We start from the raw sequence: 72089 nt of genomic DNA, 5'->3' as shown, positions 1-72089 counted from the left end.
GCACAAAACAAAACATAAGATAAGAGAAAGAAATACATCACCATCAACACAAGGCAACACAAGACTGGGTGCAATCTTCCCCCCCCAACGTGAGTGGCTTCTTCTCGCGTGGGTATTTTTTATATATATTCCAAAAAGCAGGCTTTAAGCCAAAAATAAAGTATACATCCATATTTGGACTTTGCCATTTAATTAGCCTTTGTCCTCAATTAACCTTTTTCCTCAAACCTTCTAAGGTTTGCACTATTCTTCTAATACAATAATCTAACTTGTGCACATATGCACATTACAAAATAAATCAACTAATGCTCGTACGCACACTGTACAATAAATTGACGCGTGCACACACACACATTGCACTGATGTCAAAATAATATCAATCGCCATAAAATAGCCACAAAATATTGTGAGATCTGTCCACACGCCACTCAATCCACCATCCGTGCGACACCTAAATCGGTACCCTCGCACTGTGCAACACCTAAATCGGTACCCTTGCACACCTCATCACCTAAACTCATAAACATAAACCACGTCAGTAGTAACAATCAATTGACATCACATCAATCAATCCTAACGTGTTCATGATGAGAAATAGGCATCATAAAAAATATATACAAATTTAAATGACCATGATTATTATTCAAATAACATGGGTCATAACAGTCCTCCCGATTGGGAATCAACTGTCCTTAGTTGCGTAATCAATGAGTGGATGGCTTCATGGTACAAGTGGCAGAGAAGATCATCACATCAAACAATTTCTGAAAATAAAACCAAACAAATGAACGCATGTAAAAGGGATCTAAGTGTCCCATACCACAGAGGTACCTTCCACATACAAACACCGCTGGTGAAAGATAGAAGACATAGATACGTCTGGGGTAGGCATGTAAAACCAATCTAATGTCCCATACCATAGATTAATTCCACACAACACTACCTTAAGAATAGAAGTTTGAGACGGAGTAGCTAATTCCCTCTGAAACTTTCATTCTGACATAACTTTTCTCTATCCTCAAAATTAGACTACAAGTCTTTAATATTCTAAAAATGAATTAGGTCGAAATGGAAATTTTTATCAACTTAGAATTGAAAAATAATCACTTACTTTACTGTCAATAACTTGATGAATTCGGAGAATTTGTTCTTGATCTTCATCTTGTAATTGTCTCACTAAATTTCAAAAATTATAATCTTTGAATAGGTATATAATTCTTGAATTTGTGAATCTTTACTTGTAAACAATGAAATCTAAAGGGGATCTTGATCTTAAGCTTAATCTTAAACTTGAAATCAGAACTTGAATAAAATTAGACATCTTGCGTCCTAGTTGATAGCAAGAACTTGATATACTAGTAATGAATCTTGGCTTAGATTAAAAATACTTGAATGCACAAAAATTGAGAAATCATAATTGTAATTCTTGAATAAATCTTGTTCTTAAGGGGTTTAAATCTTGTGATTGAATATATCTTTGACTTAGCAATTCTTGGTCTAGAAAGAATATTGTACTTGGATAGATCTTTAAACTGGAACACTTGAAAATTTAAACAAAACTTTACTTCGTAATTGTGATTGGCATACTTTTCTCATCATCACTAAATTCAATGGTAAAACAATTGATATTTACTTGAATTAGGGCAACTAGATCTTGAAGATATTTTTTTGTTAATCTTGTCTTGATCTTTCTAATTAGGTCACTGTACCTAAAATTCTCTTTAGGAGCTAAAGTTTTCTAACTAGGTCTAGAAAAAAAGAATATTCAGAAAACAAATACAAAAGCAAACAATAAATTGTATACAATAAATAATTTTTAACACATACCTCCACCTTTGGTTAGTGTGTCGAGTGTGTTAATCTCTTCGTTGTCAAGCTGTTCCTGAATAGTACGATGGTGCGGATATTCTTCCATTTTGTGACAATTAAAAGAATAAGAAAAATTTAAAACAAGAGAAAAGATAGGGTTTCTTATCTCATATGGAATGTCGAACTAGATGAGAATCCTGCCAAGTTAGCTCAATACACAATATGCATAATTTTTTTTTTCAAGAATTAATCCATGTACTCTTTAAAATTAAAGCTTTATTAATTAAAGCTCAAAGAGTTTCTTAATTAAGCTTACTAATAAAAGCTTTACTTAACATGATTTTTTTACTAATTTAAATCCAACACAGAGTTAAACCCAAGCTTAATAAAAGCTTAAACGAAATGATTAGGTAAATTCAATCATCTTGAAATTCATGAAGATCAACTCAAATTTGTTAAAAAAAAAACTTTAGAAGAAATTATAATTAGTGCCTCTTGGATTTAGCCCAACCGCTCCTCGATTTAGCCCAACAGGCCAAGATTTGAGGGAGAAGCAAAAGCTCACAACACAAAGCTTTTGCTTCATTAAGCGCAAATCTGAAATAACCGCAAATGTGAAAATTTCTCTTTCAGCTAATAAGTCTTTAATTAAGCTTATTAAAGCTTTTAGCTAATATAACTTTGTAAATCAAAGCTTTTAGGCTCAATAAGCAAAAAGGGCAAATCTGAAAACTTCAGTAAGTAATTAGCGCGATTCTGAAAATTCTTCCCCGCCTTGAATTCGCAGGTCTAACCGCAGCCAGCCGGATGGAGAAATAAAAACAAAATTCAGCGCCTACTGAATTTCGCACAGCATCTAATTTAAAATAAATAAAAATAGGTATTTTAAGCTTATAGCTAATATAAGCTTTGTAATAACAAAGCTTTTAAGCTTTTTTTTTTAACACAAATAAAAATTCCTAGCCCCCTGAAATTCACAGCGCCAGGCGTCGCCGGCGGGATGGAAAGAAATTCAGCGCCTCCCTGAATTCGCAGCTCATCGCCTGGTATGAAGGAGAGAGAGATTAAAAAAAAAATCAATTGAAAATTTATATATATATATATATTTTAAAATCTATGAACTGGCCCTTCAGGATGCGCAGGGGCGCAGGCCGTCGGCCGCGGATGGAGAGAGAAGCGCTGGGTCTAAAAAAAAAAAAATCTCCCCTGCCCTGAATTCGCAGAGCTGGCCGCCGGGGTAAGAAGGAAGGAAAGAGTGAAAGAAAAAAAAACAATTTCGTAAATTTTCTTTCACAGAGCTTATTTCTCTAAAAATTAGCTCTTGGTGAATTATACACCATCCATTATAGATTGCTTCCTCCCTCAATGGTTTAGCAATTGGAAAGCTAAGCTGGATTGACTATCAAATTTGAAACCCATCCATACAGACAGATCACAAAGAGGTCAAGAATTTAGCAAAACCGCTTTTCAATTTTGAGAGAGGTTTCATGGTTTCTCAGAATGGTTTACCACCTTTTCCTTATCCTTTGGGCAATAGGTTCATGGAGATTTATTAGCCAATGGTTAAAAACAACTTTTATTTCATCCATAAAGAAAAATCCCTAAACGTGTTCTACTTCAATTAAAATTTCAAAAAATTTACCAAAATCACCTCTGTTTTTGTCTCTTTCACCTCTTTTTCACCGCTTTCAAGAAAATTAAATTTCACCAAAGCTCTGATACCACTGCAACCGGACCTTTAATTTTCTTGAAGGAAATAATCAAAAGACTCATAAATTAAATCAAATATCAAACAACTAGTTGAATTAAATGAAAAATTAAAGCACAAAACAAAACATAAGATAAGAGAAAGAAATACATCACCATCAACACAAGGCAACACAAGACTGGGTGCAATCTTCCCCCCCCAACGTGAGTGGCTTCTTCTCGCGTGGGTATTTTTTATATATATTCCAAAAAGCAGGCTTTAAGCCAAAAATAAAGTATACATCCATATTTGGACTTTGCCATTTAATTAGCCTTTGTCCTCAATTAACCTTTTTCCTCAAACCTTCTAAGGTTTGCACTATTCTTCTAATACAATAATCTAACTTGTGCACATATGCACATTACAAAATAAATCAACTAATGCTCGTACGCACACTGTACAATAAATTGACGCGTGCACACACACACATTACACTGATGTCAAAATAATATCAATCGCCATAAAATAGCCACAAAATATTGTGAGATCTGTCCACACGCCACTCAATCCACCATCCGTGCGACACCTAAATCGGTACCCTCGCACTGTGCAACACCTAAATCGGTACCCTTGCACACCTCATCACCTAAACTCATAAACATAAACCACGTCAGTAGTAACAATCAATTGACATCACATCAATCAATCCTAACGTGTTCATGATGAGAAATAGGCATCATAAAAAATATATACAAATTTAAATGACCATGATTATTATTCAAATAACATGGGTCATAACATTTGTACTCAGCCTCTCTAGTACTAGATAGAGCAACCGTAGGCTGCTTCTTGCTGCTCCAAGTCACAACAGCACTCTCCAAAGAAAACATGAAGCCACTAGTAGATCTTCTATCTGAGATACTACCAGCCCAATCAGCATCTATGTACCCATGTACACATATCTCTGTCCCAGTTTCATAAAATAGTCCACAATGCAAAGTAGACCTCACATACCTCAGTATGCGTCTCAATGCATCCAAATGCGGCTTCCGAGCAACCTGCATAAACTAACTCACCAACCCAACAGCATAGCTCAAATATAGCCTGGTGATCGTCATGTAGATCAAGCTTCCTACTATGCACCTATACATAGTAGGATCCTCCAAAATCTCTCCTAAATCTACACTCAGCTTACCATTCTGATCCAATGGCACTGAGATAGGCTTACAGCCTGTCATACGATACATGGACAACATGTCTAAGCCACACTGTCTCTGCAGTAATCCAATACCATGTGGTGACCTAATCACCACAATTCCCAAGAAATATCTAAGCTCTCCCAAATTCTTCATCTCAAACTTCTGTCTAAGCAAGATCTTTACATCAAAGATCTCTGCATCATGGTCCCCTGTAATGATCAGGTCATCTACATAGATGACAACAACAAGCACAACCCCTCTATCACTGTGTCTCACATACAGCGAGAAATCTGCATTGGCTACATGAAAGCCAATAGTGACAAGATATTCAAAAATCTTGTCAGACCATGCTCTTGGTGCTTGTTTTAAGGCATACAAGGCTGTCTTCAACCTGCAAACATGCTCGGGGTGACTCACATCCTCATAACCAGGTGGCTGCAACATATACACCTCTTCCTGCAAATCCCCATGCAAGAATGCATTCTTTACATCCATCTGATGTAAAGACCATTGCTTTGACGCAGCCACTGCTATCACAATTCTTACTGTTGTCATCTTGGCATCTAGGCTGAAAGTTTCCTCATAATCAATGCCATATATCTACTCATATCCTTTGGCTACCAATCTAGCCTTGTACCTGCTTATCTTTCCATCACTGTTATGTTACTTTGTACACCCACTTGCATCCAATGGCTTTCTTGCATTCAGGCAATTGCACTAAATCCCAAGTCTCATTTCCATATAGTGCATCCATCTCCTCATCCATAGCTTTCTCCCAACACACATTTCCAACAGCCTCATCAATGCATGTGGGCTCTACAACCTGTACAACTTTGCCATGTATGCATAGTGATGTGCCACATAACCATCATAGGTAAACCTCTGCACAGGATTCTTCACTCTCCCATATCTTCGCAGCTTTACATTCATGGCTTCCATAGCCTTCTTTACACCAGGTGTTCTCATAGCTGGTATCCCAAGATCCTCATCAAGGCTCATCTTTGAGCCACTAGACTCTCCATCAACATGAGAATGCCATGCAGAAATGTCAGGCATACTAAGGGGCTCAATCACTTTTTCTTTGCTTTTATGTGATGCACTAATCATATTTGCAGGACTGTAATTATGACGCAGGCTACCACTCCATGGTCTATAACTGAACCACTAGATGAGGACTCTTCTGGTCCTCAAAGACCATGATTGCTGACTTGCATTCTGTGCAACCACATTTCCACACACATCCACCCCAACAGCTTCTTTTTCAAGCAGTATACCAGCTGCTCATCTCATCAAAAACAACATCCCTGCTTACCCTCAACTCACGTGTAGCAGGGTTATAACACCTGTATCCCTTTTGCTCAAGGGAGTATCCAATAAACACACATTTTTCAGCTTTTGGATCCAGCTTAGTTCTCAGCTCATTTGGCAGATGCACATATGCAATGCATCCAAAGACTTTCAGATGAGACAAATCAGGTTTTCTGCCAGTAAACCTCTCCTCTGGAGTTACATCATGTATGGCTGCAGTTGGAGTCCTGTTCATGATGCAAACTGCTGTAGAAATAGCTGTCACCCCGAGCATGTTTGCAGGTTGAAGACAGCCTTGTATGCCTTAAAACAAGCACCAAGAGCATGGTCTGACAAGATTTCTGAATATCTTGTCACTATTGGCTTTCATGTAGCCAATGCAGATTTCTCACTGTATGTGAGACACAGTGATAGAGGGGTTGTGCTTGTTGTTGTCATCTATGTAGATGACCTGATCATTACAGGGGACCATGATGCAGAGATCTTTGATGTAAAGATCTTAATGGCCCGAGACCACGTAGACATATCATCATCATCTACTGAAATGCCAATAGATGCAAGGGATTCCACAATACCCTTGATCTTCAATGCATAGTCATTCACATATATACTCTTTTTCTCCACAGTATGAAGTTCATTCTTCAAATGTATCTTGGGTGATATGCGGCCAGTGGGATGACAGGCTGTGTGACAACCATTCTAGAGACTGGCATAGTTATAGCGCCATCTCATTTAGTTGGGTTCACACTATACTAGAGAACCCTAGTATGTATTTGGTTGAGTACCTTTTCATTGTGTGTACTCTTATCTTTGTATATGGTGTGTTGAGTGTTGTGTGAAGAAGAAGAAGATTTTTAGCCTCTCACCTTGTGTGTTCACTTTTAGGGTTTTGTGAGTGTGTGTGTGCTTGCAAGAGCTCAAGCTCTCTTCTCCGCTGCATCTTTTCACATACACCAATAGCTTCCACAAAGCTCCAACACAAAATCTCCTTGGATCTCTCATGCACTTCTCAATTATGCTATCACCCAATGCTCCTATCGCTCTTCTTCTCAATTTTCTTCCCTATGTTGCTCGCAAAACGATGCACTTCTTTCTTACAAAACCATCACAACCCAAATCCATGCATCTTCTCCTCGATTTTGTCAACTACCCTCGACTCTAGCTATCCATGCAGTAGTTCCACCTTCACTTCACACAACTGATAACATCAATTCACTTGTTGCAGGTGGCCATGCAACAATCCCAATTCTCTAAGGTTCTACACACACACGATGATTTATTTTTAGTTTTGGGGTTGGGGTGAACACGTCATCTATTGGGCACAATGATCTTGACCCAAAAAAACCCATAGTGTCTCACTCAACTTGTAAATTTAAAAAAAAGCCATCAGTGTCTCACTCTGTTGCGTGGTGCCCCGGTAGGGATTAAGGGGAAAAATATCAAAAAGATCAACCCTAAACGTTATCACCTTCGCTCCTTTCCCTCTCCATTTTCAAAATTCAAAACCTTCCCTCACTCAAGTGAGAGTGCAATCATGAATGAGGTAGGAGGCGTCTTTGCTTTGATGCAGAAGGAATTAAAACGTTCCTTTTTGCAACAAACGCAATGTAAAAATTCAAATGTTCTTTTTTTTAAAAATAGCAACCCAAACAATTCAAATTTCAAAGCCTTACGTTTCATATCAGTGGACCTAACCTTAGTACCTTACCTAGTCTAAAAAAAGAATACCTTTTTACAGGCTATAGGGAGACTATAGGGAAAGCCTAAGGCGTGCCTACAAAACTCGCCACATAGCTTGAAAAAACTCAACCCATCTTCTCCTTTTTATATACAACATGATTAGGCGATACTATGATTTTATCTCCACCAAAAGTAGGGAATATCCCTTCGATCCCTTCAACTGACCTGAAAAAGACTTCGTGATCTCTATCTTTTGCATGACCTTTTAAAAAAAGTAACGTGTACTTTTTTAGGTTATGCAGAACTACCATTGTGTGGTGTAAAAAGCCCAAATCCTCTCTGTTTTGTGGATTTATTTTTCTTTTCCTAAATTAATATAAAAGCGCCTTTTAAAAAGAGAACAGAAAATGATTTAGATATAAGGTTCAACCGGCGAAAATTTCAACAGGCGAAAATTTCAGCAACGAAAATTTAAATTTGAATATGCGATTTTTTTTCCAAGTGCGTGCACGAGGTTTGAAGAGTCAGTTTGGTGTGGGGGCCCCTGGGGGGACTCAGTCGGAGCTAGTGGGCCGAGCCAAACCCACAGGTTCTTCAGCGATTATATCTAACTCACCCGTGTAACTCAAGCACGCACCATCTGTTTTCGTATCATATCCCACTAGCCACCTTTTTTCACAGCTGAAATATGGCCACTCCCGACGCTTCCGCGACCGCCCACACGAAGCTGGCGCACCTCCACCACCCGCCCACGCTTCCGCTTCCCGTGCAGGGGAAGAACCTGCTGTTCGTGGACGGCCCGGTGGCCAAGCCCCCTCACTGGGGAAAGGCGGCTGAGGCGCTGCAGCCCAGCCACTTCGAGGAGGTGCGGCGCATGATTCGGCAGTTCTGGGAGAGTGAAAAGGTGGTGCTGCGCGGCAGCAGCCTGACAGTGGGCCAGGTGACGGCGGTGACGGAGAGGGCCGGCGTGAAGGTGGAACTGGACGAGGCGGAGGCCAAGCCGCGAGTGGACGAGAGCTCCAACTGGGTGCTCAGCAACGTCCTCAAGGGCACCGACACCTACGGCGTCACCACGGGCTTCGGCGCCACCTCCCACCGCCGCACCAATCAGGTCGTGGACCTTCAGAAGGAGCTGATCCGCTTTCTCAACGCGGGCGTGATCGGGAGAGACGTTGATGGCTGCAGCCTGCCCGTCAAGTACGCCAAGGCTGCCATGTTGGTCCGAACCAACACCCTGATGCAGGGCTACTCCGGCATCCGCTGGGCCATTCTGGACGCCATGCGCAAGATCATGTGCGCCAACGTCATTCCCAAGCTGCCCCTTCGAGGTACCATCACCGCCTCAGGTGACCTGGTCCCCCTCTCCTATATCGCCGGGCTGCTTACCGCCAGATCCAACTCCAAGGCCATCACGCCCGAGGGGAAAGAGGTTTCTGCCGCTGAGGCTCTTAAACTGGCCGGCGTGGAGGCTCCCTTCGAGCTCCAGCCCAAGGAGGGTCTCGCACTTGTCAATGGTACTTCCGTGGGAGCCGCCGTGGCCGCCAATGTGTGCTTCGACGCCAACGTGCTGGTGCTGCTGGCGGAGGTGCTGTCCGCCCTCTTCTGCGAGGTAATGCAGGGCAAGCCCGAGTTCACGGACCCCCTCACCCATCAGCTCAAGCACCATCCGGGCCAGATCGAGGCTGCCGCCGTGATGGAGTTCCTGCTGGAAGGTAGCTCCTACATGCAGGCCGCAGCCAAGCTGCACGAGACAGACCCCCTCTCCAAGCCCAAGCAGGACCGCTACGCCCTCCGGACGTCTCCCCAGTGGCTGGGTCCTCAGGTGGAGGTCATCCGCACGGCCACCCACTCCATAGAGAGGGAGATCAACTCTGTTAACGACAACCCGCTCATTGACGTCTCCCGCGACATGGCTCTGCACGGGGGCAACTTCCAGGGCACCCCCATCGGCGTGTCCATGGACAACATGAGGATCGCCCTGGCCGCCATCGGCAAGCTCATGTTCGCGCAATTCTCCGAGCTTGTTTGCGACTACTATAATTCTGGGTTGCCCTCCAATCTCAGCGGCGGGCCGGATCCCAGCTTGGATTATGGGTTCAAGGGGGCAGAGATTGCTATGGCCGCCTACTGCTCGGAGCTCCAATACCTGGCCAATCCCGTGACCACGCACGTGCAGAGTGCTGAGCAGCACAACCAGGACGTGAATTCTCTGGGGCTCATCGCGGCCAGGAAGACGGCGGAAGCTGTGGAGATACTGAAGCTCATGTCGTCCACTTATATGGTGGCCCTTTGCCAGGCTGTGGATCTGAGGCATCTAGAGGAGAACATGCAAGCCGTGGTGAAGAGCCTCGTGGTGAACGCTTCGAAGGCCATTTCCAGCACCCGCTTTTCCGAGAAGCAGCTGCTGCAGGTCGTGGAACACCAGCCCGTCTTTTCCTACATCGACAATGCCTCCAACCCATCGTACGCTCTCATGCTGCAGCTGAGAGAGATGCTCGTCGAGCAGGCCCTCGAGCCCGCTCGACACGAAGAAGAGAACGCCAAGGAGATCACTCCCCTGTTCAGGGCTATCCCCGTCTTCGAAGCCCAGCTTAAGAAGCTCCTTGACGAGCAGGTGCCCAAGGCAAGGGAAAGATACGACAATGGAGACTATGCAGTGCCCAACATGATTAAGAACTGCAGGACCTACCCCATCTACAAGTTTGTTCGGAGTGAGCTGGGCACCAATCTGCTGCGCGGCACTGCAACAAGGAGCCCTGGTGAGGACATCGAGAAGGTTTTCAATGCCATACTAGATGGGAAGCTGCTCTTGCCTCTGTTGAAATGCCTTGAAGGATGGAGCGGATCTGCCGGGCCTTTCACCCCCCGCCCTGTCCCAGCCTCTCCTGCTGTCTTCAATCCTTTGTACTGGGCCTGGTTCGACAACTTCCGGTCGCCCTCTGCCACCGCAGGCAAAGGATACTGGTCCCTCACTGGCTAAATTCTTGCAAGGAAAGAATAGCCTCATCAGCCTCGGAAGAATTGTACGTGGAGGGTTGTAGTATCAAGTTAAATAACGCTGGAAATAAAACACACACGAGTTTCTCATTTGATCAAATATCCATGTGTTATGTGTTACTAAAGATGGTCATTGCTAATCTCGTTTTAGTTTTATCATGCATATTGATGAGAAAAAGCAAGTGTAAGTGCATGTAGGCTTCATTTTTTACGGGTGGGTAGGCCTACGCTTCTGAGACTTTTTTATAACTAAGACTATATTAGGGAGGAAAATCCCATTCTTTTTGAAATTTTCTTTTAAATCTACATTTTGGTGTATCTTGAGCATACCAATTCTAAAGTGTGGATTTAGAACCTATTGTTTAAGAGCTATCTAATGATATGTTAGATGAGAGGGTTTTAACAAAATCTTAAAAGAGTTTACCGTACCTTCTATTTTTTGATCTTGTAAAATAGGAATTGAGATTTTCCTAAACTCTCTTATATGGTCTAATAATAATAACAGCTTTCATCCAAGAATAGGTCTTTGTGTAGGACGTCGAAACGAGACATATCCATCGTACCCTAATTTCGAGCCCAACAACCGTTATGAATAACATCCCTCAACGGTTCCAGTCCTTGATTTTAAAGGGTAGCCATGTTTTTTCTTTTGAAGGGCTAAAATATACTTTACCCTTCTTGAAAGAAGGGTTGCAATAAATCTTACCTTTTTTTGAAGGTCATTTTTTAACATACCCTTCCATCATTCCATAATTCTTATTCTATCAATATGCATGTCTTATATAACAATATTAAATTTTTTATAAACTGACAAAAAAAATAGAATTGAAAAAAAGAGGTTCAACACTATTTACGTGATAAATACACATAAAGGCGGCCAAATGGCATTTTTTGGATTCATCTGACCACCCAAATCATCAAGTCTCTTCAAAGCCACACTCAGCTTTTCATATATGGATCAATCTATCACTGTAGTAGATACAAAAGGCATCAATAAACATTTTGATGAAGGGCACCAAATAGGGCTCAAACAGTAGATTCATAAAGCTCTGAAAGGTTGCATGGGAATTTGTAAGCCCAAAGGGCATAACCCTATAAGGAAAACATCCCCAAGGGATAATAAAGGTGGTTTTCCTCTGGTCCTCTGAAGAAATTGAGATCTGAAAATATCATGAATATCCATCACACACATTATACTTTCATGTCCAGCCACACTATCCAGAATCTCATCCTGGAAAGGTAGTGGTAATGATCTCTTTTAGGTAAAACATTCAAGGGCTTAAAATCAACACATACTCTCCATTTACTTTTTTGCCACTGGAGAAGCCCATTCAAAGTTATCAACTAGGAATATAAACCCTACTTTGAACAGTTTATCCACTTCCTCTCTCAACACCTGCTATACAATTCCCAATCTTCTCAACCTCTGTAGTACAGTTGGCTTAGTCCCTAGCTTCAACTAGATCTGATGCTGCACTATAGACAATTCCCTAACCTGTGTGAAGAGGACATGAACAGGTCTAGAAATTTTGGCAACATGCCTAAATACTCCGTTCTATCTCACCCTCAGTCAAATCCTTGGCCATCATCTTTTGTAAGACTTTTTCCCCACTTGTCTGTACTTCAACTTTAGACTCCAGCTTCTTCCCTTTCTCTGCACATAGCTGTACAGACATACACATAAGGTCAGAATCAGGATTCATCTTCTGAGCTAACTTCATATGTTTTCTAAATCCTGTGTAGACCTGGTTTCTGCATCTTCTTCTTCTGATGTACTACTCTTCGGAATCAACTCCCTTCCCTTAGCCATATCATATAAGACTTCTCTTCTCACAAGCTAGTCCAGCTCCAAAAGTAGATGTCCTCTCCACTAGTCTTGTCATGCCCTCATAGCAATCAGCCATGGTCTCCCAAGAATTAGTGGGTATGCTTTAGATTTTTCTAGCATCACATGTACATCTGATTCTGCTTCCAATACCAAAACATTCACCTGCAACTTCTTTACAATTCCCAAACTTCTGACTTTTGCACTATTTGCCATTTTGATTCTTAATCCAACCTTTAGTCTCAAAGCATCCATTGTCTGTTGCGTCATTATGCGTACTTGTGCACCACCATCAATATATACTTTGGGTACTTTGTGCTTGTTCACCCAGGCATCCATGTATCCTTTTGAGACTTTGTGCTTGTTCACCTGGGCATCCATAACTGACAAATAATCTTTATCTCCTTTTACCTGCGCACTACATTAATCTGACTTCCCTTCTTCTCTTTTCTGGAGCTTCTTATGATGACCAACTTACTCCATGTCCTCCTAAGTTTGGGACATAGCTGCAAAAGATGGGGCCAAGTTAGACTAGGTCCCTTCTGCTGAAGATCTTTCATCAAATCATACTCTTCCTCACATGAACACCCAAAGGAAAATCCTGCATGCCAATGTGTCTTCTAGACCTAGTCTTCTTCCTACCTTCCTTAGGCTGATCTTCCACTTGTTTCCCTTTCTTCCTCCTGGTCATCATGTCTCATCCTTTGTCCCGCTGGTTCTCTTACTAGCTAATATGTCCACTTCTTCATCCATGCTAATTAAATTCATCTCTCCCTGTCTTGGTCCATTACTTGGTTGTGCTAAGCCTGTGGTCCTTGATGATTTGGCATTTCCTCTTCTCTCCTGACATCCTGTTTGTCTGCCCTTCTAGGTGTACTAAAGGATAAACATCTTGTTCCATCCTCCTGGGGTAAGGGCATTGAGGTGATATATGACCCCTCTCTATATAGTTGAAACACTGGACATTCATGTTGGGTCCTCCTCTTCCCTTGTCTCTTATACCATCTCTATCTCCTACCTTAGGGGCAATTCTGCCTCCTTGCAACAGATTCAAGTTCAAATTCTCCATCTCTTGAGTTAGATGATTGATTCCTTGTATTAGTTGATCTGTAACCACTGGGACAACTGGAGCAGTCCTCCCTTCTTCTGCTCTTCTCTCCCGAGTCATAACTGGTCTGCCCCCCTCAGCTGGAACTTCCCTATGCTTCTGAGCCATTCTCTATAGCTTCCACTCTTTCTCTCTAGCAATTCTCAAGGCTTCTTCAAAACTTCATGGCCTCTTCAACTCCTCTTTCTCCCTTAGATCTGCATCAAGGGACTGGATAAACATGTCCTTCTTGAGAAGAACAGGCATGTGCTCTGTTCCCAAGCAAGTGTCCCATCTTCCCCATAGGTCTTCAAAATGATCCACAAATTTGTCAAACACATCAGATAGTTTATGCTTTAAATTATGAATCTTCTACCATAGCACATTTGGGGATTCACTCTGTTTATAATGCTACACCAAAGACACTTTGATGTCTTCATATGGCTGACCCTAATTTGGTTGGGCTCTCCTGCGTGCAACCACCTTTTGGCATCTCCCTTCAGCAACATAGACAACAATGTCAACTTATCCTCATCTGTATCCTTAACAAAGGTGAAGGCTGCCAATTCCATTCCTACCAAAAACTCCTATGGATCTTCACCAGCATTACCATGGAGCACTAGATATGTAATCATGGCAGCCATCTGCTCTACTAAAAACTTTCAGACCTACAAACAGACTGATGGGTGCTTCAAAGCCCTCCTCACTGGCACCAAAACAATGATGTGTCGGGGGAGACCTTCCTCTATAGCTCGTCTGAACACACCACCCTGAGGAGGGAACCACCACCAGCACCACAACACCAACACAAACACCAAATCAAGGTACCAATCCAGTCAGCTGATGTCCCTTGTCCTCTAGCTGACACAATCGAACACCTGAATACTCTCTTAATCCCTCTAGTTGATATAGTTGGCTCCTCCAACTGTCCTCCCAAGTCCATGCTGACCTCCAATAGCTCTAATCTTCACTCAAAACCCCTCAGCTGACCTTAGTTGACCACAAACTCTCCCAGCTCTAACACAACCTGACTAGTTGTTGCTGACTAAGAACTGAATCACATAGTTGTGCTGATGATCCTAGTAAAAAATATGTCCAGCTTCCTCAAAGTTTCTCTAGCCTCAGCTATCTTCAGCAACTTGCTTTTGAACCTCCCAGGACCTTCCAACACACCCCTACTGACTCCTTGTTGACTAAGATCTCGACCTTTCTATCTCAGTTGACTCAGCAGTCCTAAGTCGGACCTCAATACCCCAGTCCACTCACACCTCCAATCCCTCAAATACCTCAAGTTTCACCAAGACTCAACTTCACACACCTAAGGTGGGCAACAGCTGACTGTCTTCTGACTCTAGAGAACTTCCCTCTTTAATTCCTACAGATCTGACTCTATTGGTGGATTGACTAAAAATCTGACAATCAAACAGAAACCCTAATCTTTTCCCTTCAACCCAAAAAAAGATATCTACTCTTGTACACTCTCAGCTAACATTTTCTGTGATACTCAGTTGACCCCCTTCTAATCTAACACAATCATCAGCTGATCTAAATCACCATCCAGTCCTTAACCATCTGACTGACTTTCGACAGGTCTCTTGTTGTAAGCCCAAACTTCACAAGTGTCAAACAAGACAAGATCTATACTTCAACAACATCAGCTAACTAATCTAGACACACAGCTGACTCTATCAAACCCTTCTGACTCCGAATTGAAGCTTTCGGACCCAGACCTGATCTACCAGACCTTAGAACCTCACTTACACATATATTCTCTCAACAATATCAAACCAGGGAACAACTAGAGTAGAGCAAAATCAACTCATCCATCTTAAAAAAAACATAAGCAACTTTGTATGTAGATGATAATTCAGTTTGTCTCAACAACCCTAAGACATGGGGATTAAACAAAAAAGAGAGGAAGCACCAACGATAGCCATTCCTGCAGGCTTTCACCCTCAAATATAGCATGAGCAAAGCCTTGGGCTAGTGGTTCAAGTTCTAAGAAAGCTGCTATTCACAGAGATCCTAGGGCACCAACCTCCTACAAGATCTTCTATCACCTTAGCACCCTTTGCTTTTGTTAGACCCAAGCTTTCCCAATCAAATCCCGTATCGTCTTCTCAAAAACACCATACTGTTGAGATATCGAGCTCATCTAGTGAGGCGGTGGACACTGATGACCCGCCTGGGGAATAGGCCCCACACTTATACCACTGGCATGGTTGGTGAGATCATGGGTGATGTGCGGCCAGTGGGATGACAGGTCGTGTGGCAGCCATTCTAGAGACTGGCATAGTTATAGCGCCAGCTCATTTAGTTGGGTTCACACTATAGAGAACCCTAGTATGTATTTGGTTGAGTACCTTTTCATTGTGTGTACTCTTATGTTTGTATATGGTGTGTTGAGTGTTGTGTGAAGAAGAAGAAGATTTTCAGCCTCTCACCTTGTGTGTTCTCTTTTAGGGTTTTGTGAGTGTGTGTGTGCTTGCAAGAGCTCAAGCTTCCTTCCCCCCCGCATCTTTTCATGGTATCAAAGCCTGGTTCATGCTAAGGGGGCTGAGCTAAGAAAGAGAAGCACAAGAAGTGGTACGAGGGTAAGAGCTTCAACTACTCTTCCCTATTTGTGTTGGCGACTACACCCTTGTCGGGAGCTCTACGGGAGGCACCGGCAAACGATCTCTGATTAAGGAGCTTTCTTCGCGGGAGTAAAGCTATAGAGAAACTACCGGACCATCCTATCGGACAATATTTTTCATGCCGAAAATGCGTTTCGGGCGCGTTAGGACCTCCATTTTTGAGAAAGCAGGCGATTTCGAGCACTGCGGGTAAGTCATCAATTCTATGCAGAACTCTGTTTTAAGAACTGCAAGAAGACAGATTGGCTATGCAAACATTGTGTGTGCTGCAAGGAGGTCATTGCCATTGGGTGTATGTATGCACATTGAGGTCACTGGTTGTGACATTTGAGTCTAGTACAGTACCGCCGCAGAAAATACAGTAGTTTGTGCAGGACAAAGCAGAGTGCTATTTCTGGTAAACTTGTGTGTCTGGCAAGATGTCAAATGATGGCATAAACTAGATTGTTGCTGAGAAGCTTGACAAGAAAAACTTCCATGCTTGGAGCTTCAGGTTGAAATTTCCTAATGGGAAAGGGTTACTGGGACTACATAGAAGGTAAGCATGAAGAGGCATCGAAGATATCGAAGATCAATCCGACTACTGCAGATGTGAAAGACTTCAAGGATTGGGACCAAGGAGCCAGAAAATTTATGTATTGGCTCTCTATCAGTATACAGGACACCATGATTGGGCACATACAAGATGCCAAGTCCCCCAAGGAGGCGTGGGACACCTTGGTTCTCTATGAAATGAATACCAAGGCACGAAAGATATAGTTGAAGAATGAACTTCATACTGTGGAGAAAAAGAGTATATATGTGACTATGCATTGAAGATCAAGGGTATTGTGGAATCCCTTGCATCTATTGGCGTTTCAGTAGATGATGACGATAAGGTGGAAGTTTGTCTACGTGGTCTCAGGCCACAATACAAGGCGTTCAAGACGTCTATTCAGAATTGGGAAAACATTCCCAATTTCACAGATTTGGTGTCTATGTTGATTATAGAAGAGAAGAGCTTGGGTGAAGACCAACAGTCTTCACAAAACAAAAACAGCTCAGAGAGCAACAGGCTTTCTACACAAGTTCAGGAAGAGGACGAGGTAGAGGAGGCCGTGGATGCAGCCAAGGAGGTGGCCGAACAGGTAATCAGAATTATGGCCAAAAGTAGCAACAACAACAGTCCCAGAATTCATAACAACAACAACACGCAGGTGGAAGAGGCCAATTCAAAGGAGGCAGGGGGTTGTGGAAATTGGCAAAGGCAGTATAATGATACATGTGGATGCTTTTATTGTGGTAAGCCTAGACATGTGCAGGCAAATTGTTATAAGAAGCAGGCTGACATGCAAAACGAGAAATTGCAGCAAAACAACTATGTATCCTCGAGCAAAAACAATGAGGATAATGAAAGGTTGTTTGTTAGGCAGCATGTTGTTAATGCCATGTCTGAAAATGTTGAAGCAGCACATAAAGATGATGTATGGTACGTTGATTCAGGTGCTTTGAACCACATGACAAGTCATGGGGAGTGGTTCAAGGAGATGAAAAATCTTGAAAGACCAGGTTTTCTGGAAACAGGGGATGACACTGCTCATCCAATTGCCCATGTTGGAGATGTGCCATTGTCTATGCAGGATGGCAAAGTGAAGTACCTTGCAGATGTACTTCATGTTCTGAACATAACAAAGAATTTGGTTTCAGTGGGCCAGATGATTGAGCAGGGTTTGTAGGTTCGGTTTAACCATGATGGTTGTCATATTGAAGAATTTAAAGACAAGTGCAGGTTGGTTTCAAAAGGCAACAAAGTGTGCAGAATGTTTACATTGAATGTAAATATGTCTGAAGTGAGTACTGCAGAATGTTTACATTGAATGTAAATATGCCTGAAGTGAGTGTTGCGATGTTTGCAAATGGTTCAGGAATTGTTGCAGACACAGACATTTGACATAAAAGAATTGGACATGTGAATGTGCAGAGAATGAAGTCTATGCAGACTAAAGGAATTGTGACAAGGCTGCGAAAGTTTAAAATTGAAGGTATGCAAAAAATATGTAAAGCATGCCAATTTGGAAAGCAAACAAAGCATGTATTTCCACGCGATAGAAATGTGATCAGAAATGCACTAGATGTTGTGCTTTCAGATGTGTGGGGTCCTACCACAAAGACCATGTCTATGGGAGGCTACAGGTATTATGTGACATTTATTGATACCCACACAAGGAAAGTGTGGGTATACGTCATGAAGGAGAAGGGCGAGGTGTTCACTCATTTCAGAATTTCAGAGTTATGGTTGAAAAGCAAACAGGGAAATATGTAAAGTGCCTAAGGTCAGATGGAGGGGGAGAGTACTTATCCAATGAGTTCTCTGAATTTTTGAAGAAGAATGGTATTCAGAGACAATTTACATATGCAGATACACTCCGCAGCAAAATGGAGTTGTTGAGTGGAAAACAGGCACATTGCTGAGATTGCGCAAGCATTGATGGGAGAGAAGAATATGCCGCATAGCTATTGGGCAGCTGCACCTCTGACGGATCTTCTTAAGAAGGATTGCAAAATAGTGTGGCTGCCAATCCATCAAAACAGTTTTGATCAACTCAAGGACATTATTACTTCTGTCCCAGTCCTGAAACTTCCTGATTTTGCCAAGGAATTTGAAGTAGTTATTTACTGATGCTAGTAGTCTAGCACTTGGTGGTGTCTTAGGCCAAGAAGGAAGACCAGTTGCTCATACTTCCTGCAAGGTGAAGCAATATGAGGCAAATTATGCCACCCATGATTTGGAGCTCTTGGCAATTGTTCATTGCCTCAAATTATGGAGACATTATCTCTTGGGGAGTAAATTCCAGCTTGTAACTGATCACAATAGTCTAAAGTGGATCTTCACCCAGCCTAACCTCAACATGCGGCAAAGGAGATGGATTGAAATTCTACAAGAATATGATTTCGACATCAAATTCTGCCCCGGGAAAGATAATGTGGTAGCAGATGCACTTAGCCACAAATCTTTCTTGAGTGCTATTTCAATGCCAAATAATCCCATTCTGGTCAAGGTGGAAGAAGTCATCTCATGATCCAGATTATCAGAGAATGATGAAGTTAGTAGAAGAAGGGGGAAATTCAGAGAAAGAAAAGAATCTAATCAAGGGATACTCCACTCACGAAGGAAGCCTCTACTTCAATCACAGGCTATGTATCCCTAAGGATCCTGCTTTAAAGAAACTAATCCTCCATGAAGCTCATGATAGCCATGCTGCAGGACACCCAGGCTATGCAAAAACATTAAATGCTGTAAGAAGGAGCTTTCATTGGGCAGGCTTGAAAAATGATGTCCTTCGGTACTTAAAGCAATGTCTCTCATGCCAAAGGATCAAAGCTAAAAGAGTCAAGATGCCTGGAAAACTTCAACCCTTAGATATTCCCCAAATGAAGTGGGAGTGCATTCGTATGGATTTTGTCACAAGTCTCCCCACTGTTCAGGAGGATATGACTCCATTCTGGTAGTAGTGCACTTACTTACCAAAGTAGCTCACCTTATACCAGCGAAGAAGACCTTCAAAGCTTCTAATGTTGCTCGAGTATTCATCAAGGAAGTCCTCAAACTTCATGGTCTCCCAAAAAGGATAGTAAGTGACCGCCGAGATTCTGACTTCACTTCAAAATTCTGGCAGTCCTTATTTCAAGCCCTGGGAACTCAACTTTGCTTTAGCACAGCTTATCATCCAGAGACCGATGGCCAGACTGAGAGAGTCAATCAAGTAATTGAAGACATTCTCAGAGCATACTGTGGACGGGAACCAAGAAGGTGGATTCAATACCTTCCTTTGGTAGAATTTGCCTACAATGCGTCTTATCATCAAAGCATAGGAATGTCACCATTCAAGGCACTCTATGGGCAAGAATGCATGTCTCCTCTAAATTTCTCTGATCCAACCATAAGAGTTGAGGCATCTAGGAAAATGCTCGAAGAAATGGAGAAACAAACCAAGGCAATCCAAAAGGATATTAAAGCTGCCCAAGATCGACAAAAGCATTATGCTGACAACAAGAGGTCTGAAAGGACCTTCAAGGAAGGAGACAGAGTTCTTCTACAGTTATCAAATGTCTAGGTAAAAGTGCCTATAAACTCCAACTCCCAGCCCATATCAAAGTCCATATTGTATTTCATGTAAGTTTGTTAAAACCATATGTCCCCAGTCTCGATCATATTCTTGATGATGAACAAGTTGTAATCCCTACTCAAGGAGTCCTTGAATTACAGCCCAGTAGCATCATAGATTCTAGGGAAAGGCAACTCCGAAATAGAACTCTTGTAGAACATCTAGTACAGTGGAAAGATTACCCTGAAGAGGATGCAACTTGGGATGATGAAGCTACACTCTTAAAAGATTATCCCCAATTCATGACGAGATGAGGACATCTCGATTTCTTTAAGGGGAGAAGGATGTAACATACGCATCTTTACTAATAAAGAAATGTCCATGTAATTGTGAGTTTTTATGGTATAAAAATCAATGATTTTATTATTTTAGTCATTTCTACTTAGAATCTTCAAATTTTGAGTCCAAATTTGGAATATGCGCGTAATTTTACCCTAATATAGGATTTTACAGCATCCAAAACGGACACCAGATAAAGCCTATACGCAAATTTCAGTCATTTTAGTTAAAAACGACGACCTTTAAACCTTAATAAATGCACGACCGGGCGTCCAATTGACGAACGGTCTGAACCCTAACGACCAGGAGAACCTCCCGGATTTTAAAAAAAAATTCGTCCCCGAGACGGTCCGGCATGCAAATCGAGACGAGCGCCCCAAATTTGGGTATCCCACCCCAAAATTTGGATACCCCATCCCAAAATTTGGGCCGTACACACTTACTAGGGTGCTCGTACGATGGCCGCCCAAGAACCAAAGGACGGTCGCCCACTATATGGTCCACACGTACCCCTACGTGGACACCCATGCTGCCCCAGACCAGATAAGGTACATGCGTACCACTCCTTTCCCGGAAAACCGACACCGTACCTTTCCCCTAGACCCATGCAGGCCACTGATCCATAGCCTTTGAAGGTACACCGTCCTTTCGTCCTTGCTTTGCGCAACGCCCGTACCCCCGCCCCTCTGCTATATAAACCCCCCGGGTGCTCCACAATGGCACGCATCTCTGTGCTGCGTATGCCCTGTTGTACCATCCTCCATACCGCTGTCCGTCCCTGTGTGGTGTACTTGCTTCTACAGTACAGCCACCCCTCTCACACTCCCTCATTTACCTCTTTTCAGATAAGCTAAATTTCCTCCATCCCCCTCTTCCTTAGAGGCAGTGTCCTTAACTCTTCTCCCCCCCCGGTGTGAATAGACTTACAGTAGCCCTCTCAGCCCTCCTCCACGTTTTTGCCCTTAAGGACATCTCACAATCCCCCCCCAACCATTTGCGTAGACTTTAATAAGGGTTTTTTGCCTTAAGAAAGGGTTCGTGCGTCATACTCTTTTGCTCATACGGTGAGCAAACAAACTCAGAATTCAGATCCGACTGAAGCGTTTCGATCGCAGCAGCGAGCTCTACAAGGCAACGCCTAAGATGGCCTCTTCTCGGATACGTCAAAATATTGTCTCAACAGAAGCGCGCAATAACGAGATTAGGGAAGATGCTCCCACCAGCCCTCCCCTTTCAAGCTCCTCAAGGAAATGGTGGCCAGGTTAGCTTGGTTAATTTTTAAAAGAAAAGATTTTTCTTAAATTAGTGTTAATGAATGGTATCTTTTCCTTAAATTAGTATTAATGAATGGTATCTTTTCCTTTTAAAATGACGACATAAAAATTGTATGAAGTTACGAATTATGTGATGTTGTATTCGATAAATTGCGTTGAAATTGTTATCTTCACAAATTGTGAATGCTATATTTAATAAATTGCATTGAAGTTGTTATCTTTAGAATTTAAGACTTTTTTTGGCTTCAACGCTAACTCCGTTCCGTGCTTGTGTAGCCGGGCGACGTCGTTAGCAAAGCCCGAGAATGGCCCAAGGTATCCCTCATACCATTGAGAATAAGGATCGCCGATTGAGGCGAGAGATTATGAGGCTGCCTAGTTCTGAGGGCCCAGGCTAGTGCGGTAAATAAGCCCACCCTAGTGTGCAGACATTCTCTGAGGGGTGGGAGGATCAAGCGATGGAGCCTGAGAGGGCGACAGGCCAGCTTGAGTCCTCGCCAGATGAGGTGTATGGTCCCGTAGGGTTTTGCCCAGCATGTAGAGGCTAGAAGGCCGAATTCTAGATCATCGGCAGTATAAGAATAAGAAAGCCGGTTTGGCTTGTTTGGAATTGATTCATGTATAAACTTTTTATATAAATATATCTTGTCTTTGGTATGATTGTATTGTGTAAAAAGGCTGTTTTAACAAACCTTGTGAAAAAGGACCTTAATTAAGGAATATGTTTATTTATGTCAAAGAGTGTGGTAGGATTAATTAGAAAACAAATTGATGCGTTGAGTAGGGTGGAAAGTGGGAGGATGGAATGCCCCGACGGCACCATCCTACGGACGGGTGGACCCGATTTGTCGGGTAACTTTCCAACAAATCAAGTGAAAGCCCTACGCTAGATAATTAGGTTCTTGGGCAACTCTATTCTAGAAGACTAGGCCAGCGGCTGTGCCTTGCATAAGATGAGGAAAAAAGCGTTGTCTCTAGAAATCAAGTCTAGTAGTTGCCCAATTTATGATCAGTTGCCCTATGGGTGATTTGATGTTTAGAAAACCACGCTCCTCCTACGGGATAGAGCTAGGTCATACCTATGAATCGTATCCTTGAATCTCTACAGGGTCAAGGTGTCGATGAATAGGAAATTTTTCCCAAGATAAGACTTAGTGGACTATCTTAAGTGTTTCCCCCATTTTAGAAGGGAGGAACCTTACACCAACATAGGGTGGTTCTACACTAATTGGTACAACTTACTCTACCCACATCTCATGGTTGAAGAGATTAGCCTACCCATCTTTGCTTGTTTGGTTAGAGGAGTATGGTTCAACAATGGAGAGCTAGTGTAGAGGGTAATGGAGAGGGCAATGATGTTGTATTTATTATTGAAGATCTGGGAGGTTCCTACAAATTTGAAGGGAATCTAGGCATGGGTTATGTACCATGGGTCATACCATGGGTTATGTACCATGGGTCATACCATGGTTCAAACTTGTGCCCACAAGCCCCCCATCTAGAGATGTATGATGATTGTCGATGACAAGGCTTTGGTTCAGGTGATAGTAATTGTGAGTAGGTATTCATGCAAAATGTACTAGGATGGTTTTTAACGATGGTGAGGCTTTGGTGAAAGTTCTAGTAATTGTGAGTAGGTATTCATGCAAGATGTACCAGGGCGGTTATCAATGATGATGAGGTTTTGGTATAGGTGCTAGTGATTGTAATTGTGTATTTGCATAAGATATGTTTGTGAGGTACTAAGCCCTAATAATGCAAGGATTATGCATGGGCTATGTGGCTCTTGTGTGTGCTCCTTCTCTTCCTGACATTTCCTCTAACTCATATTCAACATCTTCTTTGTGCTTCTTTCTTCATTGTTTACACAATCTTGTGTCTTCTTTATTCAACTCATTCCTTTATCTCTTTTGGGGAGTCAAGGTCACAATGCTTTGTGACACCCCTCTTCAATTGAGAGAGGTTTTGTACCTATTCTTGGCCTACAATTTAAGTACTTATTAACATAAAACTTAAGAGTTTCATGAGATTGAGCTAGGGTTGGGGAGACTTGTCAAGGGCCTCCACTTTGCAAGTCTATTTTGGAGGTGGTGGTTGATGGTAAAACTTGTTTTTGCAAGCACAAGACTCTTTCCTTTTTATCTCTTTTAGGGAGTCAAGGTCATGATGCTTTTGCGACACCCCTCTTTAGTTGAGAGAGGTTTTGTACATGTTCTTGACCCATAATGTAAGTACTTCTTAGTGCAAGTCTTGAGAGTTTCATGAGATTGGGCTAGGGTTGGGGAGAGTTGTCAAGGGCCTCCACTTTGTAGGTCTAGTCTGGAGGTGGTGGTTGATGATGGTAGAACTTGTTTTTGCAAGTGCAAAGAAGATATTGATGAACCTTACATTTTGATGTGATTTTAATGCTTTCATGGCTTCTTGTTTGCTTGTACTTGGTTACCTTTTATTGCCTTGAATTGGATATGGTGATAGAGACAATGTGTAAATCTTTGCAACAACATCAAACTACCATCTTGCATAGACTTACATTACTAAAAATTTCTTAGGCTTGATGAAAAACAAGTAGAGGGAGAGGAGACACACACACAGGAGCAAACCCTAATGTACTAATCAAACCCTAACCATAAAGGGAAGCCATGTCCCATCTCACACAATGCATAAAGCCATAATCCAAAAGCTACAACACACTTGTGTTGTGTTCACACAAAGCTAACCCTAGCTACTGTCCACACACTATGACAAGCTGGACGCGGTCATTTATGTCTCACACATGCTACTGCCTAACACGCCAGCACATAGTGCAACTGGCACAAGCTGACATCGAGCTTGAATCTCAACAGCCCCTCTCAAGCTCATGATGTACTTCCATAGATGATGATGTAGATGACTTGGGCTATCAAAGCTCTCAACACTCCCCCTCAAGCTCATCCCATGTACTCCCAACATAGTACGGAAGTACTCAAACTTCTCCCTGCTAAGTGGCTTTATAAAGATGTCACTTGCTCTTCACTCTTCACATAATACTGCAAATCCACTGTATCATCCAACACTTTCTCTTTGACAAAATGATAGTGGACTGGCAAAATATGGGATGTTTGGTCCGCGCATGAAGGACTGGATTCTTGGCCAACTGTATGCTGCTCATGTTTTCACAATGAATGACAACCTTGCCATCAATAGGCTCACCCAAATCAGCCAAGAGACTCTTTAACCATAATCCTTCACATGTAGCTAAGGCTACTCCCCTGTATTCAGCCTCTGTAGTACTAGATAAAGCAATAGTGGGTTGCTTCTTACTACTCCAACTCATCACTGCACTTCCAAATGTAAAGGCATAACCAGTAGTAGACCTCCTGTCATACGAGCTACCTGCCCAATCTGCGTCTATGTAGCCGTGTACATCCAAGCCTTTACCATGCTCATAAAGAAGACCATAATGTGCAGTGGTCTTTACATAGCACATAATGCATCTCACTGCATCCAAATGAGGTTTTCATAAATTGGCTTACTAGCCCCACAGCATAACTAAGATCCGCCGGTCATGTGATAGTCATGTAAATAAGACTGCCAACCATCTTTCTATACATAGATGGATCATCCAACTCTTCACCAAAATCAGCCTGCAGCTTCACATTCTTCTCCGAAGGTGTACTCATTGGCTTACACCCTGTCATCCCATATTTTGCCAACATATCCAATGCATATTGGCGTTGCACTAACCATGTCCCTGCATGGTCTTTGATCACTTCAATCCCAAGAAAATATCTCAATTCACCTAGGTTTTTCATATCAAACTGCCCACTCAATGCCTTCTTGACATGCATAACATTTGTAGCATGATCTCCTGTGACAATTAAGTCATCCACATAGATGACAAGCAAGACAATCCCACTTATCTTATCACTTGCTTCAAACCATATAATGCTTTCTTTAACCTCCATACATGAGTGGGGTACCTCAGGTGTACATATCCTTCTGGTGGCTGTGCCATATAAACTTCCTCTTGTAAATCACCATTTAGAAATGCATTTTTCACATCCATTTGATGCATTTCCCAACCATTTGTTGCAGATAAAAATGACTTCTCTCACTGTTCCAATCTTTGCAACTGGACTAAATGTTTCATCATAGTCCAAGCCTTGGGTTTGTGCATAACCCTTAGCTACCAGTCGTGCTTTATGGTGCTCAATGGAACCATCTGATTTGCATTTCACCTTATAAACCCATTTGCAACCAATGACATTTTTGCCTTGTGGTAAGGCAACCAAATCCCAAGTTTCATTATGGACCAATGCGTCCATCTCAACATCCATTGCCTTCTCCCATGCATGCTTCTTCCCAATAGCTTCTGTATAGCATGTAGGTTCCACATGCTTCACCAAAGAGGTCATATATGTGTAATGCATAGCAAAGTCACAATATATCAGCCTGTCAATTGGATACCTGACCCTTTGGGATCTCCGCAATGCATGTGGATCACTTTGAACATGTCACTCTAGCATGTGGAGGCACATATCTATCCTGCCTTGCACCTGGTGTACGTGAAATTAGTATGCTAAGTTACTCATCCAAACTTTCCAAACTTGACGACTCATAACCTGTAATGCCAATTCCTTCAACCTTCTTTTTCCCTTTATCCACACAGCACTACTCCCAGTGCTCACACTCTCATGTCTTAAGTGTCCTGACCATGGATGTATAGTGCTACTCTCAGACTCTGCTAGCCCAGACATAGAAATAGAACTTGTTTGTGGCAAGTTCACATGTACATCAGCATCAATGGAATCAATGACACCCTCATCCTTTGCCTTGTACCAACAACTAGCAATTTCATCAAACCACATCTCGTGAGATAACCACTTGCCTAGTATGTGGATTGTAACATTTATATGCCTTGCGATCCTGTGTATACCCAACAAAAATGCACTTTTCTGCCTTAGGTTCTAGCTTCTTCCTTCTCTCATCTGGCACATGCACATAAGCTATGCTACCAAACACTTTGAGGTGTCCAATGTCTGGCCTAAAACCTGTAAGATGCATCTCTAGTGTACTTCCATGTATGGTAGTTGTGGGTGTCTTATTAAGTACATACACTGCTGTGGCACACGCTTCTTCCCAATAATAGTCTGGCATGCTCTTTTCATTAAGCATGGCCCTAGCCACATCACCAATGACTCTATTTTTCCTCTCAGCAACACCATTTTGCTGAGGTGTGTACCCGTAAGTTAGCTGCCTTCTTATGCCATTCTTTCTCACAAGAAGTTCTCAAAAGCATGTGAGGTGTATTCAGCACCTCCATCTGTTTTCAAACATTTTATCCAAGAGCCATATTGCTTCTTTACAAAAGCTTTGAAGTCCATAAACTTTCCCAAAACTTCACTCTTCTCTCTTTGAGAAAGTAAATCCAAGTCATTCTACTGAAATCATCAATGAATGTTGCATAATACAAGCTGCCTTTAATGGATGGGTTTTGTGCAGGACCCCATACATCACTATGAACTATCTCAAGTGGCCTGCTACTCATGTTGCCTTCTTTATGAAATGGCAACCTTGCTTGCTTTCCAAACTGGCAAGCATCACAGATATGCATATTCCCATCATACTTGAATCTAGGCAGCCCACCAACAATGCCTCTTGCCTGAATGTTCTTTAACTTTTGTATGTTCACATGTTCAATCCTTTTATGCCACATTTCAATGTCTTATACCACATTTTAGCTTTTAGAGAACATGGCCAATTTCAACTCAGGAATCCCAGCATCCAATTTAAATAGCCTGCCTTCTTTCTTACCTTTGGCAATGACTCTACATCCATTTTTGAAATCCTCATGCTCGTTGAAACGAACCTGTAACTCTTTGTAATAGAAGGCACATACAAGACATCTGACATAGACTTCGTTTCACCATTGTGCATCACCAATGGTACACCCAGCATGAGTGATAGTATGCTGGGAATCATCACCCGTCTCCACATAGCCTTTCACATCCATTAGCTTTATATGTTCAAAACATTCGCCACCATGACAAGTCATATGGTTTGATGCTCCAGAGTCCATATACCATGTGTCATCATAGATCCCACGACATGTTTCATGGCAAACAAGTGATTTGCACTGCCATCATGACTGCTTGATGCAAAATTTCCACCATTTGCATAATTTCCACCATGTTGTGTAAAATTTCCACCATGTGCATAATTTCCACCATGTTGTGCTCTACCCCCTCTCAAATCATTTTGTTTGTGTTAACAGTCACGTGCCATATGACCAAACTTTCCACAGTAATGGCATTCCACATTTTGCATAGATGCTTGTTAGCCTTGCCAACGTTCTCTTCCACGAGGATTACATCTACCTCTTTGAGGTGTATATCCACGACCACCTCTAGCACCATATGAAGGCTAAAAATTTTGTTGTGGTGACCTATCCTTCCATCCATGACCATTACCACGACCTCGTGATGTAAATCTCCCCCTGCCTCTAAATCCCCTTTGTGAATAAAAAGTGTGACTCCTGCCATGATCATCATGGCTATTAGATGCATCATGAAAAGTCACTGAGTTTGATTTCCTCAACAAGCAAGAATGAAACCAACTCATCAAAATCTGGTAAACCTATACTCCGAACAACAGAGATAGATGTATCAAAAGACTTGTACTCCTTGCACACACCAGCACACTCTCCTCATCCATCTCTCTTTCCTGACGTAGTTGATCACTCTTTTAAGTGGTGCCTTCTTGATCTTGGCAACAACTCCAAGTTGGTGGTGGTTATAGTCCGCCACCTCTACATGTGTGACATCGAGGTGGTTCTCACATCGTGTTGAGATGTCAAGCTCAACATGAGCTGACACTCACGAGGCACCTGCATGATTGTTCGACATTTATATCACTGGCTAGTTTGGTAGCTGGCACCAACATATCTATACACCAAAGATTCCACAGCTGGACTACACCAACTAGTCCACATCTACCCATGCCTCTTCGCGTGTTCACATTATGGACAACTTGTATATACTCTATTATGTGTGATAGTTACTTTATCTTCTTTGTAGACCTCTTTTGTTATGTGAAGAAGAAGAAGTATTTTCAGCCTCGTTCTCTTTTAGGGTTTGTATGAGTGTGTTTGTGCTTGCAAGAGCTCAAGCTCTCTTCTTCCCTGCATCTTTTCATTTCATGGTATCAGAGCATGGCTCATGCTAAGGGCTGAGCGATAAGCAAGAGAAGCACAGGAAACGGTACGAGGGTAAGAGCTTCATCTACTCTTCCCCCTTTGTGTTGGCTACTACACCATTGTCGGGAGCTCTTTGGGAGGCACTGGCAAAAGAACTCCGATTGAGGAGCTTTCTTTGCAAGAGGAGAGCTACAAGGCAACTATATTGTCCGTTGGACATAACATTTTTGGGCCGAAAATGCATTTCGAGCGCGTCTAGACCCCCGTTTTCAGTTAGCTTTCAGTTAGCAAGCGTTCACGAGCACTGTGGGTAACTTTGAATTCTCTGCATAACCATATTTTTGGAACTGCAAGAAGGGCGATTGGTTGTGCAGACACAGTGTGTACTACAAACAAGTCTCAAAGTTTCCATTGGGTGTATGTATGCAAATTGAGTTCACTTGTTGTGACAGTTTGGGTGCAATTTAGTACCGTTGCCGAGAATACAACAGTTTCTGCAGGTCAAGCAAGACTGGTGTTGTTGGTAAATTTGTGTTACAGGAAAGATGTCGAGTGATGGAATAAACCAGATTGTTGAAGAGAAGCTTGACAAGAACAACCTCCATGCTTGGAGGTTTAGATTGAAAAATTTCTTGATGGGAAAGGGTTATTGGGACTACATTGAAGGTGAACATAAGGAGGCACCGGAGATTAATCCAACTGCTGTAGATTAATCCAACTACTGTAGATATAAAAGAGTTCAAGGATTAGAATCAAGGAGGAGCAAGGAAAGTCATGTATTGGCTTTCTATCAGCATACAGGACACTATGATTGGGCATATACAAGATGCCAAGTCACCTAAGGAGGCATGGGACACCTTGGTGAAGCTGTATGAAACCAACACCAAGGCACGAAGGATCTAGTTGAAGAATGAGCTTCATACTCTGAGAAGAAGAATATGTCTGTGAATGATTATGATTTGAAGATCAAGGGCATTGTGGAATCCCTTATATCAGTTGGTGTTTCTGTTGATGATGATAAGGTGGAAGTGTGTCTACGTGGTCTTAGGCCATAATACAACCGTTCAAGATGTCTATTCAGACTCGAGAGAACATTCCCAACTTCACAGATTTGGTGTCAATGGCTGATCATTGAAGAGGAATTACATGTGGCCAAGGTGGTGGCCAAAACAGGTCGTGCACATGCCAAGGTGGTGGCTAAATAGGTAATCAAAATTATGGTCAGCAGAAGCAGCATAGTCCCAGGATTCACAACAACAACACACAGGTGGAAGAGGCTAGTTTAGAGGCAGGGAGAGTCAAAGAAGTTGTCGTAATTGGCAAAGGCAGCATAATGATACACGAGGGTATTTTTATTGTGGTAAGTGTGGACATGTGCAGGCAGATTGCTATAAGAAACAGAGAAGTGCAGCAAAACAACTATGCATCCTCTAACAAAAATAATGAGGATAATGAGAGGTTGTTTGTTATGCAACATGTAGTTAATGTTGTGTCTATAAATGATATAGCAGCATGTAAAGATAATGTATGGTATGTTGATTCAAGTGCTTTGAACCACATTACAAGTCATGGTGAGTGATTCAAGGAAATGAAGAGCCTTGAAAGACCAAGTTTTGCTGAAACATGGGATGACAATGCTTATCCGATTGCCCATGTTGGAGATGTGCCATTGTCTATGTAAGATGGTAAGGTGAAGTACCTTGCAAATGTACTTCATGTTTTGAACATTACAAAGAATCTGGTTTCTATTGGCCAGATGATTGAGCAAGGTTTGGAGGTCCGGTTTAACCCTGATGGGGCCGATATCAAAAACAATGTGACTTGGAATTATTTAGATTTATTTCCACATTATATGAGTCTTATCCATCTTTGGGACTTATTGATGCATGGCAACAATGTGGATCTGAAGTAGAATGGCAATAAATGTTTCGTGCACTATAAAAGTTGTGGCAAATGGTTGTGACATTATCAGCTACTAGTTCAACAATATGTGCGAGGGGTTTTTCTAAGCAAAATAGGACCAAACGCACATGATGATGTTGTTTGGCCTTGAAAATTCTTGACATGCTAATTTTCATCTCGCTTTCAGCTCCGCATAACATGGGAGATGTAGATTAGGAGGGATGGAATATTTGAGGTGTAGGAAAGTATGAAAGAAAGAAGACCTGAAAACTTATGAGTTGTAATGCTAATTTTCTTCAAATGATTAAAGACATTCTCTCTCTACGCCTTTATGTGTATTTATCACGTAAATAGTGTTGAACCTCTTTTTTTCAATTCTATTTTTTTTTGTCAGTTTATAAAAAATTTAATATTGTTATATAAGACATGCATATTGATAGAATAAGAATTATGGAATGATGGAAGGGTATGTTAAAAAATGACCTTCAAAAAAAGGTAAGATTTATTGCAACCCTTCTTTCAAGAAGGGTAAAGTATATTTTAGCCCTTCAAAAGAAAAAACATGGCTACCCTTTAAAATCAAGGACTGGAACCGTTGAGGGATGTTATTCATAACGGTTGTTGGGCTCGAAATTAGGGTACGATGGATATGTCTCGTTTCGACGTCCTACACAAAGACCTATTCTTGGATGAAAGCTGTTATTATTATTAGACCATATAAGAGAGTTTAGGAAAATCTCAATTCCTATTTTACAAGATCAAAAAATAGAAGGTACGGTAAACTCTTTTAAGATTTTGTTAAAACCCTCTCATCTAACATATCATTAGATAGCTCTTAAACAATAGGTTCTAAATCCACACTTTAGAATTGGTATGCTCAAGATACACCAAAATGTAGATTTAAAAGAAAATTTCAAAAAGAATGGGATTTTCCTCCCTAATATAGTCTTAGTTATAAAAAAGTCTCAGAAGCGTAGGCCTACCCACCCGTAAAAAATGAAGCCTACATGCACTTACACTTGCTTTTTCTCATCAATATGCATGATAAAACTAAAACGAGATTAGCAATGACCATCTTTAGTAACACATAACACATGGATATTTGATCAAATGAGAAACTCGTGTGTGTTTTATTTCCAGCGTTATTTAACTTGATACTACAACCCTCCACGTACAATTCTTCCGAGGCTGATGAGGCTATTCTTTCCTTGCAAGAATTTAGCCAGTGAGGGACCAGTATCCTTTGCCTGCGGTGGCAGAGGGCGACCGGAAGTTGTCGAACCAGGCCCAGTACAAAGGATTGAAGACAGCAGGAGAGGCTGGGACAGGGCGGGGGGTGAAAGGCCCGGCAGATCCGCTCCATCCTTCAAGGCATTTCAACAGAGGCAAGAGCAGCTTCCCATCTAGTATGGCATTGAAAACCTTCTCGATGTCCTCACCAGGGCTCCTTGTTGCAGTGCCGCGCAGCAGATTGGTGCCCAGCTCACTCCGAACAAACTTGTAGATGGGGTAGGTCCTGCAGTTCTTAATCATGTTGGGCGCTGCATAGTCTCCATTGTCGTATCTTTCCCTTGCCTTGGGCACCTGCTCGTCAAGGAGCTTCTTAAGCTGGGCTTCGAAGACGGGGATAGCCCTGAACAGGGGAGTGATCTCCTTGGCGTTCTCTTCTTCGTGTCGAGCGGGCTCGAGGGCCTGCTCGACGAGCATCTCTCTCAGCTGCAGCATGAGAGCGTACGATGGGTTGGAGGCATTGTCGATGTAGGAAAAGACGGGCTGGTGTTCCACGACCTGCAGCAGCTGCTTCTCGGAAAAGCGGGTGCTGGAAATGGCCTTCGAAGCGTTCACCACGAGGCTCTTCACCACGGCTTGCATGTTCTCCTCTAGATGCCTCAGATCCACAGCCTGGCAAAGGGCCACCATATAAGTGGACGACATGAGCTTCAGTATCTCCACAGCTTCCGCCGTCTTCCTGGCCGCGATGAGCCCCAGAGAATTCACGTCCTGGTTGTGCTGCTCAGCACTCTGCACGTGCGTGGTCACGGGATTGGCCAGGTATTGGAGCTCCGAGCAGTAGGCGGCCATAGCAATCTCTGCCCCCTTGAACCCATAATCCAAGCTGGGATCCGGCCCGCCGCTGAGATTGGAGGGCAACCCAGAATTATAGTAGTCGCAAACAAGCTCGGAGAATTGCGCGAACATGAGCTTGCCGATGGCGGCCAGGGCGATCCTCATGTTGTCCATGGACACGCCGATGGGGGTGCCCTGGAAGTTGCCCCCGTGCAGAGCCATGTCGCGGGAGACGTCAATGAGCGGGTTGTCGTTAACAGAGTTGATCTCCCTCTCTATGGAGTGGGTGGCCGTGCGGATGACCTCCACCTGAGGACCCAGCCACTGGGGAGACGTCCGGAGGGCGTAGCGGTCCTGCTTGGGCTTGGAGAGGGGGTCTGTCTCGTGCAGCTTGGCTGCGGCCTGCATGTAGGAGCTACCTTCCAGCAGGAACTCCATCACGGCGGCAGCCTCGATCTGGCCCGGATGGTGCTTGAGCTGATGGGTGAGGGGGTCCGTGAACTCGGGCTTGCCCTGCATTACCTCGCAGAAGAGGGCGGACAGCACCTCCGCCAGCAGCACCAGCACGTTGGCGTCGAAGCACACATTGGCGGCCACGGCGGCTCCCACGGAAGTACCATTGACAAGTGCGAGACCCTCCTTGGGCTGGAGCTCGAAGGGAGCCTCCACGCCGGCCAGTTTAAGAGCCTCAGCGGCAGAAACCTCTTTCCCCTCGGGCGTGATGGCCTTGGAGTTGGATCTGGCGGTAAGCAGCCCGGCGATATAGGAGAGGGGGACCAGGTCACCTGAGGCGGTGATGGTACCTCGAAGGGGCAGCTTGGGAATGACGTTGGCGCACATGATCTTGCGCATGGCGTCCAGAATGGCCCAGCGGATGCCGGAGTAGCCCTGCATCAGGGTGTTGGTTCGGACCAACATGGCAGCCTTGGCGTACTTGACGGGCAGGCTGCAGCCATCAACGTCTCTCCCGATCACGCCCGCGTTGAGAAAGCGGATCAGCTCCTTCTGAAGGTCCACGACCTGATTGGTGCGGCGGTGGGAGGTGGCGCCGAAGCCCGTGGTGACGCCGTAGGTGTCGGTGCCCTTGAGGACGTTGCTGAGCACCCAGTTGGAGCTCTCGTCCACTCGCGGCTTGGCCTCCGCCTCGTCCAGTTCCACCTTCACGCCGGCCCTCTGCGTCACCGCCGTCACCTGGCCCACTGTCAGGCTGCTGCCGCGCAGCACCACCTTTTCACTCTCCCAGAACTGCCGAATCATGCGCCGCACCTCCTCGAAGTGGCTGGGCTGCAGCGCCTCAGCCGCCTTTCCCCAGTGAGGGGGCTTGGCCACCGGGCCGTCCACGAACAGCAGGTTCTTCCCCTGCACGGGAAGCGGAAGCGTGGGCGGGTGGTGGAGGTGCGCCAGCTTCGTGTGGGCGGTCGCGGAAGCGTCGGGAGTGGCCATATTTCAGCTGTGAAAAAAGGTGGCTAGTGGGATATGATACGAAAACAGATGGTGCGTGCTTGAGTTACACGGGTGAGTTAGATATAATCGCTGAAGAACCTGTGGGTTTGGCTCGGCCCACTAGCTCCGACTGAGTCCCCCCAGGGGCCCCCACACCAAACTGACTCTTCAAACCTCGTGCACGCACTTGGAAAAAAAATCGCATATTCAAATTTAAATTTTCGTTGCTGAAATTTTCGCCTGTTGAAATTTTCGCCGGTTGAACCTTATATCTAAATCATTTTCTGTTCTCTTTTTAAAAGGCGCTTTTATATTAATTTAGGAAAAGAAAAATAAATCCACAAAACAGAGAGGATTTGGGCTTTTTACACCACACAATGGTAGTTCTGCATAACCTAAAAAAGTACACGTTACTTTTTTTAAAAGGTCATGCAAAAGATAGAGATCACGAAGTCTTCTTCAGGTCAGTTGAAGGGATCGAAGGGATATTCCCTACTTTTGGTGGAGATAAAATCATAGTATCGCCTAATCATGTTGTATATAAAAAGGAGAAGATGGGTTGAGTTTTTTCAAGCTATGTGGCGAGTTTTGTAGGCACGCCTTAGGCTTTCCCTATAGTCTCCCTATAGCCTGTAAAAAGGTATTCTTTTTTTAGACTAGGTAAGGTACTAAGGTTAGGTCCACTGATATGAAACGTAAGGCTTTGAAATTTGAATTGTTTGGGTTGCTATTTTTAAAAAAAAGAACATTTGAATTTTTACATTGCGTTTGTTGCAAAAAGGAACGTTTTAATTCCTTCTGCATCAAAGCAAAGACGCCTCCTACCTCATTCATGATTGCACTCTCACTTGAGTGAGGGAAGGTTTTGAATTTTGAAAATGGAGAGGGAAAGGAGCGAAGGTGATAACGTTTAGGGTTGATCTTTTTGATATTTTTCCCCTTAATCCCTACCGGGGCACCACGCAACAGAGTGAGACACTGATGGCTTTTTTTTAAATTTACAAGTTGAGTGAGACACTATGGGTTTTTTTGGGTCAAGATCATTGTGCCCAATAGATGACGTGTTCACCCCAACCCCAAAACTAAAAATAAATCATCGTGTGTGTGTAGAACCTTAGAGAATTGGGATTGTTGCATGGCCACCTGCAACAAGTGAATTGATGTTATCAGTTGTGTGAAGTGAAGGTGGAACTACTGCATGGATAGCTAGAGTCGAGGGTAGTTGACAAAATCGAGGAGAAGATGCATGGATTTGGGTTGTGATGGTTTTGTAAGAAAGAAGTGCATCGTTTTGCGAGCAACATAGGGAAGAAAATTGAGAAGAAGAGCGATAGGAGCATTGGGTGATAGCATAATTGAGAAGTGCATGAGAGATCCAAGGAGATTTTGTGTTGGAGCTTTGTGGAAGCTATTGGTGTATGTGAAAAGATGCAGCGGAGAAGAGAGCTTGAGCTCTTGCAAGCACACACACACTCACAAAACCCTAAAAGTGAACACACAAGGTGAGAGGCTAAAAATCTTCTTCTTCTTCACACAACACTCAACACACCATATACAAAGATAAGAGTACACACAATGAAAAGGTACTCAACCAAATACATACTAGGGTTCTCTAGTATAGTGTGAACCCAACTAAATGAGATGGCGCTATAACTATGCCAGTCTCTAGAATGGTTGTCACACAGCCTGTCATCCCACTGACCGCATATCACCCAAGATACATTTGAAGAATGAACTTCATACTGTGGAGAAAAAGAGTATATATGTGAATGACTATGCATTGAAGATCAAGGGTATTGTGGAATCCCTTGCATCTATTGGCATTTCAGTAGATGATGATGATATGTCTACGTGGTCTCGGGCCACAATACAAGGCGTTCAAGACGTCTATTCAAACTTGGGAAAACATTCCCAATTTCACAGATTTGGTGTCTATGTTGATTATAGAAGAGAAGAGCTTGGGTGAAGACCAACAGTCTTCACAAAACAAAAATATCTCAGAGAGCAACAGGCCTTCTACACAAGTTCAGGAAGAGGAGGCCGTGGATGCAGCCAAGGAGGTGGCTGAACAGGTAATCAAAGTTATAGCCAATAGTAACAACAACAATAGTCCTAGAATTCACAATAACAACAACACGCAGGTGGAAGAGGCCAATTCAGAGAAGGCAGGGGGAGTCAAAGAGGTTGTGGAAATTGGCAAAGGCAGTATAATGATACATGTGGATGCTTTTATTGTGGTAAGCGTGGACATGTGCAGGCAGATTGTTATAAGAAGCAGGCAGTATAATGATACATGTGGATGCTTTTATTGTTTACTGGCAGAAAACCTGATTTGTCTCATCTGAAAGTCTTTGGATGCATTGCATATGTGCATGTGCCAAATGAGCTGAGAACTAAGCTGGATCCAAAAGCTAAAAAATGTGTGTTTATTGGATACTCCCTTGAGCAAAAGGGATACAGGTGTTATAACCCTGCTACATGTGAGTTGAGGGTAAGTAGGGATGTTGTTTTTTATGAGATGAGCAGCTGGTATGCTGCTGAAAAAGAAGCTGTTGAGGCTGATGTGTGTGGAAATGTGGTTGCACAGAATGTAAGTCAGCAATCACAGTCTTTGAGTGGACCAGAAGAGTCCTCATCTAGTGGTTCCGTTGATAGACCATGGAGTGGCAGGCTGCATCATCATACCAGTCCTGCAAATGTGATTAGTACATCACATAAAGGCAAAAAAAAAGTGATTGAGCCCCTTAGTGTGCCTAACATTTCTGCATGGCATGCTCATGTTGATGGAGAGTCTAGTGGCTCAAAGATGACACTTGATGAGGATCTTGGGATACCAGCTATGAGAACACCTGGTGTAAAGAAGGCTATGGAAGCCATGAATGTAAAGCTGCGAAGATATGGGAGAGTGAAGAATCCTGTGCAGAGGTTTACCTATGATGGTTATGTGGCACATCACTATGCATACATGGCAAAAGTTGTACAGGTTGTAGAGCCCACATGCATTGATGAGGCTGTTGGAAATGTGTGTTGGGAGAAAGCTATGGATGAGGAGATGGATGCACTATATGGAAATGAGACATGGGATTTAGTGTAATTGCCTAAATGCAAGAAAGACATTGGATGCAAATGGGTGTACAAAGTAAAACATAACAGTGATGGAAAGATAAGCAGGTACAAGGCTAGATTTGTAGCCAAGGAAAGATAAGCAGGTACAAGGCTAGATTGGTAGCCAAAGGATATGCGCAGATATATGGCATTGATTATGAGGAAACTTTCAGCCCAATTGCCAAGATGGCAACAATGAGAGTTGTGATAGCAGTGGCTGCATCAAAGCAATGGTCTTTACATCAAATGGATGTAAAGAATGCATTCTTGCATGGGGATTTGCAGGAAGAGGTGTATATGTTGCAGCCACCTGGTTATGAGGATGTGAGTCACCTCGAGCATGTTTGCAGGTTGAAGAAAGCCTTGTATGCCTTAAAACAAGCACCAAGAGCACGATCTGACAAGATTTCTGAATATCTTGTCACTATTGGCTTTCATGTAGCCAATGCAGATTTCTCGCTGTATGTGAGACACAATGATAGAGGGGTTGTGCTTGTTATCATCTATGTAGATGACCTGATCATTACGAGGGACCATGATGCAGAGATCTTTGATGTAAAGATCTTGCTTAGACAGAAGTTTGAGATGAAGGATTTGGGGGAGCTCAGATATTTCTTGGGCATTGAGGTGATTAGGTCACCACATGGTATTGGATTACTGTAGAGACAATGTGGCTCGGACATGTTGTTTAAGTATCGTATGACAGGCTGTAAGCCTACCTCAGTGCCATTGGATCAGAATGGTAAGTTGAGTGCAGATTCAGGAGAGATTTTGGAGGATCCTACTATGTATAGGCGCATAGTAGGAAGCTTGATCTACATGACGATCACCAGGCCAGATTTGAGCTATGCTGTTGGGTTGGTGAGTCAGTTTATGCAGGTTCCTCGGAAGCCGCATTTGGATGCATTGAGACGCATACTGAGGTATGTGAGGTCTACTTTGCATTGTGGACTATTTTATGAAACTAGGACAGAGATATGTGTACATGGGTACACAGATGCTGATTGGGCTAGTAGTATCTCAGATAGCAGATCTACTAGTGGCTTCATGTTTTCTTTGGAGAGTGCTGATGTGACTTGGAGCAGCAAGAAGTAGCCTACGGTTGCTCTATCCAGTACTACAGAGGCCGAGTACAAAGGTGCTTCTATGGCAGCATGTGAGGTAGCTTGGTTGAGAAAGCTACTTCGCGATTTGGGTCGATCAGTGGGGATAGACAAGTTGTCGTTTTCTGTGACAACATTAGCAGTATACAGTTGGCCAAGAACCTAGTTTTTCATGCTCGCACGAAGCATATAGAGGTCCACTACCATTTTGTCAGAGAGAAGTTTTTGGCAGGAGACGTTGACCTTGTTTATGTCAGCACACAGGATCAGCAAAAGCATTGGGTACAGAGAAGCTCCACAGATTCACGGCTTCGCTTGGTGTACATGAGATGGAGTTGAGCTTGGTGTACATGAGATGGAGTTGAGCTTGAGGGGGAGTGTTGAGATATCGAGCTCATCTAGTGAGGCGGTGGACACTGATGTCCCGCCTGGGGGATAGGCCCCACACAAACATCAAAAACCCAAAGGAACTGTCAACAAAACATTGAAACATGTTGCTCACATGGAGCAAAAAGACCTTACTCATTCTCTTTTACAGGCTCTAACCAAGGGCTTGTTCCTACACACACCCTATTCACTTGTATTTTCAACACCTCCCCTGAAGTGAATACTCCTAGTACACCTAGACCCTATACCAAGTTTGCCTCCCCTTACTTGTTGATAGTCCGCGGACTAGTGTCTAGCATACCTCCCCTCAAGTTATCTTAGCACACCTGGACCCTATACCAAGTTTCTCAGCCTACAACCAGTGCCTCGAGTCCCTAAACTCATAGTCCTTGATACTCTCTCTCTATGTGTCCAAGGTTTACTATAGTTGCCTGCGACCTTGACTAAAGTGCTCACACATACATCTACTACGTGGCCTACATCATCGGTGGCTCAGAGGTGGTTTTACTTTGTTGGGGCAGGTTACATTGGGTTGTGGGGTCTCTCTCTTGGAAAGATGCAGGGGGGAATAGAGCTTGAGCTCTTGCAAGCACACACACACACACTCACAAAACCCTAATAGAGAACACACAAGGTGAGAGACTGAAAATCTTCTTCTTCTCTACTCAACACTCAACACACCATATACAATCTTGAATAAGAGTACACATAATATGAAAGGTACTCAACCAAATACATACACGGGTTCTCTATAGTGTGAACCCGACTAAATGAGTTGGCGCTATAACTATGCCAGTCTCTAGAATGGCTGTCACACAGCTTGTCATCCCACTGGCCGCATATCACCCATGATCTCACCAACCATGCCAGTGGTGTAAGTGTGGGGCCTATCCCCCAGGCGGGTCATCAATGTCCACCGCCTCACTAGACGAGCTTGATATCTCAACACTCCCCCTCGAGCTCAACTCCATCTCATGTACACCAAGCGAAGCCCTGAATCTACGGAGCTTCTCTGTACCCAATGCTTTGGTGAAGATGTCAGCTATCTGATCCTCTGTGCTGACATAAACAAGGTCAAGATCTCCTGCCAAGACCTTCTCTCTGTGACGAAGTGGTAGTGGACCTCTATGTGCTTCGTACGAGCATGAAAGACTGGGTTCCTGGGCAACTGTATACTGCTAATGTTGTCACAGAAAATGACAACTTGTCTATCCACTGATAGACCCAGATCTGCAAGTAGCTTCCTCAACCAAGCTACCTCACATGCTGCCATAGCAGCTCCTCTGTACTCGGCCTCTATACTGGATAGAGCAACCGTAGGCTGCTTCTTGCTACTCCAAGTCACAGCAGCACTCCCCAAAGAAAACATGAAGCCAGTGGTAGATCTTCTATCTGAGATACTACCAGCCCAATCAGCATCTCTGTACCCATGTACACATATCTCTGTCCCAGTCTCATAGAATAGTCCACAATGCAAAGTAGACTTCACATACCTCAGTATGCGTCTCACTGCATCCAAATGCAGTTTCCGTGGAACCTGCATAAACTGACTCACCAACCCAACAGCATAGCTCAAATTTGGTTTGGTGATCGTCATGTAGATCAAACTTCTTACTATGTGCCTGTACATAGTAGGATCCTCCAAGATCTCTCCTGAATCTGCACTCAACTTGCCATTCTGATCCAATGGCATAGAAATAGGCTTACAGCCTGTCATACCATACTTGGACAACATGTCCAAGCCATGCTGTCTCTGCAGTAATCCAATACCATGTGGTGACCTAATCACCTCAATGCCCAAGAAATATCTGAGCTCCCCCAGATCCTTCATCTTGAACTTCTGTCTAAGCAAGATCTTTACATCAAAGATCTCTGCATCATGGTCCCCCGTAATGATCAAGTCATCTACATAGATGACAACAAGCACAACTCCTCTATCACCATGTCTCACATACAGCGAGAAATCTGCATTGGCTACATGAAAGCCAATAGTGACAAGATATTCAGAAATCTTATCAGACCATGCTCTTGGTGCTTGCTTTAAGCCATACAAGGCTTTCTTCAACCTGCAAACATGCTCGGGGTGACCCACATCCTCATAACCAGGTGGCTGTAACATATACACCTCTTCTTGCAAATCCCCATGCAAGAATGCATTCTTTACATCCATCTGATGTAAAGACCATTGCTTTGACGCAGCCACTGCTATCACAACTCTCACTGTTGCCATCTTGGCAACTGGGCTGAAAGTTTCCTCATAATCAATCCCATATGTCTGCGCATATCCTTTGGCTACCAATCTAGCCTTCTACCTGTTTATGCTTCCATCACTGTTATGTTTAACTTTGTACACCCACTTGCATCCAATGGCTTTCTTGCCTTCAGGCAATTTCACTAAATCCCAAGTTTCATTTCCATATAGTGCATCCATCTCCTCATCCATAGCTTTCTCCTAACACACATTTCCAACAGCCTCATCAATGCATGTGGGCTCTACAACCTGCACAACCTTTGCCATATATGCATAGTTATGTGCCACATAACCATCATATGTAAATCTCTGCACAGGGTTCTTCACTCTCCCTGATCTTCGCAGCTTTTCATTCATGGCTTCCATAGCCTTCTTTACACCAGGTGTTCTCATAGCTGGGATCCCAAGCTCCTCATCAAGGCTCATATCTGAGCCACTAGACTCTCCATCACATGAGAATGCCCTGCAGAAATGTCAGGCATACCAAGGGGCTCAATCACATTTGCAGGACTGGTATTATGACGCAGTCTGCCACTCCATGGTCTATCAACAGACCCACTAGATGAGGACTCTCCTGGTCCACTCAAAGACTGCGATTGTTGACCTGCATTCTGTGCAACCACACTTCCACTCACATCAGCCCCAATAGCTTCTTTTTCAGCAGCATACCAGCTGCTCATCTCATCAAAGACAACATCCCTGCTTACTCTCAACTCACGTGTAGCAGGGTTATAACACCTGTATCCCTTTTGCTCAAGGGAGTATCCAATAAACACACATTTTTCAGCTTTTGGATCCAGCTTAGTTCTCAACTCATCTGGCACATGCACATATGCAATGCAACCAAAGACTTTCAGATGAGACAAATCTGGTTTTCTACCAGTAAACCTCTCCTCTGGAGTTACATCATGTATGGCTGCAGCAGTTGGAGTCCTGTTCATGATGTATACTGCTGTAGAAACAGCCTCAGCCCAATAGCTATGCGGCATATTTTTCTCTTCCATCAATGCTCGCGCAATCTCAGCAATGTGCATGTTTTTCCGCTCAGCAACTCTATTTTGCTGCGGAGTGTATCTGCATGTAAACTGTCTCCGAATACCATTCTTCTTCAAAAATTCAGAGAACTCATTGGAGAAGTACTCTCCCCCTCCATCTGACCTTAGGCACTTTACATATTTCGCTGTTTGCTTTTCAACCAAAACTCTGAAATTCTGAAAGTGAGTGAACACCTCATTCTTCTCTTTCATGAAATATACCCACACTTTCCTTGTGTGGTCATCAATGAAAGTCACATAATACCTGCAGCCTCCCATAGATATGGTCTTCGTAGTACCCCATACATCTGAATGCACAACATCTAGTGCATTTCTGCTCACATATCTCTTACGTGGAAACACATGCTTTGTTTGCTTCCCAAATTGGCATGCTTCACATATTTTCTGCATACCTTCCACTTTAAATTTTGGCAGCCTTGTCACAATTCCTTTTGTCTGCATAGAATTCAATCTCTGCACATTCACATGTCCAATTCTTTTATGCCAAATGTCTGTGTCTGCAACAATTCCTGAACCGTTTGCAAACATCGTAGCACTCATTTCAGGCATGTCTACATTTAATGTAAACATTCTGCCCACTCTGTTGCCTTTTGCAACCAATCTGCACTTGTCTTTAAAATCTTCAACATAACATCCATCAGGGTTATACCGAACCTGCAAACCCTGCTCAATCATCTGGCCAACTGAAACCAGATTCTTTGTTATGTTCGGTACATGAAGTACATCTGCAAGGTACTTCACTTTGCCATCCTGCATAGACAATGGCACATCTCCAACATGGGCAATTGGATGAGCAGTGTCATCCCCTGTTTCCACAAAACCTGGTCTTTCTAGGTTTTTCATCTCCTTGAACCACTCCCCATGACTCGTCATGTGGTTCGAAGCGCCTGAATCCACATACCATACATTATCTTTTTGTGCTGCATCAACATTTTCAGACATGGCATTCACGACATGCTGCATAACAAACAACCTTTCAATATCCTCATTATTTCTGCTTGAGGATCCATAGTTGTTTTGCTGCACTTTCCCATTTTGCATGTCAGCCTGCTTCTTATAACATTCTGCCTGCACATGTCCAGGCTTACCACAATAATAGCATTCACGTGCATCATTATGCTACCTTTGCCAATTTCCACGGCCTCTTTGACTCCCCTTGCCTCTGAATTTGCCTCTTCCACCTGCGTGTTGTTGTTGTTGTTGTTGATTCTAGGACTGTTGTTGTTGCTGCTGCTTCTGCTGGCCATAATTCTCACTACCTTTTCGGCCACCTTCTTGACCGTGTCCACGGCCTCCTCTACCTCGTCCTCTTCTTGAACTCGTGTAGAAGGCCTGCTGCTCTGAACTGTTTTTGCTTTGTGAAGACTGTTGGTCTTCACCCAAGCTCTTCTCTTCGATAATCAGCATAGACACCAAATCTGTAAAGTTGGGAATGTTTTCCCGAGTCTGAATAGACGTCTTGAACGCCTTGTATTGTGGCCCAAGACCACGTAGACAGACTTCCACCTTGTCATCATCATCTACTGACACACCAATAGATGTAAGGGATTCCACAATACCCTTTATCTTCAGCGCATAGTCATTCACAGACATGCTCTTTTCTCCACAGTATGAAGTTTATTCTTCAACTGTATCTTACATGCCTTGGTATTTGTTTCATAGAGCTTTACCAAGGTGTCCCACGCCTCCTTGGGGGACTTGGCATCCTAAATGTGCCCAATCATGGTGTCCTGTATACTAATGGAGAGCCAATACATAACCTTCCTGGCCCCTTGGTTCCAGTCTTTAAACTCTTTCACATCTGCAGCAGTCGGATTTATATCCGGTATCTCCGGTGCCTCTTCATGCTCACCTTCTATGTAGTCCCAATAGCCTTTTCCCATCAGGAAATTCGTCAACCTGAACCTCCAAGCATGGAAGTTATTCTTATCAAGCTTCTCAGCCACAATCTGGGTTATCCCATCATTTTACATCTTGCCAAACACACAATTTTACCAGAACCTACAGTCTGGTTTTTCTGCACAAACTGCTGTATTTTCTGCACAGCGGTACTGTAGTACTCTCAAATGTCACAACCAGTGACTTCAATGTGCATACATACACCCAATGGCAACTGTAGACCTCTTTGCAGCACCCACAGTGTCTGCACAGTCAATCTGTCTTCCTGCAATTCTTAAAACAGAGTTCTGCAAAGAATCGATCACTTACCCCCAGTGCTCGAAATCGCCTGCTTTCTGAAAAACGGAGGTCCAGACGCGCCCGAAACGCGTTTTCCGCCTTTTGGGCGCGTCTGGACCTCCGTTTTTCAGAAAGCAGGCGATTTCTGAAAAACGGAGGTCCAGACGGGTGGTGGAGGTGCGCCAGCTTCGTGTGGGCGGTCGTGGAAGCATCGGGAGTGGCCATATTTCAGCTGTGAAAAAAGGTGGCTAGTGGGATATGATACGAAAACAGATTTTGCATTAATCAGATGGTGCGTGCTCGAGTTACACGGGTGAGTTATATATAATCGCTGAAGAACCTGTGGGTTTAGCTCGGCCCACTAGCTTCGACTAAGTCCCCCCCAGGGGCCCTAGAAAGAAAAAAAATCGTGCACGCACTTGGAACTTGAAAAAATCCCATATTCAAACTTCGTGCACGCACTTGGAAAAAAAAACACATATTCAAACTTCGTGGCACCCTAGAAAGAAATCTGAAATTTTCGTTGCTGAAATTTTCATCTGTTGAAATTTTCGTCTGTTGAACCTTATATCTAAATCATTTTCTGTTCTCTTTTTAAAAGGCGCTTTTATATTAATTTAGGAAAAGAAAAATAAATCCACAAAACAGAGAGGATTTGGGCTTTTACACCAAGAAGCCTACACAATGGTAGTTCTGCATAACCTAAAAAAGTACACGTTACTTTTTTTAAAAGGTCATGCAAGATAGAGATCGTGAAGTCTTTTTCAAGATAGAGATCGCGAAGTCTTTTTCAGGTCAGTTGATAGTTCTGCATAACCTAAAAAAAGTACATGCTACTTTTTTTAAAAGGTCATGCAAGATAGAGATCGCGAAGTCTTTTTTAGGTCAGTTGAGATGTTCAATTTTTTGTGCTTTTGAAGGGATCGAAGGGATATTCCCTACTTTTGGTGGAGATAAAATCATAGTATCGCCTAATCATGTTGTATATAAAAAGGAGAAGATGGGTTGACTTTTTTCAAGCTATGTGGCGAGTTTTGTAGGCACGCCTTAGGCTTTCCCTATGGTCTCCCTATAGCCTGTAAAAAGGCATTCTTTTTTCAGACTAGGTAAGGTACTAAGGTTAGGTCCACTGATATGAAACGTAAGGCTTTGAAATTTGAATTGTTTGAGTTGCTATTTTTCAAAAAAAGAACATTTGAATTTTTACATTGCGTTTGTTGCAAAAAGGAATGTTTTAATTCCTTCTGCATCAGAGCAAAGTCGCCTCCTAGCTCATTCATGATTGCACTCTCACTTGAGTGAGGGAAGGTTTTGAATTTTGAAAATGGAGGGGGAAAGGGGCGAAGGTGATAATGTTTAGGGTTGATCTTTTTGATATTTTTCCCCTTAATCCCTACCGGCGCACCACGCAATAGAGTGAGACACTCATGGCTTTTTTTAAAATTTACAAGTTGAGTGAGACACTATGGGTTTTTTCGGGTCAAGATCATTGTGCCCAATAGATGACGTGTTCACCCCAACCCCAAAACTAAAAATAAATCATCGTGTGTGTGTAGAACCTTAGAGAATTGGGATTGTTGCATGGCCACCTGCACAACAAGTGAATTGATGTTATCAGTTGTGTGAATTGATGTTATCAGTTGTGTGAAGTGAAGGTGGAACTACTGCATGGATAGCTAGAGTCGAGGGTAGTTGACAAAATCGAGGAGAAGATGCATGGATTTGGGTTGTGATGGTTTTGTAAGAGACAAGTGCATCGTTGCGAGCAACATAGGGAAGAAAATTGAGAAGAAGAGTGATAGGAGCATTGGGTGATAGCATAATTGAGAAGTGCGTGAGAGATCCAAGAAGATTTTGTATTGGAGCTTTGTGGAAGCTATTGGTGTATGTGAAAAGATGCAGGGGGGAAGAGAGCTTGAGCTCTTGCAAGCAAACACACACTCACAAAACCCTAAAAGAGAACACACAAGGTGAGAGGCTAAAAATCTTCTTCTTCTTCACACAACACTCAACACACCATATACAAAGATAAGAGTACACACAATGAAAAGGTACTCAACCAAGTACATACTAGGGTTCTCTATAGTATGAACCCAACTAAATGAGCTGGCGCTATAACTATGCCAGTCTCCAGAATGGCTGTCACACAGCCTGTCATCCCACTGGCCGCATATCACCCAAGATACATTTGAAAAATGAACTTCATACTGTGGAGAAAAAGAGTATGTATGTGAATGACTATGCATTGAAGATCAAGGGTATTGTGGAATCCCTTGCATCTATTGGCATTTCAGTAGATGATGATGATAAGGTGGAAGTCTGTCTACGTGGTCTCGGGCCACAATACAAGGCGTTCAAGACGTCTATTCAAACTTGGGAAAACATTCCCAATTTCACAGATTTGGTGTCTATGTTGATTATAGAAGCGAAGAGCTTGGGTGAAGACCAACAGTCTTCACAAAACAAAAACATCTCAGAGAGCAACAGGCCTTCTACACAAGTTCAGGAAGAGGAGGCCGTGGATGCGGCCAAGGAGGTGGCTGAACAGGTAATCAAAGTTATAGCCAATAGTAGCAACAACAACAGTCCTAGAATTCACAATAACAACAACACGCAGGTGGAAGAGGCTAATTCAGAGAAGGCAGGGGGAGTCAAAGAGGTTGTGGAAATTGGCAAAGGCAGTATAATGATACATGTGGATGCTTTTATTGTGGTAAGCGTGGACATGTGCAGGCAGATTGTTATAAGAAGCAGGCTGACATGCAAAATGAGAAATCGCAGCAAAATAACTATGCATCCTCGAGCAAAAACAATGAGGATAATGAAAGGTTGTTTGTTATGCAGCATGTTGTTAATGCTATGTTTGAAAATGTTGAAGCAGCACATAAAGATGATGTATGGTACATTGATTCAGGTGCTTTGAACCACATGACAAGTCATGGGGAGTGGTTCAAGGAGATGAAAAATCTTGAAAGACCAGGTTTTGTGGTAACAGGGGATGACACTGCTCATCCAATTACCCATGTTGGAGATGTGCCATTGCCTATGCAGGATGGCAAAGTGAAGTACCTTGCAGATGTACTTCATGTTCCAAACATAACAAAGAATTTGGTTTCAGTTGGCCAGATGATTGAGCAAGGTTTTATAGATTCGATTTAACCATGATTGTTGTTATGTTGAAGAATTTAAAGAACAAATGCAGATTGGTTGCAAAAGGTAACAAAGTGGGCAGAATGTTTACATTGAATGTAAATATGCCTAAAGTGAGTGCTGCGATGTTTGCAAATGGTTCAGGAATTGTTGCAGACAGACATTTGGCATAAAAGAATTGGACATGTGAATGTGCAGAGAATGAAGTCTATGCAGACTAAAGGAATTGTGACAAGGCTGCAAAAGTTTAAAATTGAAGGTATGCAAAAAAATATGTGAAGCATGCCAATTTGGAAAGCAAACAATGGCATGTATTTCCATGTGATAGAAATGTGAGCAGAAGTGCACTAGATGTTGTGCATTCAGATGTATGGGGTCCTACAAAGACCATGTCTATGGGAGGCTACAGGTATTATGTGACATTTATTGATGACCACACAAGGAAAGTGTGGGTATACTTCATGAAGGAGAAGGGTGAGGTGTTCACTCATTTTCAGAATTTCAGAGTTATGGTTGAAAAGAAAACAGGGAAATATGTAAAGTGCCTAAGGTCAGATGGAGGGGGAGAGTACTTCTCCAATGAGTTCTTTGAATTTTTGAAGAAGAATGGTATTCAAAGATAGTTTACATGCAGATACACTCCGCAACAAAATGGAGTTGCTGAGTGGAAAAACAGGCACATTGCTGAGATTGCGCAAGCATTGATGGGAGAGAAGAATATGCCGCATAGCTATTGGGCTGAGGCTATTTCTACAGCAGTTTGCATCATGAGAGGAGAGGTTTACTGGCAGAAAACCTGATTTGTCTCATCTGAAAGTCTTTGGATGCATTGCATATGTGCATGTGCCAATTGAGCTAAGAACTAAGCTGGATCCAAAAGCTAAAAAATGTGTGTTTATTGGATACTCCCTTGAGCAAAAGGGATACAGGTGTTATAACCCTGCTACGCGTGAGTTGAGGGTAAGCAGGGATGTTGTTTTTTATGAGATGAGCAGGTGGTATGCTGCTGAAAAAGAAGCTGTTGGGGCTGATGTGTGTGGAAATGTGGTTGCACAGAATGTAAGTCAACAATCACAATCTTTGAGTGGACCAGAAGAGTCCTCATCTAGTGGTTCCGTTGATAGACCATGGAGTGGCAGGCTGCATCGTAATACCAGTCCTGCAAATGTGATTAGTACATCACATAAAGGCAAAGAAAAAGTGATTGAGCCCCTTAGTATGCCTGACATTTCTGCATGGCATTCTCATGTTGATGGAGAGTCTAGTGGCTCAAAGATGAGCCTTGATGAGGATCTTGGGATATGAGAACACCTAGTGTAAAGAAGGCTATGGAAGCCATGAATGTAAAGCTGCAAGATATGGGAGAGTGAAGAATCCTGTGCAGAGGTTTACCTATGATGGTTATGTGGCACATCACTATGCATACATGGCAAAAGTTGTACAGGTTATAGAGCCCACATGCATTGATGAGGCTACTGGAAATGTGGCACATCACTATGCATACATGGCAAAAGTTGTACAGGTTATAGAGCCCACATGCATTGATGAGGCTATTGGAAATGTGTGTTGGGAGAAAGCTATGGATGAGGAGATGGATGCACTATATGGAAATGAGACATGGGATTTAGTGCAAGTGCCTAAATGCAAGAAAGCCATTGGATGCAAATGGGTGTACAAAGTAAAACATAACAGTGATGGAAAGATAAGCAGGTACAAGGCTAGATTTGTAGCCAAGGAAAGATAAGCAGGTACAAGGCTAGATTGGTAGCCAAAGGATATGCGCAGATATATGGCATTGATTATGAGGAAACTTTCAGCCCAGTTGCCAAGATGGCAACAATGAGAGTTGTGATAGCAGTGGCTGCATCAAAGCAATGGTCTTTACATCAAATGGATGTAAAGAATGCATTCTTGCATGGGGATTTGCAGGAAGAGGTGTATATGTTGCAGCCACCTGGTTATGAGGATGTGAGTCACCTCGAGCATGTTTGCAGGTTGAAGAAAGCCTTGTATGCCTTAAAACAAGCACCAAGAGCACGATCTGACAAGATTTCTGAATATCTTGTCACTATTGGCTTTCATGTAGCCAATGCAGATTTCTCGCTGTATGTGAGACACAATGATAGAGGGGGGTTGTGCTTGTTGTCATCTATGTAGATGACCTGATCATTACGAGGGACCATGATGCAGAGATCTTTGATGTAAAGATCTTGCTTAGACAGAAGTTTGAGATGAAGGATTTGGGGGAGCTCAGATATTTCTTGGGCATTGAGGTGATTAGGTCACCACATGGTATTGGATTACTGTAGAGACAATGTGGCTCGGACATGTTGTTTAAGTATCGTATGACAGGCTGTAAGCCTACCTCAGTGCCATTGGATCAGAATGGTAAGTTGAGTGCAGATTCAGGAGAGATTTTGGAGGATCCTACTATGTATAGGCGCATAGTAGGAAGCTTGATCTACATGACGATCACCAGGCCAGATTTGAGCTATGCTGTTGGGTTGGTGAGTCAGCTGATGCAGGTTCCTCAGAAGCCGCATTTGGATGCATTGAGACGCATACTGAGGTATGTGAGGTCTACTTTGCATTGTGGACTATTTTATGAAACTGGGACAGAGATATGTGTACATGGGTACACAGATGCTGACTGGGCTGGTAGTATCTCAGATAGAAGATCTACTAGTGGCTTCATGTTTTCTTTGGAGAGTGCTGCTGTGACTTGGAGCAGCAAGAAGTAGCCTACGATTGCTCTATCCAGTACTACAGAGGCCAAGTACAAAGGTGCTGCTATGGCAGCATGTGAGGTAGCTTGGTTGAGAAAGCTACTTGGTAGATTTGGGTCTATCAGTGGGGATAGACAAGTTGTCGTTTTCTGTGACAACATTAGCAGTATCCAGTTGGCCAAGAACCTAGTTTTTCATGCTCGCACGAAGCATATAGAGGTCCACTATCATTTTGTCAGAGAGAAGGTTTTGGCAGGAGACGTTGACCTTGTTTATGTCAGCACACAGGATCAACAAAAGCATTGGGTACAGAGAAGCTCCGCAGATTCAGGGCTTCGCTTGGTGTACATGAGATGGAGTTGAGCTTGAGGGGGAGTGTTGAGATATCGAGCTCATCTAGTGAGGCGGTGGACATTGATGTCCCGCCTGGGGGATATGCCCCACACAAACATCAAAAACCCAAAGGAACTGTCAACAAAACATTGAAACATGTTGCTCACATGGAGCAAAAAGACCTTACTCATTCTCTTTTACAGCCTCTAACCAAGGGCTTGTTCCCGCACACACCCTATTCACTTGTATTTTCAACGCCTCCCCTCAAGTGAATACTCCTAGTACACCTAGACCCTATACCAAGTTTGCCTCCCCTTACTTGTTGATAGTCCGCGACTAGTGTCTAGCATACCTCTCCTCAAGTTATCTTAGCACACCTGGACCCTATACCAAGTTTCTCTCTTACTTGATAGCCTGCAACCAGTGCCTTGAGTCCCTAAACTCATAGTCCTTGACACTCTCTCTCTATGTGTCCAAGGCTTACTATAGTTGCCTGCGACCTTGACTAAAGTGCTCACACATACATCTACCACGTGGCCTACATCATCGGTGGCTCAGAGGTGGTTTTACTTTGTTGGGGCAGGTTACATTGGGTTGTGGGGTCTCTCTCTTGAAAAGATGCAGGGGGGAAGAGAGCTTGAGCTCTTTGCAAGCACACACACACACTCACAAAACCCTAATAGAGAACACACAAGGTGAGAGACTGAAAATCTTCTTCTTCTCTACTCAACACTCAACACACCATATACAAGAATAAGAGTACACATAATATGGAAGGTACTCAACCAAATACATACACGGGTTCTCTATAGTGTGAACCCGACTAAATGAGCTGGCGCTATAACTATGCCAGTCTCTAGAATGGCTGTCACACAGCCTGTCATCCCACTGGCCGCATATCACCCACGATCTCACCAACCATGCCAGTGGTGTAAGTGTGGGGCCTATCCCCCAGGCGGGTCATCAGTGTCCACCGCCTCACTAGATGAGCTCGATATCTCAACACTCCCCCTCGAGCTCAACTCCATCTCATGTACACCAAGCAAAGCCCTAAATCTACGGAGCTTCTCTGTACCCAATGCTTTGGTGAAGATGTCAGCTATCTGATCCTCTGTGCTAACTTAAACAAGGTCAAGATCTCCTGCCAAGACCTTCTCTCTGACGAAGTGGTAGTGGACCTCTATGTGCTTCGTACGAGCATGAAAGACTGGGTTCCTGGCCAACTGTATACTGCTAATGTTGTCACAGAAAATGACAACTTGTCTATCCACTGATAGACCCAGATCTGCAAGTAGCTTCCTCAACCAAGCTACCTCACATGCTGCCAACCTGTCCTGCCATCCACGACCATCACCACCACGTCCACGTGATGTGAATCTCCCCCTGCCTCTAAAGCCTCTCTGCAAATAGAAAGCCTGATTTCTGCCATCATCATGGCTAGTAGATGCATCCAGAAATGAATCAATGAGTTTGATTTCCTCAACAAGTAAGAGTGAAACCAACTCATTAAAGTCCGATAAACCTGTACTCCTCTGAGATAGATGTATCAAAAGATTTGTATCCCTTGCCAATACCACGCAAGGTAATATCCATCAAATCATCATCAGGCATGGGGGCATTTATTGTGGCCAATGCATCTGCAAACTTCTTGATTTCTTGCACATAATCATGTATGCTCCTTTTATTCCTTTTCACATTATGTATCTGTTGTCGCAACTGAGACTTGCGAGCACTCATATCTGTATCAAACATCTTGACCAAAGTATCCCATGCATCTTTGGGATTCTCAGCATCCTGTATGTGTATGAGCATAGCATCAGAAATACATATAGACAGATAATGCAGCACTTTGAATGCTCTCTCTGACCATTGCTTATGAGCAATAAGCCGCTGCTATGTAGGTTGTCGAGGTAGCTCAGGCTCTGGCTCAGCACCTGTAATGAGATTCCAAAAACCTTTTCCTTTCAAGAAACTTTTTATCCTGTACTTCCATGCCTGGAAGTTCTTCCTATCCAGCTTTTCACCAACAATCTGAACTGGATTATCCGACATGTTTGCTCAATGCATACACCTTTTGCACACTTCAAATCTGTAAATGAGCCTTCCTCAGCTCAACCACACTCCAATTAATGTTCCAAATACTCCAAGGTAGCCAACAAACTCCAAATTTGATGTAGAAAATCAACCTGTATGCATCTAAGATGAACTGACTCACGCAGTCTAAGATACCCTATTTTGATGCGCTTCCACGGCTCCAAATCACAATGTAGTGGTGCAATCAAGTATGGACAACCTGTATTGACACCTAAACAACCTCAATGTAGAGTATCAACGCCATCTGACATGTGTACATATCAATTTTTGAAAACCCCTTTCTCTGTTTTAGGAAAAACCAGAAAAACTAGAAAAAACCAGTAGTAATTTGGCTCTAATTTCTTCAATATTTGTCCAAATTGAGCAACCAGGCATTCATTAGCTTAGAAATAGTGTCCATAAACTCCATGTAAGAGGAATTTGTCTAATTGTTTAAGACCAAAGATTAATTGCTCAATTAAAATTGCTCTGTTTCTCTACAACCAGTGGACAGCCTGTTTAATCAGCTCATTCCCAGCTCAATTAGGCATAATTCATCAATCCAATCACATAGCCCTCTTCTCCAAAGTGTAAAGCAACCAATTGCTAAAGCAATTGTGAAAGGAACCAAGAACCCAAGTAGAAATTGATCTCCTCGTAGCCAAAATGAACAAAATTCTGCCCTCTTTCACAATAGGAGCTGCGCTGCCTGCTGTAGGAGGGTTTGGGAGTGTTTGAAGTATCAATTGATGATAGAACTAAGTGCCCAACACACCTAGGCAAGTGTGTGACCCATCAATGCTTTGATTTTTACCAAAAATATGCTCCAAATGCATCAAATCTTGACTCCCTTTTCTCTGTTTTGTGAGAGCTCAAAAAACCAGTATTTTCACTCATTCAAATGCATGTAACTTGCTCCAAAATTTGTTCAAGGCTTGCATAGGGGTTGCCAATACATCCCTCATTGGTCAGATACATGTTTGCTTTGCCAGATTTACATGTATTTCCACCATACATCAATGTTTCCAAGCTTTAATGGAAAGCTTCCAAAAACCTGAATTTCTCTTTGCTTTGATTTGCTTTGTTTTTGCGTATCACCTGCGATCCGCTCAAGGATGTTTAGAAGAACTTACCCGCAGGTAGGCCAAGCTCTCAGATCTGATAGTATTTGGTGTGCTCCAAGCTTCACAGCTCCAAGCAAGCTTCACAGCTTCTTCTCCCTCTTCACTCACTCACTCATAAACCCTAATAAACAGCACAAGGCTCTGATACCATGTTGAAAGAACGGTAGAGAGGGAGGAGACACACACACAGGAGCAAACCCTAATGTCTATTGCAAACCCTAACCATAGAGGGAAGCCATCTCCACTCTCACACAAAGCATAATGCCATAATCCATAATCCACACAACACACAATGAGTTGTGTCCACACTCATCTAACCCTAGCTAATGTCCACACACTGTGACCAGCTCTGGGGGGGGGGGGTCACTCACAAAAAAATGTGAATATCACGTGCGTTCAACAGAAGCATATTTTTAATTTATGAAACTGTTAACCCATGGCGGACATTTCGACATACTATATTTTACGTCATTAATTTAAATATTCTGAGTCATGGGCCGGGCTTGTCGGCACCATATGTTAAGGATGAAGGGATTGGGTGATCGCCGATGAGAGGTGCACCTTGGATATCAGTAGGATAAGGGTTAGGGTCGGCCGGCCATGTATGGGCGCCCAAGTGTGAACGGCCAAGTCACCTATATGAGTCAAATGTAACCCTAAAGTCCTCATTCTCATGTGTTGTGAATACAAGAGTGCTCTTGCCTTATCTCTTTGGTTTCCTTCTCCTGCGTGTGTGAGAGAGAGAGAGAGAGAGAGAGAGAGAGAGAGCGATCGAGCACTGTGTAGCGGCACGGCGCGACGGCGGAGAGGCGGTAGAGCGGCGACGGCGGCTCCTCCTTCACGACTGCGACGCGGGAATCCTTCAAGGCAGCAGTTAAGCGGTGAGTGACACACCTTTTGCATTCTGTTTTGAGCTTCCTTCCCTGGTTGTATGCTTGTAGCCATTCGTGGCTCGCAATACGGTGTCTGGCAAGTCCCCAGCTACGACCTGTGCGGCAAAAGCGCACATTTTTGGCGCCGCTGCCGGGGAGTTGCCCTGCACCAAGCTCCAGTTTGCAGCTCGGCTGCTGCTGCGTGAAGTTTAATTTACACTACTGTAGGAAAGGCGTCTGTGTTGCTGTTGTGGTGTTTCTGTGGTTTTCAATCTCTGTTTCTGCAAGTTTTCTTCTGCATTCCTGTTTCTTTTGTTATATTTTCGCTCCGCGTGTGGGCGTACGTTCTGTTATCTGGTTTCTGCGTGTGAGAGGGATTTCTGAATCCCCAGATCTGTGCTGTGTGTGCGAACTGCACCGCGGCCAAGGCTGAACCCTAAGGAAACCCCAGGAAACTTATCCCACAAAAAAAAAACAGAAAATAAAAAATAAAAAAATTATAAAAAATAAAAAAAATAAAATTTTATTTTCAAAGAAAGAACCAAACATGTGGAGAGGAAAGATTTTCTAATTGGAGAAAAAAAAAATTTTGAAAAGAAAGAACCCCAATTGACCCACGACCCCGACCCCGACCCCGACCCCGGCCTCGGTCTCGGTCTCGGTCTTTTGATATATATATATAGGAGAGTGAGCCTCCATAGCTTTCTCTCAAGTGAGAGCTTATGGGAAGTCGTGCCCTATATGTAGCCCACTCCCCAAGGAGTAAAGTGAGCATGTGGGATAAAGCCCTCACCCTTTCCTCCACAAACAAATAAGCTTTTGCCCTTTCCCCCCAAAGGAAACGGACTATTTTGAGGATTACAGGAGCTCTAGATAGGCGAACACGGTGCTGTAAAGCACACTAGGACCCTTTAAACGATACGCTCGTTTCGAGCTATCACAGGCCCTAGTCCAAGTTCGACCGTAAGTAAGGGGGTCAAAAACGGGTTAAAAACAACACAAAAACAAGTAAAAACGGGGTGCGAAACACCTAAGAAACCACTTGTGTGAGTTTCAAGGGTAGTTACCAACGCACGTAGGGTACCCACGTCACATGTATCTACGTTCTGGTCGGGTGCTAGAGCCTGAACCACTAGAAAGCGTTTCAGTCTACGCAGGCTCACACCATCCCTCCACGTTGGCATCTTGGCCTTCGGCTGGAACCCAAGGGAGTGCAACCCAAGATCCACGAATAGTGGATAGTGACTCATCCTCCGACTCAGAAGCCATGGAAGGGCACCCTACCAAGAACCCTGAGGAGACAAGCCAAAACATGCCAGTGTGGGCCCCACAACCCGGATCTAGCATGTTTAGTCGTCTAATAGAGACCTTTAGTAGAGCTACACGCTCTGAACATGCGACAAGCGAAGTAAATGAGGAAGGAGGGGTAGTAGATTCGCCATTCACATCTTATGTAGACCCTACCCTCCCAAAGAGTGTCCATGTGGATATTCTACCCACTTCGTTTAATGAGGGCCCTACTGAGCTACCACATTCCGATGCTCTTCCTAAAGTAGAGGTCCCTAGAAGCCAATCCATAAGAAGTGACATTGCGTCCACTTCAAGAGAACCATTTGGCACACCAAGTCTAGATGGGATATTTCTCAATGAAAATTGGGAATATGATCTACACACAGAGACTCTAACGGACCTATACACGGGTTACACATACCATGTAGGTTGGTTAGAAGTCCTACGATCTACATCTAGCGCCACTAATCTAGAGGAGCAACAACACATGATATGTGAGGTGATTCATAGAATTATCCAAATTGAGAGGCAAAATAGGGGAGTGGACCTAGTTTCCACTGGCCCTATGAGGTTTTTGGATACGGGCAAGGCCAAACAACCAACCCTATCACAATTGGAGACTCCCTCGGTGAGTCCCATAGACCCTTCGTATGTTGTTTCGCCTGGAGTCTCAATGCAGGTTGAGCCCACGAGTAGTAACTTTAGCTTTCCAACTTTGGCTCAACTTTCCATTAGGGAATCCGCAATGCCTACCCCAATGATGAGCATAGTTGAAAGTGCACCTGTTACCGCTGTAGTTAGTACGACACTGCTACCTAGTGGAACAGTACCTACAACAGTGCGTGCCAGTGCCTATCGACCCTATGTACCTATCGCTACTCATGCTCAGGTAGCTCCTACGCCTCTTAGTATGCCAATGGCATATGCTCCACGACCGCCTTATCATAACCATTATCCAAGGGGAGCTAGGCCTAGTCACATATCATATCCTACGTCATTTGCCAACTTACTCAGACCAACGCCAACTCCTATCAGCCAGGCTATCCCAGAAGTGCCTCCACCAACTATGCCTGCTCACTTAAGTGATCTCGCAGCATTTGCTCAGACGATCGGACGATCCATTGCAGAAAACATGCGGGGTATGCCTGAGAGAGAACCTAGAAGCAAGGCAGTACAAGTGGCTAAGCTCACTCAAAACTTCAGTGGTAACGAGGATGTTAGGAAGCACATTGAAGTCTTTGAACACGTGTGTGATTCCTTGGAAGAGCACAATGAGCTGCACAAGTGTAAAGCCTTAGGCTTAACCTTGAGTGGGAAGGCCGGAGATTGGTATCGAACCTTAAGGGTTGAAGAGCGCTCTCACTACCCCACTCTCAAGAGATTGTTCTTGAAGGAATACATACGTGAGGGTGTGCTTTGGGGGGTAGCATCTCAACTCCAAAAAGCTGAACGCGAGGAAGGGGAGTCAGTGAGAGACTTTATAAGTCGATTGAAGCATCTAAATTCTCGCTGCACTCCCGATGAACGCTTCAATAACAACCAACTCCTCGATAGATTCATCCGAGGATTGCGCCACGAGGACATTTACAATGGCCTAGTCATTAGAGGTCTTACAACGTGGGAAGCAGTCACTGCCAATGCAATCCAGTTAGAAGACAACTTGATGATTGCAGGTAAAAAGGTGTCTTCAGAAACAAAATCTGTTAGTTCGCAAGTATCTGGGCACGAGCCAATGACGGTAAAACCAATTGCCAAGGAGCCCAAGATATCTGAAATGTCTGTGACCGACCTTACTAAGGCTCTCCAAGAATACTTTAGGGGTAATCGAGCTCCTCAGAATAGCCATATGTACCCAAGAAGAGAGCAACAATGGTGTTCGGTGTGCTTAGGACCACATAGCACGAGTGAATGTCCCACATTTAGAGTCAAATTCAATGGGAATCGCAATGCATGTGGTAAGTATGGCCATCAATCTAAAGATTGCCTAACACTTAAGCGAATGTTGGCAAACCAGGCACCACTAGCTTGGTCAAACACACCTCAAGTACCCGCGCTAATGCCTGCACAACCTATCGAGCAACCGTCACAGCACATAGTTCCAAGGAATCCGAATGTAGTCCAGTCTGTGCCATTACCACCGCCAGTGCTAGGACCACAACCTCCACATCCAAGGATTACCCCTGTAAACCAGATGGGTTGTGAGTCACATAGTGCATGTGGGGATTATGAAGAGGAGATAGACCCCACTGCTCCATACGGGATTGATACGTTTGAAATGATTCCCCAGTACTACATGGAGGATCATTTCGGGCAAGTCAAGCCTGTATATCAAGCGGCTGCTCTTGCCACAAGAGGGCAAAACCTTAATACCATGGCGAGGAGACCACCTCTTCAATGTTATGAGTGTGGTGGACCGCATCGTGTAGCGGAGTGCCCTAATAGGTTACAAAAGATCGCTACTCAGATGCAACCAAATCAAGGGAGCACATCGGGAATGCCAGTACTTACATGTAATCGTTGTGGCATAGATCATTTGATCGCTCAATGTCCACATAATCCTAATGCACCCAAGATTACGCCATTGAATTTGGTTGAGGTCACCAACCAAGCACGAAGAACCACACCCGTTGTACCCGCGAATGTAGTTACACGGTCAATGCTTCAAAATCAAAACTACATTCTTGAAGAGAGGGATACTGCATCAATCGCTCAGGCAAAGAAAAAGAAAACACGGCGAAAGAGATCGCTTAATGCCACAAGCTCCAAGCCCAGTTCAAAGACTAACATAGGGACAGGAGACGACCCCGTGTATATGAATGATCCTGAAGATGATTCCGACTCCATAGAAACCATGGGGACCAAAGCCACTACCTTAAGGGAGGAACCCACTCGGGAGCTCAATGAAGGAGAATCAAGCATAAATAAGGGGAGACAGAAGGAAACTTCCTCGGCCCCACAACCAAGTCAGTTAATGGCCTCTCGATCACCCAAACTGACTGAGACTCCCCAAGACAAGCCACGTGGGCCAAAAACCCTCAAGAAAAAGATTGGAACTTACCCAAACCCAGTTGAGGAGATTGAACAAGTACAACACTTAAGGGGTTTGGTGGAAGAAACACAAAGAGAACTGGAGCCAAACCCGAGAAAAATCAAAATTCCAGACACAGTGTTTCCTACGCAAGTTCAGCCTCACCGGAACCATAAACCGTTAGCTATACCTAGTATCATTCGGGAAGAAAGTGAGGATAGGACATCTGGAAGTGGGCAAACACCCTTCTTGCTGGAAAGAATGTTTAGTGAGGGAATGCTTGACCCCATCGAAGAGGAAGTGATTCCATCTTCACCAGTCCCTAGTCAAGGGGCGATGTCTCGAAAAGTACCATTGAATGTGTCTAAGCTAATGGATTTCATGTCCTCTGAGATCAGAACCACGATCATATCCAAATTATACGGAGATCCTGAGCTATTCTTAGCTCTTCGGGCATTTCTCAATGGAGAACTAAAGGCGGGGCTACCACAATTTGCAAATATGGATAGACCCGACACGCTTCAAGATGAAGGGGAGCATTGGGATCTACAACCCAACTTAGATGAAGATTCGGTCGTTGAAATACCTGTTAACAAGTTGGGACAGTACTTTGAAGGGGACGAATCTAATGCCACCCTCCCCATTACTACCAAGGGATTAACTCTAAAGGGAATCCTTGATGGTGGTGCTGGAGTGAGCATTGTGACTAAAAACTGTTGGGAATCTATGGGAAGGCCTCACCTCGAAGTCACAAACATAGTGGTTAAGATGGCAAACGGAACCATAGCTAAACCTATTGGAATGTTAAGGGACCTTAAGATCAAGGTCCTGGGATACAAGGTAAAACATACCTTCATTGTAATGGATTTCTCCAAGCATCCTATGTCATATCAAATGATCTTAGGACGTCCTTTCATGAGGGAAGCACAAATGGTGCATGACTGGTCGAAAAACCATGTCTATCTACAATTCCAGGACTCTGTCATTCGAGTTGATCTTGAGAATGGTCGTGCACATCCTTTAGGAAGCAAGGTTATCATTGATAATCGATCGGATACCACTATTCACTCCGCCCCATTAAGGTATTGCTATACATGCAAAAAAGAGACTGATGATGGGAAAGATTCTCCTTATATGGATGTCCTACCGGGTATGACTGAGTCGGATAACGTGGATTGGGTACACCTAGCGGCAACCATAGACACATGGGGAAATAGAGGCACAAGTTGGGTAACACCTGAGGGGCAAGATATGCCACCGTTAGTGCCAATAAACATGATAGGTGTTATGCACTTGACCCCTGATGGCGAGAAAGTGGCAAACTCCACCGACACTGAAAGTAGCGAAGACTCTGACCAATGCAATTTTGAGTATGAATCTCAACAAGAAGAAACTGACTCTGAGCCTGATGGGGAAAATGAATCAAATATTCACCCAAATGTGGAAGCAAGGTGCTCAAGGCCTAGGACAGTGGCCTCCTGCAGTTCATCCGAAAGTGAAGATCGACCAAGTGAGTCTGAATCGGATAGAAACAAAAATCAAAAACTTGGTAAGAAGAAAACGAGACATAAGCGCCAACGCTATCGAGCTAATGTACGAACTGCAATAAACAAGGAAAGATCCACTGCAGAATGGCTTAGTTATGTAGGAGCCATTGATGCTCATCGGAAGATAGCGGATAATTGGGGACAATACCTCCAAAGTGTCATGTGGTGTATTCCGCAACCTCATGACGTTGCCCAATTAGAAATCAAAGAGAAGTCGAAACTAAGTCGTACTACAAGAAGGCGGCAAAACCAAGAGTTGGCTCAACAACAAAAGGAAGCGGAATTGAAAGAAAAAAGTCTGGCACAACAAGAACCAGTAGACTTACACCCCGCACCCGGGCATTTCAAATCATTCACCACAGGGGAACGTAAAGTAGTCTACACAAAAGCCCAACGAACGCCTACCAATGGGAGTAGCGGTGTCTACGATGGCCCTGCGGTAGTTAAGGAGATAGACTTAGCAGATCCGGGTGAGGAGTCTAAACCAGTTTATATTGCTCAAGACCTCACCAAGGCGGAAGAAGCTGCACTTACGAAGCTTCTTAAAGAATTCAAGGACATATTTGCTTGGACATATCATGATATGAAGGGTGTCCCACCCTCGGTGGTGCAACACACGATTCCAATGATTAGCACTGCTAAACCAGTCCAGCAACGTCCCTACCCAATGAATCCTAAGTACGCAAAGATTGTACAAGAGGAAATTGAAAAGCTGGTAAAATGTGGATTCATATACCCAATTGAGCACTCAGAATGGGTTTCTCCGATAGTCATCGTGCCAAAGAAGAATGGGAAACTCAGAGTGTGCGTTGATCTCAAAAAGGTTAATGCAGCCACCAGAAGGGATCATTACCCCTTGCCATATTCTGAACATGTGCTTGAAAGAGTGGCAGGCAAGGAGGCATATAGCTTTTTAGATGGGTACTCGGGTTACAATCAGATCACAATTGCAGACGAGGACCAAGCTAAAACAGCATTTATCACGGAGTTTGGAGTGTTTGCCTTTCGCGTCATGGCTTTTGGCCTGACCAATGCACCTGCAACATTCCAACGATTGATAAACACGGCCTTTAAGGAATATCTAAGGGACTTCTGTGAAGCTTTCTTAGATGATCTTTGTGTTCATTCCTCTTGGGACGAGCACTTGATGTGTTTACGAAAAATATTTGAAAGGTGTAGATTATATCGCATCTCCTTGAATCCTTTCAAATGCCAATTCTGGGTTAAACACGGAGTTATCTTAGGGCATATAGTGTCCAAAAATGGGATTTCCACTGATGAGAGTAAAATCAAGGTCATTCTGGAATTACCCCCACCCACCAACTACAAGGGAGTCCAACGCTTTATGGGCCACGTTGGTTATTATCGAAGGTTTATTCTCTTCTTCGCCGAGATAGCTCGACCATTGTATAAGCTTCTCATCGAGTTTATTTGGACCGAAGAATGTGACCGTGCCTATGAGCTATTAAAGAAGGCCTTGGCGAGTGCTCCAACCTTGAGAATGCCTAACTGGGATTTACTCTTCCATGTGCATATTGATGCATCAAACTTTGCTATTGGGTGTGTGTTAACTCAACCTGGAGAACACAAGCTAGACTACCCCATTAGCTTTGCCAGTCGCCAGTTGAACGATGCTGAGATGAACTACACCACTACGGAGCGAGAAGGGTTGGCAATGATATATGCAGTAAGGAAATTTCGTTATTACCTCCTTGCCACCAAGTTTGTTTTCTATGTGGATCATCAAGCATTGTTGTATCTGGTAAACAAACCATGCTCCACAGGAAGAATCACACGATGGCTATTGATTCTTCTTGAGTTTGATTTCACTGTTGTTGTGAGACCTGGCAAAAAACATGTTATGGCTGATCATTTGTCTCGCATATCTAATGGTGAGGCTCCTACGGGGGTTGATGATGACTTACCTGACACTTCCCTGTTCATGGTGGAGACAATGCCTGAATGGAGTGAGAAGATTGTTAACTTTTTGGTTAATGGCTTTCCACCCAAGGAGCTTCGTAAAGATCTAGCTCGAAAGCTAATCAAAGAATGTGAACCTTATTGCCTGATAGCCGGGACTCTTTATAAAAGAGGAAAGGATGACGTTCTTAGGCGTTGTGCCCGAGAGGATGAATATCTATACATTTTGCAAGAGGCACATATGGGCGTAGCCGGTGGTCACTTCTCAGGAGACTTAACTGCGCGAAAGATCTTACAATCAGGGTATTGGTGGCCCACTATGTTCCAAGATGCATCACTCTTTGTGAAGGGTTGCGATGAATGCCAACGATATAAGAAACCCCAGAGGAAAGATCAGATGCCCCTACATCCAATCAAAGTAAACCAACCATTTGAAAAGTGGGGTTTAGACTTTGTAGGTCCGATTAGCCCAGCGGCCCGAAACACACAATCTCGCTATATTATTGTGGCCACTGACTATATGACCAAATGGGCTGAAGCGAAAGCAACACGTAAGGCAGATGCGAGGACAACAGCCAAGTTCCTCTTTGAAAATATAATCACACGCTTTGGTTGTCCTTTTGAACTTGTGAGCGACAATGGTACGCATTTTATAAATGAAGTGATTAAGGAGCTCACAACAAATTTCATGATATCCCATCATAAATCTACTCCTTATTATCCGCAAGCAAATGGCCAAGCCGAGAGTACCAACAAGACTTTAATCTCTGTTTTGACAAAGACAGTTGAAGCTCATCGCACGGATTGGGATCTAAAGCTTACGACAGCTTTATGGGCCTATCGTACTGCGTACAAAGTGGCTATTAATTGTACACCATTCAAAATGGTATATGGCCAAGAAGCAGTCATGCCGTGGGAATTTGTCATTCCAAGTCTTCGTGTTGCTACTCAAGAGGGTTGGGATGGTAATCCCTTAGCAGAACGTCTGTATATCCTTGAGCGGCTAAATGAAGAAAGACAATTGGCTGTATACAATGCCCTTGTGGAGAAGGATAGGAGGAAAAAATGGTTTGATCGCCATCTAAAGGACAAGGACATCAAGGTTGGGGATAAAGTCCTGATGTATGGAGTGCGAAACGAAAAGAAGAAGCTCAAATATGCTGGTAAGGGACCATATAGAGTATGTGAAATTACCCCGCAAGGTACCATCAGAGTGGAGACTCTCGACGGAGTTGAAACCATTGGATTCCTTAATGGGAGTAAATTCAAAAGATACTATGACCCCCTAAGCCAGGAGGAGTTACATGCAATCCATCAAAAGAAGGCAGCTAAAGAACAAGCTGAGCTTAAAAAGATACAAGCGAGAGTCGAAGCCAAAGAACGTCAACAGCGTGCTAGGCGACAACGAGAAGCCAACTTGGGAATTACGCAAGTATTTTTCGAGGAAGCAGAGGAGGATGCACTGGAATCTGACCCACCTCTAAGATACCCAATTGAGTTACAGAGTCCTTACGGGGAGGTGCTGTATAATGCATTATTGGATACAGGAGCTCAACATAATTTGCTATCATATGGCGTGTGGTGTCAACTGGGAAAACCACCTTTAACCAAGAGTTCTATCCAAGTTCAAGGAATCAACAAGAAGAAAACCCCTGTATCAGGAATTCTGCACACTCCGGTTGCCTATGACAAGGGAACCATAATTCAAAGCTTTTTGGTTATGCCTACTGGTACCATGGGAGGGACTGTAATCTTAGGGCGCAAATGGATGATGGCCACCAAGTGCAATATCGATTGGGCAACCAGACAAGTCACAACGCAAGAACCAACACTAGGTCTGACCGCTCAAAATCCCGCACCTAAGTCATCCACTCAAATATTAGATAACGAAAAATCACAAAGTCCAGTGGCAAAACCATCTTCGATTGTTGGCCACCCCTCTAACGCTTCAATGCCAAGAGTGGAAACAGGCAAGGTGGTCCCTAAAGCTTTACTTACTATGCCAAAGAGTACATACAAATGGGTCCCCAAAGCTTCGTTAACAGCTACTTCCCCTGCTCAATCTCGTTCAGCCACCAAGAAGCCTCGTAAAAGGAAAGCAGCTACCCACCCGAGAAAGGGCAATGTAACATCGCGATGGATCCCTAAAAAATTATTAGTAGCCCAAGGGTACTACGAGGGGAATGACCAGATTTGGGTCCCTAAACATAAGGTGAATCCCTCTACATCACCTGTAAAACCTTGCAAACCAATTGTTGCCACCCCAATGACAATTCAAGACCGTGGTAAGGGAAAGGTAACAGAGTGCTCCGCACCACTTCCAGAGTTAGTTTGGATTCCCAAACGATATCGATCATTACCACCTAGCTCAGGAAGGGGGGAGCCACATGAAGCTTCTAGCTCCTCATGCCAGGCACACACTCATATAGAAGTTTCTACATGCTCTACACCTACTCTTGTCAACACCCAACAAAAAACCGATGAGCCTACATCTCCCCTTGTAATAGTATCGATGGAAACCATTTCCTCCATTCGTCAATGGGAGCGTACACTACCATCTCTGCAATTGGATGTGGCCACAAGGGTCATAAAGAGCTATCTGCCCACATCACAACCTATGACCCGCTGGACAAATTGGTTCCAAGAGGCTGCAACATCATTGCAAATAATATGATCTACCCAAGGAAAGGGGGAGCATGTACTCACGCTCGACATTCTAATGCTTCCTCCTTAACCTTCTCCCCTGACCATGTAATTGCCAAATTCAAGGGGATGTATATATATAGCTTCATACATTATTTAAAAAAAAAAACAAAGAAAAGAAAAACAAAAAATAGTAAAAAGAGCAAGAGCACAAAAAGAGGATAAATATCCGTATACAATCAAGAACTAGATTGACCTGTCTCACAAACCTACTGATGCTATATCTGTGTTTGCAGATATGGCAGATGCACGATCATCATACACTTCATCCACTCCCGCCTTTGATGAGAGGTATCATCTGTACCTTTCTCAGATATTTCACATGTGCTATCCTGTAATTGAAACTGAATGGGATCATATAGATGTATTAGCCAGAGAGAAAAATGTTGAGGAATTAGAATGGCTAATTCGCCTATTAACCATGACTGACCCCTACTCCGTAGAGGACATATCCCCGATAGCCCAATGCTTTCCTTTTCCACAAGATGACTATCCTCGCATGGTTACATTCTTGATGAGTCTATGTGGATGGGAAAATGAAAGGGAAATATCTGACAATGATGAATGGACGGATGAAACTCATGGCACTACTGAGGTTGATTTTATTTATTTGGATGATGCGGATAGAGGCTTAGCCTTAGGGCTAGAGCCAGGACTCTACAACATCCTCTTACCGTATCCTCAGTAGTAGTGTGGTGACTGGTAGGTAGGTTAGTGTTTTCAAGTTTTTTCTAGTTTAGATTCTTTAAACGAGTCTTGAATTTTCACACTGATGTGCCTCTCGAGGTATAGTGCTTGTTAGTTGATTGTACAGGTTAAAAAGTTTGAGGTGGGTTCGCTTCCAAGTCCAGAGACTGCCGCAACGTTCATCAAAATATATCTACATCAAATTGCAAGCTGTCTCGTCAAATCAAGGAGATCTCCAATTACAGGTGTAATTCTTCCATACCCACTCTCTTTCGTTTTTACTGTTCAATCAATTGCATAAACTATAATGCATGACCACATGGAAATTATCAATGTACTACTTAGTTTTTGAAGTTGCTTGCATGCTAGTGTAAATCATTAATGAGCTTAACTTTATTGGAAATATTCCTAGGCAGCATGACGTCTTTAGTTAACCTTGGAATACGATTGTCTTAGGTCTAGGGTCAAACCATCTTAATGTTTGAACACCTGGCTGTGTGTGTGTTGACCTCTAGGACATAGATTTTACCCCTTGTCGAAAAGATGTAAGAACACATTTTAGTTCAAGAGCGAAGATCAAAACAAACTTTTAAAAAAAAAAAAGCCTACAATAAATGGCAATACAAGTCTATGATGTGCTTTAATGTTGGCCTATCGCCTTATTGATACTTGGTAGGCGAGGAGTATTCTACTCCAGACCGATGCCTTGGTTGGTAGGGGGTAGCCTTGCCTAAAGTGAGCTAATAGATTCCTGGATAATGCCTTGTGTTAAACATGGTACCAGGATCGATGTTAGTTTTGCCTTAGGAAGGTCGCCATTGTGTATAAAAATTGTCATGTGCAAAAAAAAAAAAAAAAAAAAGGCAAAAGGCTCCTGTAACTCTGATGTTTCTTGTGTCCCTAGGCTCGTGGTAACTACTTGTTCTTAGAGTAGACACAGTATGGTCATCTGTTATTTATTAAGCTTGGTTATTTTCCTTGACTTAGGCCAGTTATAAACCTTGATTAACCTTTGACACCTTGCTAACTCTTGAATTCCTTTCAATAATTTTAAACTCCTATTAATTTGCTACACTAGCTCACTCATGTACCCTTAAACTAAGTTCTAATAGCAACATCCATTGTGGTCTCACACGCTTGAATTTATACACTTTATATCTTTTGAATTCCAGCATACCTTCACTCTACTTCCCTGTTTTGCAGACGGTCTACCACAACAACCCTCTCGAGCTTACCATACCATAGCTTCCGAGGACGGAATCTACATCAGGAAGGGGGGCATGTTAACCCATGGCGGACATTTCGACATACTATATTTTACCTCATTAATTTAAATATTCTGAGTCATGGGCCGGGCTTGTCGGCACCATATGTTAAGGATGAAGGGATTGGGTGATCGCCGATGAGAGGCGCACCTTGGATATCAGTAGGATAAGGGTTAGGGTTGGCCGGCCATGTATGGGCGCCCAAGTGTGAACGGCCAAGTCACCTATATGAGTCAAATGTAACCCTAAAGTCCTCATTCTCATGTGTTGTGAATACAAGAGTGCTCTTGCCTTATCTCTTTGGTTTCCTTCTCCTGCGTGTGTGTGTGTGAGAGAGAGAGAGAGAGAGAGAGAGCGATCGAGCACTGTGTAGCGGCACGGCGCGACGGCGGAGAGGCGGTAGAGCGGCGACGGCGGCTCCTCCTTCACGACTGCGACGCGGGAATCCTTCAAGGCAGCAGTTAAGCGGTGAGTGACACACCTTTTGCATTCTGTTTTGAGCTTCCTTCCCTGGTTGTATGCTTGTAGCCATTCGTGGCTCGCAATACGGTGTCTGGCAAGTCCCCAGCTACGACCTGTGCGGCAAAAGCGCACAGAAACTTACAGAAATATATTTACATAAGGGTATAATTTAAATTTTTTTTAAAAAAATTTACATATTCATAAAGAAAAGGAGATATTATATAGATAAAAAAATTCACAGATAAGGGATTTAAAATATAGGCCTTGAACGCACACGATAGGGGTACTCTACATATAGTGACCCCCCCGAGGACCAGCTGGACACGCGGTCATTTATGTCTCACACATGTTCTTACCTAATCTGCCAGCACATAGGATAGCTGGCTCACACTGACATCGAGCTTGAATCTCCACAGCCCCTCTCAAGCTCATGATGTACTACAGAGGTCTAAATCAACTGACAATTAAGAATAAGTATCCTATCCCCAGAATTGATGAGCTTCTAGACAGGCTAAGTGGAGCCCAGATCTTCACAAAGATAGATCTCAAATCAGGGTACTATTAGATCAGGATTAATGAGCAAGATATCTCGAAGACAGCCATCAATACTCGGTATGGGCATTATGAATTCACTGTCATACCGTTTGGATTGACAAATGCCCTAGCTACATTCAATCGCTTAATGTAGGACATTCTCAGAGAATACTTGGATGATTTTGTTCTTGTTTTCTTTGATGATATTCTAATTTACTCAAAGAATGCAGCTGACTATGAAGCTCATGTCAAAAAAGTTCTTGAGATTCTAAGGAAGCACCAACTCTTTGCCAAAAAGAGCAAATGCATTTTCTCTACCAACCATGTTGAATACTTGGGCTTTCTGGTATCAAAAGATGGAATTTCTCCAGATTCCGCAAAAGTCCAAGCAGTCATAGATTGGCTTGAACCAAAGATAGTGAAAGAAGTCAGGGGATTCTTGGGATTGACTGGTTGGTATAGAATTTTTATACCAAAGTATGCTCTCATAGCTTCCCCCCTGACTAATCTTCTCAAGAAGAATATTTCGTTTCAATGGTCTACCAGGTGCCAGAGTGCTTTTGATAAGCTGAAGACTGCCTTGGTAACCAATCCCGTTCTGAAGCTATCAGATTTCTCTCTACCCTTTGAGGTAGTAACTGATGCCAATGGTTTTGCCCTGGGAGGTGCGCTCATGCAAGAAGGTCATGCAGTGGCCTATGAATCCCGAAAACTCAGAACGCATGAGAGGAATTATGATGTCCATGACTTGGAACTACTTTCAGTAGTATATGCCCTGAAGTTGTTGGAGACATTACCTACTGGGTCAAAGATTCACTTTGATGTGACTGATCATCAGAGCTTAAAATGGATCTTCACTCAAAAGGATCTCAACATGCACCAAAGAAGGTGGATGCAGACCCTGCAGGAATTTGATTTTGAAATCAAGTATCGCCCAAGCAAAGAAAATGTGGTAGCAGATGCCCTCAGCAGGAAAGCCTCCTTGCTTGCAATTATTGTAGTGTCAAATCCTTTGATTATTGGATTATTGAAGCAAGAGAGAAGATCATGCAGGATAGATTCTTTGGCCCTATTGCTACCCTTCTTATGCAGGAAAGCAAAACTCCACAGGAGTTGAACCGAGTTCAAGGGGGGTACAGCCTGGATGGTGGAATTATGTATTATAATCGTAGGCTATGCATTCCCAATGATGAGGGAACCCAATGATGAGGGAACCAAAGGACAAATTCTGAATGAATCCTATGACATACTTATTGTTGCAGGACATCCAGGTTTCATCAAGACCTACATGTCTGTAAAGAAAAGCTTCTTTTGACCTGGTCTGAAAAAGGATGTACGGAATCATGTACGTCAATGTCTGACATGCCAAAAAGTCAAAGCTAAAAGAGTAAAAATACCTGGGAAGTTACATCCATTGGACATCCCCCAGATGAAGTAGGAATGTATCAATATGGACTTTATTACTGGATTACCTTCAATGCAATCACGTTACAAATTTTCGTGGTAGTTGAAACAAAGTTGCCCATCTGATCCCAGTAAAAGAAACCTACACTGCAGTGGATGTGGCCAGAGTGTTCCTCAAAGAAATCTTCAAATTGCATGGCCTACCCAGGAGAATAGTAAGTGATCGAGATCCCAAGTTTACTTCAAGGTTCTGGACTGCATTTTTTGAAGCAGTGGGAACTTTCTTGGATCTCAGCATAGCTTATCACCCTGAGACCGATGGTCAAACTAAAAGGGTAAACCAAGTAATCGAAGATATACTTCGGTCATACTGTGGCAGGGAACCCAAGAAGTGGCTAAGCTATCTGCACCTAGTCGAGTTCGCCTAAAATGCTTCTCATCATCGAAGTATCGGGATGAGCCCTTTTAAAGCTCTGTATGGACAAGATTTCTTAATTCCATTAACTTGGTCCGACCCATTGATTAGGGTCGAGATGTCCAGACAGATGCTTGACGACATGGAGTAGCAGATGCAGTCAATTCGTAAAGATATTAAAGCTGCCCAGGATCGATAGAAGCAGTATGCTAATAAGAAGAGGACAGATAGAAAGTTTCAAGAAGCAGATATGGTCTTCATTAGAGTACGGCCCAAAAGAAGTTCTCTATCTCTTGGGAAGTACAAGAAGTTATCCCCCAGATATTGTGGGCCATATCTAATTACAAAGAAAGTAGCTGACTTAGCCTACGAGCTTCTTCTGCCTCCTCATCTTAAAGTACATAATGTATTTCATGTCAGCCTTCTTAAAAAGTATATACCAAGCCCGAATCGTGTGCTTGATGATGAAATCTTAACTTCTTCAACCCAAGGGCAGATGGAACTCCAACCTGAAGAAATCCTTGATGTTCGAGAAAAGATTCTCAGGAACAGAATTCTGAGAGAATTATTGGTCAAATGGAAGTTCTATCCTTTTGAAGATGCCACCTGGGAGAAAGAAGCCGATCTGTTGCGAGATTACCCCCAGTTTGAGAGATGAGGATATCTCGTGTTTTTCAAGTGGGAGAGAATGTAAGATTCCTCCCTAGCCTCTCAAGATGTCCAGCATCTTCCCCTATAATCAATTCCCTCTTCAGAAATATAAAAGATCTTGTTTCTACCTGTTTTAGCCTAGAGAGAGAAAATATTCTAGAGAGAGAATATTCAGATTTTGAATATTTCTGGATGGAAAAATATCTCTCCTTATTAAAATAAGTTTTCCCAAAACAGAAGTTCAAAAAGATTTTCAGAAGGTGCATTAGAAATTAAGTATAATTTATTCAAGAGGCCTTATCCTAGGAGTCCAGATTTTTGAAAAATTTCAAATTAAGGTTTTGAAGGGCCAATCAAATTCATCCAAATGTATGAAGAAGATAAATAGAAGAAATAAAGAAAATCACCCCCAAAAATGAGTAAATACTCACATAAGATGAAGAGTAGGGACTAAGGACCAAAGGAAAAGCTTAAAAAATGAATTTTTGACACCTCACAATGGGGATTCTCCCCTCATGAATGAGGCGCCTACTTCACATGTGCAATTGAGTTTTAAATCTTCAAAAATTGAGATATTTCATCTCTCCGCTCTCCTAATTCAAGTCTAGTTCCAAAAAGTTAGCTCAACTGACCTAAAAATGGTCAAAAATTGACCAAACTGATTTGGAAAATTCTAGAATCAGTTTGTTTGGTTAGGAGCTCAATTTTTCCTATAAATAGAAGCCTCCCCCTTTGTTGAAAAATAATAGTGTTTATGCACTGTTACTCTACTCCTCCCAAGCCAAGAACTGTGAATTTATTAATATTTCACTAGTTTTTGACATTTCCCTCTTCCAAAGATTAGTGGCCACTCTTGTTACAAACAAGAGTAGAACCCTCAAACCATCAAGCCAAAGGAAAGCTCCAAGAAATTATGTAAGTAGACATTTTGTAATTTTCTTATTGATTTCTATGCTTTCCTAATTTTTATGATTGTTTGAAGTGATAAATGGACACTATGCCTTGATCGAAAGGCTTTTCCCCTCTCTCTTCTTAGAATCAATCCTTCTTTATCCTAGTTAAGTGATAATTGTTGGAATTAAACTTTTTATAATGTTTTCTCTTTTATAAGTGAATTTTGATTAGTCTAGATTACTTTAAATCAATTAGAGTTAATTTTTAAGACAAATTAAGTAGGAAATTTTTAAAAATGGTCAACCATACAAAGGAGGTTATGGCAAAATTTTTGGAAATAAGAATTATCTTTTATTATGTAATTCCTATCAATTCTATACTCTAAAAGTGTCATTTTCATGCATAGAAGATGCATATTGA

The 72089-nt window shown here is 43.2% G+C and overlaps 2 protein-coding genes across 2 annotated transcripts; one reads left to right on the top strand and one right to left on the bottom strand.

The window, feature by feature from the left end:
* Positions 1–8327: 8327 nt before the first annotated feature.
* Positions 8328–10780, top strand: LOC147636410 (phenylalanine ammonia-lyase 1-like). Its single transcript, XM_086801851.1, has one exon. It carries the CDS (start codon positions 8372–8374, stop codon positions 10661–10663), a length of 2292 nt encoding a protein of 763 aa, XP_086657977.1. The 5' UTR covers positions 8328–8371; the 3' UTR covers positions 10664–10780.
* Positions 10781–32103: 21323 nt separating this feature from the next.
* Positions 32104–34556, bottom strand: LOC147636409 (phenylalanine ammonia-lyase 1-like). The gene has a single exon (XM_086801845.1). The coding sequence runs from the start codon at positions 34510–34512 to the stop codon at positions 32221–32223; it is 2292 nt and encodes a 763-aa protein (XP_086657971.1). The 5' UTR covers positions 34513–34556; the 3' UTR covers positions 32104–32220.
* Positions 34557–72089: the final 37533 nt, after the last annotated feature.

This window comes from Cibotium barometz, chromosome 8, assembly GCF_041138505.1.
Source record: "Cibotium barometz isolate CiBa-2024 chromosome 8, ASM4113850v1, whole genome shotgun sequence".
Lineage (NCBI taxonomy): Eukaryota > Viridiplantae > Streptophyta > Polypodiopsida > Cyatheales > Cibotiaceae > Cibotium > Cibotium barometz.
Note: the sequence above shows the minus strand (reverse complement) of the source record. Positions and strands in the feature narration are given on the sequence as shown.

What these genes read in the sequence shown, in the direction of transcription:
- LOC147636410 (XM_086801851.1), top strand. Translation starts at nt 8,372, where the DNA reads ATGGCCACTCCCGACGCTTCCGCGACCGCCCACACGAAGCTGGCGCAC.
- LOC147636409 (XM_086801845.1), bottom strand. Translation starts at nt 34,512, where the DNA reads ATGGCCACTCCCGACGCTTCCGCGACCGCCCACACGAAGCTGGCGCAC.